Consider the following 59,097-nt stretch of genomic DNA (forward strand, 5'->3'; position numbering starts at 1 on the left):
AGTTAAGTCAATACTTCAGTTTTTATCAGAATATTCTTTTTGGCACAAGTGTCTGTACTTCAACACACTTATTTTATATTATAAAGAAATCATCTTTGATTTTTAAGTTCTTTTATAATATGGCTAAAATCATTTGAAAGCTGAAACAACATGTAGAGATTATTTTTCAGCCCGTAAAGGTCTGAGAGTGATAAAGGCAGCTGGAAACATTTTAAAATGTAATTTTACTGTTAACTGGATTTTATTTTGTAAGGCAAGCACATTGAAACACCTTCTGTTTAAACAGTAGTACTCATGTAATGTGCACATTTTATCAGCTCAGATAAGTGACATCAATATAGGTGCGGTTTTACTTTAAAGGGGTTTTAAGCTGCTGTTTGAATGATCCAGATAGAAATGTCACATGCTGACTGCCATACACACCCACAAGATCAGCCATAATGATTTAGATTGAGAGAGAGATAGCGACATAGTAATACCAACGAGTCATATTGGAAAAATTCTTTCACTGCAAGTGGCAGCAACTTCCCAAATATAAAATGCTCATTTGGTACTTACCTAGTGTTCATAATGTGGACATGATTACAGTATAAAGACACCCTGTGCGTCTGATTTTCAGCTGAAAATTTGAAGCTGTTTTGTAAATGCTTTTAATGGCCAAGGTTGTTGGATGTCTGAGAGAACCATAAATCAATCATTATTTACTTATTTGTTGAAAAAAAAAAAACATAAATTTTTTCCCGATCATTTTCCAGGCTCACTTTTATAGTGATAGATGTTATCACACTGCAAGAGAAAAATCTCTTGAAAATATTCAAATGCATCATAAAACCTTAAAGTGCTACTGTGTAAAAAAAATGTAAAAGGTATAAAAACACTGAAAAGTTCAAAGCCTTGTGACTCACAACCTTTGAATGGTGTTTCTTTGATAAAGTGTGCCTGAGATTGCTCTTGGTTTCCCACTTTTAAAGACACTCTCCCATCAAAATAAAAGGGCAAAAAATCTGCACATTTTTGTGAAAGTTACCATGTACACATTTCAATTTGCTACCAAAAGTGATAGCACACAATTGCTGACTGAGTTGCCTGTCCTGAAATAACGTTTGCGGGAGATCTGTCAAATCTGAAAGACAACTGACACATCAAATTTTTAAAGGAAAAAAGAAGAAGAAGAAAACTGATAGTTAATTGCTATTGTTTTTGTATTGGCACATTCAATAAGAATAATAAATCTGACAGTCACACCAACCCTCTATTAGTGCTCATTACATCCACTGAATCCCCTGAGGTCTTCCTCGTTTCCTCCGGCCTCTCATCTTTTATCTGATATATCCACTTTCCCTCCTCTGCACATGTCCAAACCATCTCAACCTTGTCTCTCTCACTTTGTCTCCAAGCTGCTCAGTCTGAACTGTCCCTCTGATTGACTCATTTTTAACACATATAATTTGTGTTCTTTTGTGAATAAAATATGAAGTTTTTGGCTTTGCAAATCGTTGCTCTGTTTTATTTACATCATTTTTTTAACCAACTAGTTTTTTCTTTTTTCTTTTTCCAGCTTATCAAATACTACAGAGAGTCGAGTAGACCGAGTGAGTGAAGGCCTCGTTTTTTGTTTCCCAGTGGAACTTGAAAGCAACGCAGAAAGGCAGCATGTTCTGTTTGGTGATTGGCTGTCGTTGCTATGGGAGCGGCTCCCGTTGCTACAGTAACGTGTCTTAAGGAGGGATTTAGGCAATCAGAGTTTTAGAGTGTCGGATCGTCGTCGAGTGGTGCTAACATGCTAATATGAAGGCTGAGAATACTTGTCGTTTTAAAACAGAAAGCAATGAGTGGAGAAGTTTGCATTGAGAGGGGAGAAGCTGAAAAGACCAGTGTGAGACTCATGTGAAAGTTTATAACTTTAGTTAAAACTCTGTTTAGCTGCCTGCTAGCCCGCTAACAGCTTATTGAACTGCTAGCAGTTCAAAAAAAGTTTGCGGAGACAGCAGGCGGAGCCGAGACAGGTCAGGCGTTAGACGGATCCGTGACGGTGGCGGGTGCAAAACAGTCGCCGATCCTGTCTGCCTTGTTCAGGATGAGCCAGGACTCTGAGCTGCTGGGAGCCGTAGAGTTTATCAAAGGTAACTTTAATAGTATTGTTACAGAGTTAACAAGGGGACAAAGAAGCTCAATACATACTTGTTAAACTATTTGTCACAACTCGACGGAGAACTGGGAGTTGTCGAGTTTTTAAAATAATGTAAAATCCTATAAACGTTAAAATGATAAGTAGAAAATCAACTTTATTGCCATTACACAGCAGGTTAGTGATTGTTTCCATTGGTGACTGGTTTGATATAAAGTGATGTTGATGGATAACTTTGCTTAGCGCCTACTGAACTGGAATAGAGATTGTGGCATCCTCTCAGATTTGATCAGTCATCCATGCTTCTAAAGAGGGTAACAGTGCTGTACACCTAGCAGTAGCATTCTGTAGAATTAGCCTTGGATTAGTTCCTTATCCTCACCACTGTTTATGCGGTAAGTGCTTGGAGGAACCCAGGGCTGCCAGCTCCGTGTTTTAAAGAGAGATGGCAGCTTGTCGTTTGCCGTATATGAGTAGATTCATCGTGCACACAGAAAGGTCACTGTGGAGAGGCAGGCATTACATAAAAACGTTTTTCGCAGAGTTCTACACTGTATTCCCTCTCCAGTTACACTGATCAGCTTTGCTAGAAATTAAAGTTAAAAAAATCTAATTTTCTGAAATCCTTTGTGAGCTTACTGTGTGTAACTAAATAACTCAGTGGATCACTCAGAGCCGATGAGCAGAGCGAAAGAGCTGGTGAAAACAAAGCAACAAAACCAATACCATCTTTTATGAGCGTGTGTCTGTGTCTCATACTAGTGTATAAACAAGGATGAGAGGGTGAAAAATATGCTTCATCACTAAGGTTTGGATTTCAGAAATGAATGAGATGCTTGGAGTTAAAATGTTGCTCACTCTGCCCCATTTTTTTCCCTGTTCCTGCTGCCTTTATTAGGCTTAATAATAATAATAATCTCTGAAGTTAAATTCAGAATTCCAGAAGATCAAACTGTAGCAATAATCAGTCCAGACTGTGTTGCACTACCATGTTCTCGTGGGTTTAAAAAAAATAAAATAAAGCTAAGCTCTTTACATAGAGAGCAGCTTCCTGAACCCTCATTTCAGAGTTGTACACATACAGGAACAGCACAACATAAAAGCAGAAGAAGCAGATTGCCCATAGTTGACCTGTGTGTTTATCAGTAAACGTTGAAGGTTCCAAACTTATCAGCAAGTTGTGGTATACGATGGAAAGGCAGTGATTTCCACAATCAGCAAATCTAACTGCCTTTCATATCTGTCTCTAACAGAACGCCTGTATTTCGCCACGTTACGCAGTAAACCCAAAAGCACAGCCAACACGCACTACTTCTGCACTGATGACGAGTTTGTGTATGAAAAGTAAGTATATCTCTACCTTCTCTCTCTTTAAGTCCCAACTCAAAACCCACTTGTTCAAAATAGCTTATCCCACATAACCTCTCCATTCGGCTATTTTAACTTTGTTTATGTTTTATGACTGTGTAAATTCTTTGCTTTTATGTTGCTTTTTACTCTACTGTGTACAGTGACCTTGAGTGTTTTGAAAGGCGCTTTCAAATAAAATGTATTATATCGCACCTGCTGCACTGCATTCTGGCTATGTGTGTTTTATATACAACTTGCAAAGCCAGGCATTTGTAACCAGCTTTGTCAACAAGTGTGTTTAATGTTGCATTTGAAGAGTGTACCAAGGATTTGAGCTGTGCATGTGCAACCTGGCACACACATAGTAGGTGAAAGAAGTGAGATGCATTCAACAGTGTAATATTTATTTATTTACTTAGTTTACTTTATTAAAAAGATTGAGTGCTTTTCTGAATGTCAGTGACTGGACATTTTAGAGGCCTGACTGAACATTAAAAGAAGTTAGTCCTGCTCGGACAGTTGAAATTAGTCCAGAGCCGAATGAGAAGTGTGACCCCTTTACAGGAGAAATACTTGAGGAATTTAAATGGAGACGTTCACTCTCTGTATCACTTTCCTTTTCAGCCAGCAGGAGTCTGACTTCTGTGTGTCTGACTGACTGTAAACTCTGTCCTTTGTGTCTGCAGCTTCTACGCAGACTTTGGGCCTCTGAACCTGGCCATGTTGTACCGATACTGCTGCAAGCTCAACAAGAAGCTCAAGGTGAGTTTCTACTGCTGGCTCACCCTGTGCAGGAATGCCCAGAATGCAAAAGGACAGATGCAGGATGACACAATCTCACAGCAGGATCACTCTGTGGTAGTGAGTGAACCTGCTGTGAGATTGTGTCATCCTATTTCCACTCCTCCTTATGACTCCAAACCTCTGTTTTTTGTTTGCACGTTGCCACAGTGATTACATTCTTCTTGTCATTTGTCATGACGTCCAGCTGACTGGACGATCTGGATCCACAGCCCATGTTCATTCTCAAAACACCCATATAAATACTGATCTGTGCTATGTGTTCATACCACACCAGGCAGCACGTCTTCTGCTGACAGTGGTAATTGCAGAAACTGATCTGACACAAAGGGAGCAGGTTTAGTGGTCCTGAGCCTGTGAAACATGCTTTCACTTGTGCACTGCAGCCTCAAACTTTTCCAGGACTTACCCTACAGACGTGCAAGCAAAAACCAAACGGTCCTCATTTTTAAGGTGCTTTACAAAACTAAACAATATGGCTAACAGGTGTATTTTACCATTTCGGTGCAGCTACCCAATCAATGAAGAAGCACTTACTGCTTAAAGAGCAAGAGTGAAAGTGGACAGTATATCCTCAGTTAGTTATAACATAAAACTCATTTTTACAGCTGGGGGCTGCACAAAAGTGACCCATGAGTTTTTGGTTCTGTTACTACTTATCTAACATAAACCCATGTAAGTCTGACTGCAGCCAACCAACCGACCTGATGACTTAACGTTCCATACTAACAGAAGATGGCACTAAACATGTTTTTAAAACTCAACTTTAAGCACTTATTTCTTAATTCAAGCTTCAGTTATATGTATGTCAGTTTTTGAGAGCAGGGCTCCACGGTGTAAATTAGTCTTTTGTACATTTGGTGTTTCATGTCCACTTTGTTTAACCTTGGGTTCTTTCTTGTTGTTGGCAGTCATTCACACTGACCAGGAAACGAATTGTTCATTACACCAGCTTCGATCAAAGGAAGAGATCGAACGCGGCTGTGCTGATTGGTGGCTATGCTGTGAGTACATCTCCGCTGCTTATCCATCTTTGTGTGTAAATCAGAGCTTTTCATAGGCGAGGTGAAGCTAACAAACACAAAACAAAAAGTTAAGGAAAGAAGAACAAATGACATCTGTTTTGGTTTTGATCATCGTTGCAGTGTTTTGAACTAATTTGTCAGTCGTGTGACATCGAGAGAGAGACACACACACACACACACGCGCGCACACACACACACACACACACACACACACACACACACACACACACACACACACACACACACACACACACACACACACACACACACACACACACACACACACACAGTAGTCATTTCTGTCATTTCCAGGTTTCAAAAAAGGTGGTTTTGATTTTCATGAATGAGACGCTCTCATGACTCAGTGAGCGATGCTGCTGGATTGTCCACATTTCAGTTCCCTCACCTCATTTAATCAGTCTGTGATTTCTGTGCACGTTATCTTGTCACTACAATGAAATAAACACTGAAACACATTGTTAAATTTTCCGCTTCTTCCATCATCATTCTGATCTGTTTTATAGCTAAAGTTTTACAAAACTATGTTTTGGTATAAATTTTTAGCAGCTTAAAATTTTTTTTTTTATTGCAATTCAACTAAAAACATTCAGCATTTTTTTAAATGCAGTCTTTATTAATATCTGTCCTCTCTCAGGTGATTTACTTGAAGAAGACCCCAGAAGAAGCCTACAGAGCTTTGATCTCAGGCTCAAATGCTGCTTACCTGCCTTTCAGGTGAGTCTCTCAACAGTAGTATTACTGCAGCAAGTACCAGACATCTGTACCAACACTGTTGAAGATCCGTAACTTGCAGTTCAAGTTGGAGATTAAAAAAATAAATAAATAAAACAAATGACAAGGTTGATTTAGGAAAAAAAAAAAAAAAAAAAAAAAGAAAGAAAAAAAAAAATCTTATTCCATTTGTGTGCTGCATTTCTAACATTAAATGGTGACGTGTCTAAAAAAAAATAATAGTATTTAGTGTTTGTGTGGCGACCTAACCACCCCTACCTTACAATGCTCTTGGCTAGTAGAAAGCATATGTTGGTTATACACTTTGGCTTTCTACTGTAGCACTGTTTGTTTATAATAATTTGAATGCATTATTATCTTTGTGGAAGTTTAATAAAATAAAATATTTTCAGACAACTTCTCTGGTATAAGTATTGAGATGCAAATTTCTTTATTGTGACAGGATTATCTTATTTTGTGGCATTAAACCAAAGCTGTATGGTTACAATGTTGAATACCCAAAAGTAGAAAGGTAGTGTTTGCCCAAAAAACCCCAAATCTCATTTTTACCACTTTATTCTTGTCATGTCAACAAACATGTCTACTAACCCTAAGGCAGTGTTTTTTTTTTTTTTTTTTTTTTAAAGTGATTAATTTATTTTTTATTTTTTACAGTTGTCATTAATAAAACTTTAAACTTAAAAAGGGCTGCGACTATTTGAGTAATAGGATTTAAAAAAACAAAACAAAAAAAACCCCTTAAAAATCCCCCAGAAACCTCAACACCGATATATTATTTTTAACAATTAATGGCTACACTACCATAATGTCTTTTCAGCAGCACAAAAATTTCCTCCTATTGATGTCGGAAAGCTTTCCAAGAAAATAGAGTAAGGTACATTTTTATTCCTTAGTTTAGATCGTGTGTGTGTATATATCTTATTTTATTTTATCTTTTATTCTAAAAGACCTGTGGTTTTTCTCCTTTATATTATTAATATTAAATATTAATATTTAATATTTCTCATTAATAAAACCAAAGTCATTCTTACTAAAATAAGTTTAGGGATGCAGCTGTCGTTTAAGTGAAGGGTGTTAGCAGTTTGTATACCACAGCTAACTGTCAGTGAGAGACCGACCCAGAGCAGATGAGCTCTGTGTAAGTGTGCGTGCTCACAATAAAGGACTTTTTGTTGTCGCTCACTGAATTGTTACATAACAGCTGAGCGTGCTGTTGAATGGAGGAGGACTCTGTTTTTCTGGTGGCCTCATGAGAAGCTTTGAGGTCTCATCTGGCTGCTAATGGATTAAACATGATGGGCAGGGCCCACCTTTCCAGCGAGGGTTGGTAGTGAAACATTCAGTGTCTGATCACAGCTCCTTTAAGTTGTAGCTATAAAGGATTCAGAGCCCTGAAGCAGCTGTTGCAAACACCACTCCTAAAGACCGAGGCCATCTGTTGGAGGTGGAGCTTGGGTGTCTGGGTCTCAACAGAAATAAGAATGTTTAAAATAAAACTGACATGTCTGTTTTTGCCACACTAGTTTTAATTCTTAATTCATTTTAGGAGGCAGGAGGACTCTTCAATAGTTTGATATGTCAGTCATGTGACAAATGTGTCAGTTTTACTGTCATTTTAATAAGATTCCATCACAGAAGCTCAGACATACAGATACACAGAGGCAGATGTTGGGGCAGTGTTTTTTTTTTTTTTTTTTTTTTTTTTTTTTTTTTTCCTTCCCTTTTTCCTTTTTCCCTCCCCAAAAAACTTCGGAAAAAAATTCAGTCGTCAAGGTCTTGGCTTTTGGTTATGAGTTCTTCTCCTCCTATATCAGCGTTTATGTGGTGATATATTGCCTGCGTGGTGACACCTGTTGTTCAGGAGAATACTGCAGCAGCGACCTCACTCCAACAGTGGGTATAAATGAAGGTTTCTGTAGAACGCTGTTACAGCAGGTAACTGTGGCCTTGATGTGATGGTGCGTAACAGAAGCGACGCATTAAGCAGTAGTGGCACTGTTATTCATGGTGTGGACGAGTTCAGTCAGAGTGCTGTTAAAGTGAAGCTTGCACACAGAGGACCTGAAACCACCTCTTACCAAAACAAGTGATAAACTCTGCAGCTGTGTGGAATATATTCATTTATCCAGACCGGAGGTATTCCAGGAACCATGTTCATCAAAGTCTGAAGTTAAAAACAAACTCTGAGATCAGCAACTCTGAGTTTCCTGTTCCAGAACAGCTGATCAGAGTCCATCCAATCAATGGGCTAGGTTCACCCTGAGTTAACAGAGCTGGCAGAGAAAGAAAGCCGTCATCACGGAGCCCCGAATCTACAAGTCACCATGGCAACGGGTAAATAAAGTGCAGAGCCTCAATTTTAATCCAGTGAACCGAGGAATATGAACAGGTCAGTGCTGACCAAGTTATTTATCCATAAAAACAGGAGGGAAGAAGAGTCATTTTAATCAGTTTGGGCTACTCTGTCATCATCACAGCCAAAACATATTTTTCATTTCATTCATAGTTCGTTATATAATATTTAAATTGCAACAGCTCTGCTTTCATGATTTAGGCCAACAAGAATTTTCATTAGATAAAACTAAATACTAATTTTACATTTGATTTTAAATGTAATTATTCAGCTGTAACCAGAGAGAGACAAAACGTGTGAAAACAGAAACTAAAGATCTGATTGTGGAAAAATGGATCCAACACAGTTTACTGATGAACCTCAGGTATTAGTTACCCAGAGTGGCTCTGCCCTCAAGTCTGTTTTATTAAAAATAAATAAATAATACCGCTTGCTGCTTATGAACAATTCCAATTATAGCAATAGAGAATTCCATTATTTCTGCCATTATTGGAGAAAAATGCTTAAAGACAAACTCCCAGTGTAAGCATTTATAATTTAATCTAATATCACCCTTCATTAACGGATGATAAGGTCCCTGATGGTCACCGTTTCACATTTAACTAAAAAACAGGTTGACAGGTGCATTCATATCCACACAGTCACAATTAAATCAGAATCAGAATACTTTATTAATCCCGAAGGAAATTATGGGTTACAGCAGGCAACACGCTAATGGCGCATGCGCACTTACAAAGGAACCTTCTGACCAAACTTTACACAAACAACACATTGGGAAGACATGTCAGAGAGGTAGGCTGATGGGAAAAGACAACAAAAATACATAACATGAGGTGAGAGGAGGAGAAAAAAAACTCCACTCAGACTGAGCTCCTAATGGGAGAACAGTTTGATAACAGAAAAAAAACACCTCAGCACAAAAAGCACATGACTATCAATACACCATAGAAACACAAGACAAGCAACAGGGGCGGGTAAAAGGGTAAGAGAGAGCCAGTGTAGACAGCGCATCCGGTCCTGCAGCATATCTGTGCTGGTCCAGTCGACCGCCATCTTCCCCGGGAGGGGACAAGCATCGAAGGCGTTTGGAAAGGGAGGGGGGATGAGTGTGTATCAGTGTATTTGTATGTGTGTGTGTGTCAAAATAGACGAGACTAGACAAGGACACAAGAAGCTAAGCAGGGAAGATAAGGGAAGGGAGAGGAGAAAAGTGCGACCGCCTTCGCCAAGAGCCAAAATTCAAGAGGTGGAGAAGTGATGGAGACTACTTATATTTTATTCTGAGATGATTATAAATCTCTGTATATAAATAAATGATGACAGAATGTCTGTAAAAGTGTTCATGTTAAGTACACAAAATGGCAAACTACTGTAAATCTGGGATTTTAGTTTTTGTTTCAAATATAAACTTCTGGAAATTAATTGACTCAGCTATGCACCCTGATAGCAACTTCATGAATGATGAAAACGAATTGATGTCTGTCAGCTGGTTCAGGTGCAGCAGGAGGGGAGGAGTCAGGGAAACTCAGTTTGTTGAAGAAAACCTGCCAGCAAGCAGGTGTGTGTTACCCTGGTAACTGATTCAGGATTAAAGTTGATGCTCTTTCTGGAACAGAAAGCCAGAGTTTCCCTCATCTCAGGGTTAATAAACTCAGAGTTGATAGCTAAACCTACTTCCTGGAATACCCCCCTGGACATGGTCACCTAAAACTTGGATTGTATACATATTAATAATTTAATAATTCAGTGGCTGAGTTTTACTGGCCCATGTACATTTTATTGCTCTATGGACAAGAAGCTTTAAATGTTATATTTTTAAATATTAATACAGTTTTTTTTTTTAATGTATTATTTTATTTCACTTTAAATCTGAAAATATTGTTGTGTAGGGCTACAACAATTCGTCGCCATAATTGATGACGTCGTCTAAAAAAATTTGTTGATACAAAGTTTTATTCTTCACACGTCATATTCTAAAACCATGTAAATGTGTGTCCAGCAACACATGTTGCGATTGAGCACCACTGAAAACACTGCTGCTGATCTTGGACCTGCTGCATCTGACAGCAGTTACCGTCCACTTAATCACAGTATATGTGGATACAAATACATGTTATGGGCATTAACTGGCATTCTCAGAATTGAAGGGATAAAATGTTTCAACAGACAGGATAATGTCACATGTGGTTGTGGAGTTAGTAAAGCGAAGGTTGTAAACAGCTAAGATGCTGATGGAATCTGACTTCTAGCAGATCAGTACATTTGGTACGTAAATATTCCTCCTATGTCACCGGTTTGGCATCATTTGTATATAAAAACTTGCCATGTCTCGCAAATATACTTATGTCCCTGGGTAACATGTTATCTTTACATCACATGGCTTCCTGTCGCCGTGTGGAGGAGCTGCCTGATGTCCACCAACAAATGAAGCAAAACAAGTCTCTCTTTTTTTTTTTTTTAATTCAAAAAACTTACTAACAGCAGAATCCTGTTGATAACGAGTTAATTTGGAGCATGGAAAGATCATCCAGGTAGGCAAATCCCAGGAAGTCCATTCTGTTCATGTGGATGTAGAAGTTTTCAGTGGGAGAAACGTTTCGTCACTCATTTCAGTGACTTCTTCAGTATCAGCTGAATGAAGGTTTGTGTAGGTTTTCAGCTGGGTGAGGGGGAAAAAAAAAATCTCGTACGTACAATTCACTGATCACATTAACTTGGTGGACAAACGCATCAAGTTTACCAAGGAGGATATGAAAAATAACAGACTAGCCTTCTTAGACTGGGAGATTTGCTTCAGGAATGGGGGACATTTAGAAGTTGATGTGTACCATAAACCAACACATGCGGATCAGTATTTAAGGGTTGACTGGGTGAAACTGGGTGTCATCAGGACGCTACAACACAGAGCGAACAAGGAGGCCCTGAGTAAATGTGGTTATCCCAGCTGCATGTTTGTCAAAACTGGGAAGGCACCTCAGGAATGCTACAGGTGATGGAAAACTGCTGCGTAAGGGAAAACCTTTAGCGATCCCTTATGTGTCAGGAGTCGGAACAGTTGAGATACATTTTCTCTAAACACCGCATCTCTGTGGCTTTTAAACCCCAAAACACGCTGCGCCAAAAATTGGTCCACCCCAAGGATCGGGTCCCCCAACACAGAGTAATATAGTGTACGCTGTGAAATGCCAGGAGGATTGCCATGATTTATACATCGGGGAAACCAAACGACCTCTGGTGAAGCGCAACACATAAAAGCTAACTCATCAGGCCAGGACTACGCAGTCTATAAACACCTTCCAGCCAGGGGACACTCTTTCAATGATTAGGATGTGGTAGGGAGGAACGTTGGTTTGGGCGGCAAGTCAAGGAGGCCATTTATGTGAAAAGGGAAAGACCATCTCTGAATCGAGGAGGGGGCCTAAGGGACACATGTTTCACCATCTGCAATGTTGTGACTGCAGCCATTCCCCAACTCTCTGAATGGTACTCATGGCCTTTGATCAATGGTCATTAATGAACATGAAAGTGACTGGTTGGGAAAACTGGTAGTCAGCTGAGACTGAAGAAGTCACTTGAATGATTGATGAAATGTTTCTCCCACTGAAAATGCTACGTCCGGATGAACAGAGTCAACTTTCTGGGACACTCTTCAGGACGTAGAAGAAGAGTCTGCCAGTGGATGGCTTTTTCAAAGACCTTTGCTGAAAAGTGGAGTGAAGAGTGGAACGGTTCAGTTTATTCGGGCTGGGGTACATTTTCAGTACAGCTGGGAAAAAGTGTGTAAAATATGGATCTTAAACAAATAATATGTCAGTAATGATCCATTGTAAGACTGACCTTTTCAATCTTACATCTAAAATACATCTGACAAGAAAAGCTGCAGCTGTCTTATTTAAATAACCTTTAATAAATAGTCGTTTATAAAGCAGGCAGGCCAGCTAAAATATTGGCTTCAAAGCCAGTCTCTGCAGCTTTAAAGGCTCATCCTGCTAGCATGCCAAAACTGTTAGACAACCTGTTTTGCTTTCCTAAAACTTTCCTGGTGAGACTTGTTCTTCCAGGAGGCGTGCACCCTACATAAAGACTACACAGGACTACTCACAAATGCCACACTGTCAGTGGACAGGTTGCTTTGTTGGTGTTGTGTTAAATGGAGTTTTTGAATTGTGTAATGTCTATTAGCTTCCTAGTATATGGGCTAAGCTGCTGTATGGTGTCTTCACAATATGTATCTCTGCAGGGATGCTTCTTTTGGAAATTGCACCTTCAACCTGACTGTGTTGGACTGCTTGCTGGGCATCAGGAAGGTGAGGTCAATGTGCCGTCTGCTGAGGACTTGAATTTAAAATCTTAGTTCATTGGATTAATGACATTTGTTTTCCATAGTTGATGTTCCACACTACCTTTTTTGTGTGGGCATTATTACATTTTCTGTTTCTTTTTGTGTCTTTAGTAGAGTTTACACACATTACATTTACATAGTCCAAATTACTCTTGTAATGTACAGAGTTCTACATTTTTAACATTTTTGTTATATCTTTTATATCTTTATATTTTATTGCTCTGCTGGACGATTACTGCAGCCATCTTGCAGCTTTGTTGCGGATCTTTCTGCCCTTAGTTTTGTTCAATTGTTTACAGTGTCAGCTGTTCTGTGTTTCAGGCTCTGCAGCATGGCTTCTTCAACTTTGAAGCCTTTGATGTAGACGAGTACGAACACTATGAGGTATGAATACTCACATCATTAGTTACCAACCGCTGCCTGTGTTTACTTCATTAAGTCAGTCTTTAAAATTCAGTTAGGAGAAGGGAAAAGTTTAGAAAGACAGAAAAACAATAATCTGAGCCTGGTTGACAGTCATATAACTTTAGACATCAAAGCAAAACACAAAGAGAAACTGAATTCTGTCTGCATTTGTAATGAATTAAGATTTGTTTTAAAGAAAGTCAGCAAAAAATGAATACAAAATTCAGCGTGTTTGTTTTGCAGACTGAAAGGATGTTTACTATTCTCACATTATGTAGACAAAAGCACTCTTGCAGAGTGGAAAGAATCTTACTTTAATGCACAAAATCATGAGTTGAGCAAGCAAACTTGGCACACAGGTACATCTTAGACCCCTGTCGCTTCTTATCTATATCAAATATTGATGGAAATACACATAAATATACAGGGAGTTCCCCTTGTTTACATAAACAGCATCTACCACTCCTATTTGTAATTTTCTTAATTTGATTAAGTACAACTCTCAGGGCATTATTAGTTAAAACTTGACTGACAAATTTTCAGAATTTTCATCATTTCTGGCGTAGTGACTGCAAGCATTCATTCATGATCAAAATAACTGATAGTCTTGTAATTAGCTTTGTTAACCTGATGTGTGTGCTTGCTTTTGATCTTAATGGAATTTTGACTACATCTTCTAAAACATTTTTTTGTTGTTGTTGTTTTTTCATCGGTAGCGTGTGGAGAATGGAGATCTGAACTGGATTGTACCAGGAAAGTTTTTGGCCTTCAGTGGTCCTCATCCTAAAACTAAAGTGGAGAACGGTGAGTGAACGTGTTCAGGCTGCAGCCTGTCTTTTCTGCAATAGCAAGGCAGTCGGGTGTGTGTGTTGTTTTAGCATATATTATAATTTTCTTGTCTGTTATCAATTTGGTCGGTTGGGGAAATGAGGGGTGGAGTGGGTTTAGGGTTAGAACACCTCCAGTTAAATCATCAGAAGGTCAAATACCATTACCCCAGCAGGGGTATAGCAGGGGTGAGCATTTAATTTACACAAACTATGAGGTCCGCGCCAATAAGATAAACTCAGTCTGCTCAGTATTCATTTTGTGTCGTTATAAACTGTTACTGGTAAGAGTAGATGTTAGTTAGGCATTGGAAATGTGAAATGTTTTTGCCCCCTGGTAGGGTCTCCCATGGCAAATTGAATGATTCAAAAACCCCTAAGAGCAGAAGATTCAGGGAATAGTTCACCCTGCCTGGGATAGGCTTACTAGGGCCCCGCCCTCGAGCCAGGCACAGGGAGGGTGCCTGAGCGCAAAACAACGGAAACAGTAGAGTTGAGTCAAGTTGAAGGATGTAATTTATAAAAACTTACATTTAGGAATATTTATGTGGAGTGCTAATAAAAAAAGAAAAAAGTTGGTAAATGATTATTTTCCTGGGATGAGTTGGGCTATTCATTAATTTTTGGGGAGGAACTGAATGACATATCTATTCAAAACTGCCCCACACAGAAGTTGATCAGTTAAAATTTCCTGCCAGGGGAATATTCATTAAAATCTTGGGTAGATTGTTTGTCACCCAGTGATATTAGTTCTTATTCAAACAGGCCACCACAGCAGATTGGGGATCCGGCGTAAAAGTCTGCTGAGCTTTTTCATGCAACCCCAAGGAGTATGTGTCTTTAATGGTGTCATATTAGTGCAATAGTTTATACACTCACCTATCTGGACCCGGGTTAGGTTGTACCTTTCTAGGTAAAGGAAGCAATAGAGCAGTAAACTTTTTCTTTTGTTTTTTTTGTAGTATTACAGACTGGTTTTTCATCACCTCTGTTCTCCTTAGATGACGTGAAAAGAGCTTAACCAGGTGTGACTACATTGACCAAAGTCAGGCCAATTTAGTCTCCCAATGAAACAAAAGCATTAAAGGATGTAAGTGACATCTGTTGTCATTCTGCCTACTGCAGGTTACCCTCTGCATGCTCCTGAGGCTTACTTCCCATACTTCAGAAAACACAATGTGACTACTATCATCCGTCTTAACAAGAAGATCTACGACGCCAAACGCTTCACTGATGCAGGCTTCAACCACTACGACCTTTTCTTCCCAGATGGCACCACACCCAATGACATCATCGCACGGCGCTTTCTGCACATCTGTGAGAATACAGATGGTGCTGTGGCCGTCCACTGCAAGGGTATGTCCTCTATCTAGTTCTGATGGTGTAGAAGTTAATTAATATTAATAATAATTCAGTGTCCAACCTAAAATCCCCCTGGTCAGTGGCTCACAGTTTTACTGGCTCATGTACATTTTTATTAGCTTGTAAAAAAACAAAAGAGAGAAAAACTTTAAAAAATATTGACACAATTTAATTAACACAGTATTTTATATTATTTCACTTTCAATCTGAAAAAGTGTTATGAATACCTTGAAATAAATATGATCTAGTACACCCCATGCCCCCCCTTTAGACTCACCCCTGTTTGCTGCAGGTATGGTTATATGTGAAATAGGATGATTCATCCTGCCTTGATGCCCGGTTGGGCATTTTGGAGCAGGTGAGGGGATTTTTCCAAATCCCTAGACCAGGGGTGTCCAAATCCAGGCCTTAAGGGCCGGTGTCCTGCAGGTTTTAGATCTCACCCTGGGTCAGCACACCTGAATCAAATGATTAGTTCATTACCAGGCCTCTGGAGAACTTCAAGACATGTTGAGGAGGTAATTTAGCCTTTTGAATCAGCTGTATTGGGTCAATGACACATCTAAAACCTGCAGGACACCGGCCCTCGAGGCCTGGATTTGGACACCCCAGCCCTAGACCCTTCAGGCAGGCTTTAGAACAGGGGGTGGGCACCGAGGGCCGGTGTCCCTGCAGGTTTTACATGTGTCCTTGAACCAACACAGCTGATTTAAATGGCTAAATTATCCCCTCAACATGTCCTGATGTTCTCCAGAGGCCTGGTAATGAACTAATCATGTGATTCAGGTGTGTTGACCCAAGGTGAGATCTAAAACCTGCAGGGACACCGGCCCTCGGGGCCTGGAATTGCCCACCCCTGCTTTAGAAGTTTAACGGGAATGACCCGTCTATTGTCATTTAGCATTTGGTGCTTATCTGTAGTTAGTGCAGTGAGTCAGTGGTGTTTATCCACAGAGTTTATGATAGAAACAAACAAGAAGGCTGTTTGAAGTCCACTTTAATACTTCTCTGCTGACTCACTGGTTCACTTCTTGGTCTTTCTGTCAGCTGGTCTGGGCAGGACGGGAACTCTAATTGGCTGTTACCTGATGAAACATTACCGCTTCACGGCAGGTGAGGCCATCGCATGGATACGGATCTGCAGACCGGGCTCTGTGATTGGACCCCAGCAGAACTTCTTGGAGGAGTGGGTCTCTCATTATTTGTTTGATTGTATCTCTGCCTTTTATTTTTGTGCTGTTTTCATCTTTGAGAAAGAACAACAAACAAATTCTTAAGATGTAAAGATAAACAGTAATCAGTTGTATCATGCATCAAACTAACTTGCTTCCAAAATTTACTCATATTTTGGCCAAAAAACATCTATATTTTTGGTCAACTTTACACATAGTCATCATGGGGCATTAATGTTACTGAAATTCTGGGCTTTTAATTATTTTTTTAGCTGTTCTTTTTGGAGGGTGGAATGATTATATAGCCATTCATCTTTAAGTATTTAAAACAAACAAAAAAAAGATTGGGGGCACAGGTTTTAACCATCTAGCTGTTGAGTTCGGCTGAAGCTGAATAATTTTGAGGTAGTTGTTGTTCTTCTTCATTATATCCTCTTTATGCAGTGCACCAGTACCACTGGCAGGAAAACAGCCCCAGAGCATGATGCATGAGCAGCACCATGCTTGACAGTTGGTACAGTGTTCTTAGGTTTGAAACCCTCACCTTTACTCCTCCAAACATATCTCCTGTCATTTTGGCTAAACAGCTCAGGCATTTTCTCATCTGACCATAAAACATTTCTCCAGAAGGCATTTGGCTTGTCCATGTGGGCAGCTGCAAATTGCAGTCAAGCTTAAATGTGTTCATTTTGAAGTAAGTGCCCTGGTTGGCGCCCTCCAAGTCCATGCTGAAGCAATACTCGCTTCACTGTGGATAGGGACACTGGTGTTTAACTTGGTGTTCCACCAGTTTCCTGTCATCTGAGGGTGAGAGCTTGGCTTGTTGTCCAGACCTTGGCAAAGTGTCTGCCAATCCAGATAAGTTGTACTTTTGTTCAATTCTTTGAAGTAATGCTCTTGGGAAGAACGGTTCTTTAGAAAGTGGTCCGGAAAAATATCTTCCCAACTTGTGTAAATCTACAATTCTGCTTCTCAGATGATCCTGTCCTTGTGATATTTCTTGGCAGTAGCAGGACCTGGTGATCTTGTTCATGTTTCACAAAGATGAAATTAGAATTGAATATCACTCCCAGGTTACTGACAGCTGATTTTGCATAAACTGATAAAGGACAAATGAAGGACTTGATGCTTGGAGGAAGTTTATCTAAACGAGTTTTAACTGTTTTATACAGTATGAGTTCATTTTTTTTAATTACACACATCCATTCCCTAATATAAGATAATACCACTTACAATGTCATGTTACCATAATAAGCACAGCCTCAGTGCTGTGAACCTGAAAGTTTTTTTTCAAAGACGTTGCTCTGACGTACGTGTAGAGAGCCTTTCCAAAAATGTCACTATAAAAAGTAACTTTGAGATTGGTCAGAGGGATCAAAACCATATTTTTTGATGATGGTTGTAAAGAGGCTGTCTTTAAGTATTCTGCGACACAGCCAGAGTAGAGATGGGTGTAAATTATTGAAAGTAACCAAAGGCTTGTGACATCTAAAACTTCCTAAAGAAATTTTGGAGGAGCCTCTATGTATTATTTTGATTCTGTGTTAAAGAAAAATTAAAGAAAATCCAAAATAAATTCAAACTTGTGCACCAAAATTATAATACAGTAATAATACAGTCATAAAAGATGTCTGTATTATTCCACCATCCAAAAATACCTTGCCATCCATGCTTGTGATTTGTGAAAGTAAAGCTCTGACCACAACTGTATCTACTACAGGTGCAGTGTAAAAAAAACAAACAAACAAACATAAAACCTGAACCATAGTTTTGTGTAATGCCAGTTTGTACCACGTGATGGTGCAACAAGTTAATGTAACATTCATTCTCTCCTGTCTACATGAAAGAGAGGAAATGATCCTGGATCACGGGTATTCTAGTAAATGTGAGAAACACATGAAAGTAAATGGAAGGTGTGATACTTATGACCACCAGCACTGACTCCCAGAAAGAAACCAAAAGAAATGAAACAGAAAATATTGTGATGGTAATATCATTTAAAAAAACAAAAACCTTACAGGGCAGTCAACTTTTAAATTTAGTTTATAGAAGATTTAACTGGTGACTTCTATATATTCCGTTTCTATGTTTTGGTGACTGCTGAAAATAAAGTTTATTTTATAGTGCCTCAAAATAGCCTCATCCTGTATTCATCCTGCATCTGAAACAGTGCAGAAACTACTTTAATGTGTGACCATCCAGTTTTGCTCTTAAAACCTGTAATCAGATTACCACGTTACTGCAGGCTAGTATAGAGCAGCTCAGTTTGTTTTGTCATTAAGCCAGTTTCTGTGAACACATGTTTGAACGTGGTGAAGATTTCAGTCATATCAGCACATAGTGGTTTGAGTCGGAGTTCTTTAGCTACTCAACAAACAGCTGAAACTTTTAATTGCTTAAGTTTTTAATTTGTGATCTATCACTTCAAAAACAATTTTTTATCCAGTGTGACAAATGAATGTTTTGTTGGGATATAGCAGTTTGCAATTCAGGGTCCTGTTGTCTGTAAGTTAGTTAAAACAAGGCTCAGTTTGCTAGTTATATTGATCCTGTTTATTTGGTTCTTCAATCCAATAAGCCTTCAAATCCACAAGAGAATTAAGATTAACCAAATGGGTTTAAGGTTTGGTTGCTATGTCAATCAGTCAAGCAACAGCTTCAAAGAACAAAAAGATCCAGGGTCTGGCTTGATCCTACGAAAACATTAATCCACATAAGTTTTCTATTTGCATGAGACAAAATTTAAGCAACTTTGAAGCAGGATCTTTAAAGAAAGCCAGTTGTAGCATTAACAGTGAGAGTTAAAATATGTGTGTTTGCATTAACAGGAAGCAGGCAGCGCTGTGGTCACTCGGAGACAATGAGCATTCCCAAAAAGCCAAGCAGGAGGAGAGGGCTGTGCCTCATCTCATCACCAGTATGGAGGAGCTCACATTAAACCCTACACACATCAACACAAACCCTAACGGCAACTTGTCCAGATCGCAGAGCTCCGACCAACTACAGGAGGTAGGACACACACACACACACACACACACACACACACACACAGAGAGAGAACAGGCACATTGAAGAAGCTTTGTGTATATCACCTGAAATTGTCCTTACCCTCAAACTTCAGCCATCATAATCAGTATCCTCAAAACACATTATGTGATGTTTATCAAAAAAATGTCTTGTTTCCTCTTTGTGTTTCTTAACACATTACAATATTTCAAAGAAGTGAATTTTCTGTGAGGTAATTCAACAAACTCCCAAAATATTGCACAATTAAAAATTTAAAGCTGGACTGCTTTTATTTAAGTGTATTGAGCTTTAAAGATTGAATTGGTGTTTAGTTTTTGCATGACTATTTAGTCTTAGGCTTTTCTTGATGATAGGATTAAGTTGGAAACAGGAGCTTTGTCTTTGACTGCTGATCGGTCAGGATCAGCTCTTGATGGTTCACTTTTAATCACAGGTATAAGGCACTCATTGATATTCTTTACTTACCGTTAGTTTTTCTTTTACATCATTATGATTATTATGTCATTATTATTGTTAATAGCGTAATTTATTTATTTATTGTGAGTTTATTCTCATTGTTAAGTACAACATGTCAGCTGTCATGCGGTATTTTTGTTTTATGTTTCAGGGTGAGCAAACAGACACTGGGCTGGGCCTGACTCAGGGAGACAAACTGAGAGCCTTAAAGAGCCGACGCTCCCCCCGTCCAGCCACTACTAGTGCCCTGAGGTACTAAAACCTAACCAAATCAGTACCGCCCATTACAGCTGAAACTTTTCAGTGGGAAAAATGTGATCTCTTCAAACTCAGCAGACTGCACTTTTCCCCAACTTATAAGCGGTACATTTGCATAATGGCTGAAACTAGCAACACTGACTAACTAATGGGCTGTGAGGTCAGTCTGATGACATGACCACTGGTCAATGGCCATGAGTACCATTCACAAAGGTTTGGGGAATGGCTGCAATCACAGCATTGTAAGATGGTGAAAGATGGGTAAGGAGTCAAGCAGGCCATTTACGTGAAAAGGGAACGACCAATTCTGAAGCTAAGGGAACCACTTTCATCATCTTACAATGGCGCGATCAGCTGAACTTTCAGGTTCTGTGTCAGGTCTTTGCTGTTTTTTTTTCTGTTTCTTAAAGAAATGACTTTTATATACCGTTCATCTGCTGTTAATGGTTCTTTAGGCGTGCCACCACTTCATTTGTTCTTCACAATGTCCGGTTTCCTCAAATTTTATAAAGTCAGGAGAAAGGAGGAGAAAGACAGAGGACTGGTCACTTGTCGTGTTTTATAAAAAACATTTTTAGTTCAGTGCTAAGCAATTTTTCAGGATTGGGAAAAATTCCTCCTTCTTCCCCTGCTGAAACGTGGCAGGCTGATTTTTTTTTTATGCACCAGCATGTAGTCTGTCTTCTCTTAAGTTTTGTTCTGAGCTTGCATTGTCATTTTTCAGAGTGGAGGAGATAAATGTGCACAGTAGATCATCCTCACAACCACTCAGGTACAATTCTTCACAGCCAAACATGAAAGCTTTCCTCAGTGCACATGATGACATAGGAATTGTGACTTTTGATCACTGTTGTTTGTGTCCAGACTGTCGATGGGCGCCACTTCCCCATTCAAGTCCACCAAGTACCCGACATCCTCCAGTTCTGCTGCAGCCAAGAGGATCGGGAAGAGTCCGTCATCAACGATGTCAAACATCAGGAGGTCAGTGATCCCAAAGACCTCCTTTATCACACCCTTCTCACCTACATCACATCACCTCCTTTATAACCTACTCCTTTTCTTCTGAACTCAGTACTCTCCTACTTTCTCGCTCTGTAGTACTAACACACTACATGTAGTACCTGTCAGAAGTACTAGTGGCTGTAGCTCAGGTGGTAGAGCAGGTCACCTACTAATCAGAGAGTTAGTGGTTCAGTCCCATCTGCCCCAGTCTGCATGCAAGATACTAACCCATGCAACATCAGATTTCTTTAAGGCACTTGAGCAGCAACTCCTAGGGTTGGATGATGCAGTGAAGTATGAGTGTGTGTGAATGTTGGATAGAAAGTGTGTGTGAAAGGGTGATTGAGGGAAGTTACAAAAAGAGTACTCAGAGTAGAAATGCGCTATACAAGAACAAGTCCATTTACCATTTAGTAAAAGCACTTGGCTGATTTTCAACTTGTGTTTTAACAATGGCTGATTGAACCTGATTCAGGTTTAAACTGGATTTAAACGGATTTAAGCAAAAGTAACAGGAATCCGCTTTAAACCAGTGTTGTCACCTTTACACTGACTTGAATTCAGATGGAGCAGACGTGTTGCATTATATTAGCTGTATTGTATGTTGTAATCATTTGTTTGTGTGTTGTATGCCTGCTGACTTCAGCTCAAATCTGAGCTCTCGATTGGCCAGCTCTCTCAGTGATCTGTACGCTGCTGACACCGAGAAGGACAGGAAGACTCTGTACTCCTCTCTTCCTCCCCCGTCCTCGCCTTCGTCTTCTCTCTCTCTAAGCTCCCCGTCATCATCTTTTACTCCACCATCTGTCTCTCGCTATGGTAATGGACCTCGCAGCATACAGCATGAAGTCAACAACAACATCAGTCTATACAGCAGCCCTGCAGTGCCCCCAACAGGAAAAGGCCTGGTTCAACCAGGACCTCAGGACTTCAGGCCCTACAGGGGCCCTGGGCCCTACAGCGCAATAAAGGGCCCCTCAGGACGCTACCTGAGCCGCTCTATACCTGTAAGTCCTCTGACACAGCAGCAGCTTGGCCCCTCCCTCTGTGTTGCTTGGCTCTCTGTTTTCATGTCACTAACACACTGGATGCAACAGCAGATTTTTTTAAGGCACTTGAGCAGTAACTCTTAGACTTTGATTGGTGAACTTCAGCCATGACATAACCAGGTTAATGACCTGCTACACAAAATAGTTTTGGTCTTTACTGATTTTACCCTGGATACCTGCTAAACAGGGTGGGTGATTTATTTATTTTTAAGATGAGTCGCTCAGTTGAATCTGAAACCTGGCTTATTTGATTGGCAGGTGTACAAATTACCTGTAGTCACAGAATAGCTCCTTTCCATAGTTTTTGTGGATTATTTAGTACTGACTACTCAATATGTCTGTGCATAGTGTATGCATGCTGGCTCAAGAAAGGGCCAAAAAACAAATTCTGAGATGAGTGACACCACATGGATACATACTTTTACATACAGTCTGCAAGTTTACAACAGCAAAATATGAAAACAGAGTTCAATCTTGTATCTGTGGCTTCTGGGTTGTTGGTTTTTTTTTGTTTGTTTTTTTTGGAAGTGTGTTAATAATGTACAGTGGTTGCTCTGGAACATTTTGACTCTCAGCCAGTAAAAACACAGCTTGTTAATAGCTGATGTTTCCAGTGTGTTTCTGATCCATGACCTCTGCTGTTTTCCGTTTCCTTCTCTGGTGTTTCTGAACTGATCAGTGTTCTGACTGGACAGTAACAACAAGAACAAGGGATCCAATGATAAGGTGTCACCACTTCAAAATAAAACCAAAACAAAAAGCAACATGGTATAGGATGAGCTGCTGTGACAGAAGCCTCAAAGCCTGTAAATAACTCAGTAGTCTGTTAACAGATAAGTAAGTAATTGACAACCATTCTAATAAATGCATTTATATGCCTTATTGTGTTTTATGTTCTCCTAAAGATTTAATATTTTGTAGATATTATTGACAAAGATTTACAACTATAAATACAATACCCAGTATTTGCAGGTTGAAAAACACCTTATCATTAGAACTCTTTTTTGTTTGTTTTAATCAAAGCATTCTTCCTTTAAAATGTTTTAATTTGGGGGTTTATAAATGGGATGATAATGATCCTCTTGTTTCTTTTTAATATCATGATGAACCTGGTGAATCTCAGTTTTTAAAGATGCTGTTTAGTTAATGGAGGTATGAATCAGTGTATTTCGGTGGCGTTTCGCTCCTTATGTTTCTCTCAGTCATGTTAACGTCACTCACACTAACACAAAGCTGCTGCTGAGCTGAGGAACCTGCTCAGATTTCAATCCCTAAAAGAGTTAACTTATTGTAACTAAAGTTTGAATATAACACATTTGAGAGTGAGTTGTAGGTGTTACTTGGATATGTATGTGTGTAAACATGTAGTCCAATAACAGGTAGTCTTCTGCGCTTGATGACAAATCTAAATTCAACGATCCAATTTTTTTTAGAGGTTTAACAACTGGATACAGCAGGTAAAATGATCATTGAATCATTGAACATGTCACCAATTTTCTAAGTAGATATATTTCTGAAGGTGTTCTTGAGAACTCTCAACCAATGTCAGTAACAACACATTCAATCCACACATGCAAAGAAATCCAACTACATATGTAGAGAAAGAGAAATGACTGGACTTTAAGGCTACGTCCACACGTACCCGGGTATTTTTGAAAGCGGAGATTTTTCTATGCGTTTGCACCTTTCGTCCACACGTAAACGGCGTTTTCGGTCCCTGAACACTGAGATTTTTAAAAACGCCTGCCAGGGTGGAGATTTTCGAAAACTCAGTTTTTGCATTTACGTGTGGACGAGGAAAATGGAGAAAACGCAGCATCAAAGGTGTGCGCCTTTTTTGGCGTCACACTGTGCGCCACGTTATTGTTACTGTTACTGTTACTGTTAGTTGTACTCTCTGCAGTGTTTAAATGCTTACACATACACACACAGTTACTGTCCCTCCAACATTTCTACACGGTTAGGAATATATCGCCACCTGTTGCTTTGGCATGTTCCCAGCAGTGTTTTCCTTCATGTTTGCGTTTACGTGTGGACGGGATTATTTTTTAAAATAAAAACGGAAAATCTCCGTTTTCAAAAATACCCGTGTACATGTGGACGTAGCCTAAGTTTTTGAAGACGTTTCACCTCTCCGAGAAGCTTCTTCAGTTCTAAAACCAAATGGTGCCGAGTCACAGGTATTTAAAACTTAGTGGGTTTGTCACTTAAGAGGGTCATTGACCCACTATTGATCATGTCTGTCATCACATGAGCCAAGGTGTCAAAAAGGATGTGGGTTATTATTAGCAGAGGTTTCAGGTGAAACCATTGTGATAGCTCACCCTATCATGTAAACTACTGACACCTGATGCAAGATGTGAGTGGGTGTTAAGGCACCTGGGAAAGGATCTCAAAACTGCATTGTATGTGGCAGACAGTTGGGGTCCTAAACCACCCCCTGTGTTCAAGGATGGTCGTTAACAGTGGGCATAGATGGCTTCTTTAACTCCTTTTTCAAACCGTCTGTCTCCTCTGTCCAAAGTGTGAACATTGGCATCCTCGAAAGAGTGACCTTTAACATTTAGATGCAGGTGTACAACTGAGTCTTGTCCTGTCGAGGTGGCTCGTCTATGTTGTGCCATACCTTTATGAAGTGGGTTAGTTTGTGTTTGGGAGTTTTGTCCTTGGGATGAACCCGTTTTTGTCTGAGGGTGCGGCTGGGTCTGAAGTACATTGGGAGCTCATGCTTATAAAAAAAAAATTCTCCTGAGTTTCTCTTATAAACCTGCTACATAAGGGATGACCATGTTGTTCTGTTTGTCATTTGACCTTTGTTTCCTGTGCATCTTTCCTGATTTGATGAAAGCCCAGTTGGGATAACCACGTGTTTTAAGAGCTTTCTTTACATGGGTGTGTTCCTTTTCTTTCCCTTCTGCTTTAGAGGGAATGTTTTCTGCTCGGTGCTGCAGGCTCCTGATTACTCCCAAGTTTGTGATGAGTGGTGTGAGTCACAGAGTAGATGCTGGTCTGTGTTTGTTGACTTACAGGGAAACCCACACACACAGAACTGAAGAAGCTTCTCAGATGAGAGGTGAAACTTCTTCAAGAAACTGTAGATGTCCATAAATTATGTGTAATAATAAGAAATGATAAAGGAAAAAGTATTGAACTGATTAAGAAAGAGAGGTGCAAACAGGCATGAAAAGTCATGACAGCAGCTGAAATCTGTCAGTAATTAGAAAGCAATCCTACCACTTAGTGCAAACTAATATCAGCTGGTTCAGTGCCAACTGATGGCCTATGAAAAGGTGTCTCATACAAAGAAACATCTCAAGATTTGGTAAAACATACTGATGGCATTGGTTACATTAGAATTTTTACAGTGCTCCAGTGAGTTCCAGTGAGCACTGCTGCGCCATAATCCAGAAGTGGAAAGAACATAATTACTACATAAACCAACCACGACTGGGTAGCCTGTGCAAGATTTCAGACAGAGGAGTGAAAAAAAAAAATTCTGAAGTGTTGTCCAAGAGCCCTGTGAAATACTGGGATAATATATTCTGGTCAGATGAGACCAAAACTGAACTCTTTGAATGCCATAACACACACCATGTTTGGGGACAAAAAGCCACTGCATATCACCCCAAGGACAACAGTGAAGTTTGAAGGTGGGGACATCATGGTGTGGGGCTTTTAAGTATACGGCAGTGGCAGTTTTGAAGGAAGAATGAATGGAAAAATGTACCAAGACATTTTTGATAAAAATCTGCTGCCATCTACCAGGATGATGGAGATGAAACGATGGTGGACATTTCAGCAAGACAGTGATCCTAAACACACAGACAACAAAACTCTGAGCTGGTTTCAGAGAAGAAAATAAAGCTGCTTGAATGGCGCAGCCAGTCAGCTGACATGAATCTGATTTAAAATGTATGGAAAGAACTAAAGCTAAAAGATCATAGTAGGGGCCGTCAGAATGGGCCAAAATCACACCCAATCAGTGCACCTGCCTAGTTTCACCATACAGGGTTTTGTACAAAGTATTAAATACATTTCAGTAAGCGTATTCAATACTTTTCCCTGTGTCCTTCTCATTATTACATATAACTTAATTTAAGAACACCTATGGTTTAATTTCTTTGCATGTATGGATTCGATGGGTTGTTACCAACATCTGGAGAGAATTTCACTTCAATTGTACCTTTAGAAATATACTTAGTTAGAAGATTGGTGACACGTTCAATAATTATTTCACCTACTGTGTCTTCCACAGTTCCAGGAAAAAGTTGGTGAAATACCAGAAATGTGATTGATCACCTTAAAGTGTGATATGATCCTCATCTAAACCACAATGTCATTACCAAATATGCAGCTAATCACTCAAAGTGCAGGTTAGAAAAAAAAGAAGTGAACCTCTGGGCTGAATTCAAAGGTCTCAGATGTTTCTCAGGTGTTAAAGATGAAAATAGAAGTGTGACATGGTATACTTCATTTCCCAAGTCAAGCATTGTTTGAGAACCACTTCTGTGATTAAGGCGTACAAAGTCTAGATGGAAAAGCTCCATCAGCAAATAGAAATGTGACCTCATGAGGTGTGATCACAAACTCCCAAGGCTCTGCACATAAAACACAAGACCTTGTCCCTCCTGTAAAGCATTTGTTACCTCAGAGCCTGAGGGAACAAGTCATTTAAAACTGGGTTGAGGAATTTTAGGGGAAAATGCCAAGTCAGCAGTTTACAAGCTAATTTCCCTAACATTCAGCATGTTAGGGAAATTAAGAACGGTTGAACCAGCAAAAATGAATGTTTTGGAGCAGTGGCAGGTCACAGTGCTGACCTCCTACTTGTTGAGTCCTAAGAAGGCTTACTAATCAAGACATTGCAAAATATTGATGAACTCAAACAGTTGTAGGAAGTAGCAGGAAATGGCCCAGAATTCCTCCTCATGACTGCAAGCACTATAATCAGCTACAGGAAGCATCTGATGGAGATGCTAACAGGGGTTGTACGAGTTAATAAATTTAAGGGTTCACTTAGTTTTTTGCAGCATGCACTGTGCGTACAGCTTGGTTTCTGAACGGTTCATAAAATTGCTGCTTAGTCAAGGTATTTGTGAGTGCTTTAGCATACACGTAGGCATACATGGACAAGGACCAGTGATATGGAATAAATGCAATGCTACTGTGACAGAGACTATATATGTTAGCCACAGCACAGAGAAATGTTGTTATCAAGCACACAGTCATATATTTCTGATGAAAAATGTTGCCAATTATGTAAAATGAGCTTTCGGAATAATGAAAAACTGAGCAGCAGTGTCTACTGTAAAAATGTGGGCATGTCTGCAGAGGCACAGTGCAAATGGACTGCAGGGAGCAACACACAAAGACATTGTAGATACAACTCTGTTTAGACACCGGTGTGCTTATTTTAGTTTTACACACTCAGAAAATCCCTTTCATGTTGTTACGTCATTCCCAGCTAAATTTATATTGGTGCTGGTGACATGAACCAGCTCCACAGAGTACTGCAGAGCTTTTCGTGTTTTCAGCTATGACTTTAGAAAGAACTCTGAATTTTATTGTACAGACTTTTAAGGTGGCCATGATGTCTATGACCAATATAGATTGTAAATATCATGATGAACAACCATGCATGGGGCAAAAGTTTTAGATAAGCCCTGGTTGTTGTAGTTGATTTCATGAATGTCAGTTCATCTGGAATTTCCTTTTCCCACATCGTCCTCCCACAGCTCTGTTAAAGCCCCCCATAGGAAATGCAGGGATCACATTTGCCCTAAAGTTAAGCACACTGTTTGTTTTCTCTTTCAGTCTCTTCAGTCCGAGTACATCCAGTACTAAAAGTACCCACTGACCTGAAGACATTTTTCTTTTTTTTTTTTTTCCTCTCCACAACCCGGCTCCTAAATTGGATGTTCAGAGGGAACCTTCAGATGTTTTCTCTGTCAGGACTGAATCTCCCGTGAGGTGATGGCTGCTTGTTCGTCAGACTGTGTAAATGAGCTGTCTGTAAATAAATAGTCCGCACAGATGAAGATATATTTACATGGAAAATATATATTTTATATTTGTGACAGAAAGTTGTATTTTTGTTTTAATGATCAATGTAACTTTTTAGTAAAGTGAGGGATCAGCTGATGACAATTTTGCTCTGTCATCATGGTTACAGTATTTCCGTCCGGCTTCTGATAGGTTAACCAGCATATTGTTTGGTTGATGTGACGATCAGCCCTCTTTTTTTGTGTTTGTGTGTCTAATTTAATCTAAAGGAATACCATCATTAATAGCAGAAGAATAAGGGACCCAAAAACAGAATGTCATTAACTAAGCTCAGGGTATTAAAGTGAGAATGGGTGTGAATGTGTGTGTTGTCACTCACTGTACCTTAAAGAACCAGTTTAGTTTTTTAGCGTCATGATTGTAAAATGAAACCTCACCTCTCTGAATGAATTTGTCAGACTGAATTAAAAGTTTGGTAACAAGGCACCACTTCCACTTCAGTACAGTTTAGAACAACAAGAAGTTAATTCAAGGCAAGATTTCTGATATTTTGGCTGCCATCTTTTCTATACAGTCTAACCAGTAGAGCTGGAAGGGAAACAATTTAAAGGAGGTGAACAGTAAATGGAAAATGATTAGCAGGCAGTGAAGCATGTGGTTGTATAGTAATGAGTTTAAACTGTGGGATCAGGGTTAGTTTTAGCCATGTGGACAGCAGACATCAGCAGGCATGCTCTTTACACTAGAAGCACTTGTTGCTGTCAGTAGCATCAGGAAGCTCTGTGTTTAGCTAACGGTGTCAGTCTGAACATGGATTAGTGTGTTTATGTGGCCCGCAGAGTCCTCTTTTTAGGAATGACTGTGATCTTCTGTGTTGTTTTATGTGGAAAATAAGTGCTCTGTATTATTCTAAAGGTTATCGCCACAGGAACTTTCTCTAGGAAACAGGAAGTTACACTTACTTTCTCTGCTGGAACGTCCTCCAAGAATGAGCCTCCAGATTAGAACACCTTTTACCTCCGGAATCCCCCGGGACTTTTTAAAGGTTTATGAACTTTAGAAACATAGAACCTTTTCTAGCACCTCAGGATTTTATTTTAATTTAAACCCGCAAAAACCCAAAATTTGGACTCCTGTGTAAAATCTAAATAAATACAATACAAGGATTTGCAAATGTGGTAAACATATTTTATTCTCATTATAACACAGAAAACATATCTGAGAACATGAGCTGAGAAAATGTGCCATTCAAGAAAAATATGAGCAGTGTCAGAAAGAGTGGGACACTTTCACATTTCCCACAGTGCAGCATTCCCTCTGCTTCCAACAGCAGTCTGTGAACATCTGGGAGCTAAGCAGAGCTGCAGCTGGACCTCCGGGAGAGGAATGTTGTGCCTTTCTTGTCTGACAGAGGGTTATAGCTGCTCAGCACTGCAAATCACTGCATTTAGTCTTTATTTACATTTGCAGAGTCCTAACTGTGTCTTCTTTGGAATTTGGACAACTTAAGCCAGACAGGAATGAGAAGGTGTCATTGCACCATGTCATTTCTATCTGTGTGCAGAGGACTGAACGTGAGACCACATCAGCTGACTAATGTGCTTCACCTTACTGCTGCTTTTAGCTGTGAAATACAGATCACGCTGTGCTGGATAAAACAATGCCCTGTGTAACTTTCCTGAAGCTTTAAACGCGCTTGATGATGACATCAGCACAGTGTTGTTTTCCTTTGCACTCATGGTGTGTGTAAGAAATGAGTTTATATGTCATTCATGGCAGATTCCAGGGTTTTTAACATACTCGTGGGCAAATAAAATAAAAGCTCCAGCTACCAACCCAGAGAGATCACTCGTTCTGAAATCTTTATTCGATGGTGATGTCCCTCGGTCACATGATGGTTTAACTAAACTGACGTGAAGTGCCTTAAATATCTCAGAAATAATCGTTTGGATGAAAGTCACGTACAGTTCTGAACAAATTTATGAGACCACCGGTTTTACACGAGAACAAATATTTCAGAAGTATTTCACAAACTTGTTTAAAACTAAAAATTACTGAATTTCCTGAAGTTTTCATACCCAAAGTTGATCCAGGACAGTGGACTGTGAATCGAACGTTTCAGCCACTGAAACACTTGGTCAGAGTTAGGTCAACTGTGACAAAACGTACACTAGATGGTGGTCTAATACATTTGTTAAGCACTGCAAATATGAGCAATGCATAGAAGGTTTTTATTTTTGCACAACTTGTTGCTGTTATGAAGAAGTGGAAATGGATGTCTGATGTGTATTTAATGTCTTACTCAAGTGTTTTACTGAGGGAATGTTTAAAAAACGTTGTAGTTTCTTTTTTCTTTTAGCAGAGTTTCTGTATGAGCAATAACAGGAAATAAAACAATTCCTCTGACTCTGAGTTTGTTTTTGATCTTTTGATGCTACCAGAGTGTGGTTTGAAAAAAAGTCTGGAACAGGACAAGTCCAGGTCAGACCCCAAATCGAACCAGTCTTAAGGCTTCATTTAACCCTTAAGTTTTGTGGCTCTCTCCCAGTGGATTTGCATGTAAGATGTTAAGGCTCTGAAGTGCCAACTCCTGAGTGCAAAGATGTTTTTTTAAGTTCAGGGACAAAAACGTCCTGCAGTGCTCGCACGTGTGCTCCCCCTCTTCTGCGCTCCGTCCAAGCAGCGCTTGCACCTGAGCCGTGCCTGCAGCTCACCGTTTCCTGTTTGCTGCATTTGAGAATAAACTTTTCTGGACATGACCAACCTGATTCTCTACAACATTAGTCCAAGTGTAAAACACACACACATACACAAACAAAAGCCAAATCCAGCATAAAAGAAGCTGTCCCAAGTCCAAGACTAGTGTGGGATGAACGACCAAAGAAAGGAAAAGTGCAACACAAGTAACAGAAGTGATGATTCAGTAAATCAGAGGTCAGATATCTCAGGGCCTGGGGTGGGGGGCTGTCCAGACTTTCTCTGACTTCATCAGGAAAAGGATTGATTAGTCTGAATCCTCATCAAACTAATCAATGCTAAATCACAGAGGCTGTAAATCACTCAGGCTGTTATCACTCAGTTTCCAGATCATTCAATCAGTCAGGCAGAGGCCCCATAGTGAGAGCTTCACTGTATTCAGCTCATTTACTCCTTAATGTGATTCAGCATTTCTGCTGCTGTTTCATCAGTTCACTGACAGCAAAAGGAAATATTTGACTAAATGTATCTAAGTGAGAAGGCAGCATTGGAGTGAATTCATGTTCATATTTTGTTAAAAGGTGTTAGTCCCAGCTTTTAGTCAGCCCAATAAAGGGATAATACCAGAAAACATACAGCATGCTTTCTTCTTTTTGGGATTCAGCCCTAGGAATTTCCCTCACAGGACAAAGTTCCTGCTGAGAGTCCAAGAAAAATGCTGATATGTCATTCTTACTATAACCACTGCCTGTGACACTTCTGTCTTGTGGCTGATTTAATGTCACTGAAAAAGATCGTTGAAAAAACATCAGATTCGCATAAAAAGAGAAACTAAAGGTGAGAGGAAAATAACCCAGGTGTGAAACGAGGAATATCACATGTAGAGAAGAACTAAATTAACAGAAGCATGAGAAAAAGATGGAAACGTGTAGTGCACAGACACGAGGAGAAAGAAAAGGCGACAGAATGCAGAAAAGAGAACGGAAGGAAAGACCGAGGGGCACTAAAGGGAGCACAAAGCGACGGTGAAGTTTTCCCGCTCATCGCGTGTCCCGCAGAGGGCGCTGTTGCCCGCGCGTGCACAGACACACACAGACACACACTTGGAGCTGGATGACGGGAGGGGGCGTTTGCTTCATCAGCCCTGTTTAGGGCTTCAGAGACCCTGTGTGATTCATCATCGCCGGATTTTCTGCTTCAGATCCCGAAACAACGAGAAACGAGACGCTGCTCTGTTTGTTCACGAACCCATCCATCCGCCCATCATCCGTCCATCATCCGTCCATCCATCGGCGTATTTGTGGCCTCAGCAGAGAAGATGGATCTTCTGTGTGTCCGCAGGCTCTTTGTTCAGCTCATCTCAGGTAAATGTCCTTCCTTCTGATAAATCTGGTTGTTATGTGATGTCTTTTAAACGTAGAGAGATTTTTTGGGGGGTGGGGGTTATTGTAACCTCTGGATTTTCATTTGAGATTTCGTTCGTCATTTTCTTGTTTTTTCTCCAGCTTTTGTGCATGTGGTTAGTATAGCGCAAATAAAGAATAAAAAGTAGAAACATGCGTAAAAATATGAGGAAAATTCAAAAACTCACACTAAAAGCCACATTCAACTTCATGAAAATAAATGTTTCATTTCCTTTGCAATTTACAGTGAACTCTTATATGTTTTGGTGTAACTCAATCAAAAAATCAAACAAAAAAACCCCAACAACAAACAAACAAAAAAACAACATTTGGAGACCGAGTGACAACACAAAAATGCCAGAAACTCCAATTCCTGTAATGGCCACTCGAGGATGGTTCTAAAAGTGGGTCAGTCTCAGGTTAAAATGCACAGCTTCACAGAATTAAAAAGTGTGTTTCCAGTATGGTACAAATAAAGCTTTTGGCCTGTGGAAAGTTTCCCCTTCATAACAACTGCACTGATAGTGGGGGCAGGCCGTGGCTGCTTGGACTGACAGAAGGGCTGACACCTGGCCACCTCAGTTCTTCTCATTCTACTTACTGAATTTGGGCTCTCATTTTTATTGACTATTTTGTCATTTTTATCGCACACTCCATTAAGATATTCCAAAATGTACCACAGAAACAATGGAGAGGTCCAGCAGAGTTTACAAGGCGAGGCTGCAAGCCCTAGCAATCAAAGCAACCACACCCGTAATTTAAGTCTCGCCAGTATCCAAATGAATGAGTTCTAAAAACATGAGCTATCATAAAGTTTTTATGAAGGTGGAAGCTCAACAGAAACCAAAACTGTTTATTTGTACCAAACTGTAAATATGCTTTTTAATGTTGTAAACGTGGACATTTGAACATGGAAGCACAGACGAACTGCAGTTTTTGCCTCTTCTACACTGGCTAAATTGTTTTAGTCCCACAGGTTATTGCTTGGTAGACACACAAGAACGTCAGGTGCTGATACATTTCCATCCACGTGGACAACCTTCCTTTTCTCCTATAATTCTCGACAAAGTATTTGTAGAACAGCTAACTGAACGTCTGCAGAGGAATGGTTTATTTGAAGAGTTTCAGTCAGGTTTCAGAGCTCATTACAGAAACAGCTTTAGTGAAGGTTACAAATGATCTTCTGATGGCCTCTCACAGTGGACTCACCTCTGTGCTTGTCCTGCTAAACCTCAGTGCAGAGTTCGATACTGTTGACCATAATATTTTATTACAGCAATTAGAGCATGCTGTAGTTGTTAAAGGTTTTGACTCATATCTATCTAATAGACTCCATATTTTCATGTAAATGGAGAGTCCTCTTCACACACTGAGGTTAATTCCGGAGTTCCACAGGGTTCTGTGCTAGGACCAGTTTTGTTATACATGCTTCCTTTAGGCAGTATCATTAGAGAGCATAGCAATAACATTTTCACTGCTATGCAGATGACACTCAACATTATCTGTCCATGAAGCCAGATTACACACACTAATTAGTTAAACTGCAGGAAAAACATAACAGAAAGACCTGGATGACCTCTAATTTTCTGCTTCTAAGTTCAGATAAAACTGAGGTTATTGTGCTTTGCCCTAAAATTTTAGAAATATGGTCCCAACCAGATTCTTACTCTGGATGGGGTTACTTTGACCTCCAGTAACACTGTGAGGAATCTTGGAGTCATTTTTGACCAGGACATGTCCTTCAATGCACATATTAATCAAATATGTAAGACTGCTTTCTTCCATTTGTGCAATATCTCTAAAATTAGAAACATCCTGTCTCAGAGTGATGCTGAAAAACTAGTTTGTGAATTTATTACTTTTGGCTGGAACTACTGTAATTCCTTCTTATTGGAATGTTCTAAAACTTCCTGAAGAGCTTTCAGTTGATCCAAAATGCTGCAGCAAGAGTACTGACAGGGACTAGAAAGAGAGAGCATATTTCTCCTGTTTTGGCTTCCCTTCATTGGCTCCCTGTTAAATCCAGAATTGAATTTAAAATCCTGCTCCTCACATACAAGCTCTTAAATAATCAGGCCCCATCTTATCTTAATGACCTTATAGTACCATATCACATTAGAGCACTTTGTTCTCACACTGCAGGCTTACTTGTGGTTCCCAGAGTAAATTAAAAGTAGAATGGGAGGCAGAGCCTTCAGCTTTCAGGCCCCTCTTCTATGGAACAAACTCCCAGTTTTGACTCGGGAGACAGGCCCTCACTCTACTTTTAAGATTAGTCTTAAGAATTCTGGTGATTCTGAATTCTCCCTTAGTTATGATGCAATAGGTCTAGGCTTGCTGGGAGCTTCCCATGATATTTCTTCTTCGGTCACCTTTTTTTCACTCACAGTGTGTTTATACACCTTTTTGCATTTAATCATTAATTATTATAAATCTCTGGCTCTCTTTGAATGTCTTTTGTCCTCTCTTCCTCCCCACAGGTCGTCTAATTATTGAGGGTTTTTTTTTTCCTTTTTTTGTATTATTGCAGCACCTTTACCTTACAATATAAAGCACCTTGAGGCAACTGTTATTGTGATTTGGCGCTATATAAATAAAACTGAACTGAAACAGAATCCTGATGGAAGCATCAAAAGAGCAACCATTCATCAGCCTCAATCATACATCATCTGTATTTGAGGCAAAGTTTACCTGAGGTTCAACTCAAGATTAACAAACTCTAACTTTTCACTAAACCTGTTTTTTGTGGAACCTGGCCCAGCTTTGTTGTTGCTTTGTATAATTTTTGTTATTTCTGTCCACAGCTGTGCTCCTGATGTCATCGAAGCACATTTTGGCTCTGCGGGTGGACATAACTCCTGAAACAGCTCTGTTTGGTCTGGGTGAGCGTCAGCAGCTGGTCTGCTTGTTTCAGGGCTGTACCACAACACCAAGTGTGTCCTGGTCCTTTCTGGGGGACCGGCCTCTGAGCGGGTCCATCAGCACCAACCAAACTTGTTCTGTGTTGACCTTTGAGCCTGTAAAGATGGAGCATGATGGAAGGATACAGTGTGCAGTCAGCTGCAATGGAAACGAGATAAAAGGGAGCCGCAAGGTGCAGGTTTACTGTGAGTTACCACTAAAATGCAGCATACATTTGAAATGTTATGTTATATATTTTATTATTGCTCTATTTAAAACAAAGTGAGTTTAGTGCATTTTTGTAATTTTGCCTCTGTACACATAAAGTAGATTTTAAATCTAAGATCAAGATGAGATTGAAGTGCAGATTTGGATTAGGAATCACAGAAATTTGGATGAAAACCTTTTGCAGTCACTGAGAAATAGAGGTCTAAGACCCTTGCATCACCAAATACTGTTTCCTTACTCTAATATACTACGCCTTCATTTTTCATAACCACGTTTACTTTACTTTAAAACACTTGCTGTCACCTTAGGATAATTTTTCAATGTGCAGGGTAATCCATTAGATTACTTCCGACCCTCCCAAGGCTCACATCACAGAGGAAGAAGAAGAAGTTTGACCTTGTGATACGTAGTTAGATTTGTGAAGGGGTCCATTGTAATCCAAACCATGATCCTTTCTGCACTATACCGAGCAGTTTTGGTTACCAAAATCAAGCGAAAAGGCGAACAAATCTTGGCTTTAAAGTCCTGTAAAAGACTCCCAGCAATGTGCTTTTCTAGTGCATCACTTTAATTCTACTACAACAAACAAAAATCCACTGTAGCAAGTACAATGTAATCTGCCTCACTCTGAATCATTATGGACACCAGAATCAGCCTAATCAAAGCAATTTATTTAAATTTGTTTATTAATCTGACTTGCCAACTAAAACGGGTAAACTCACGATTTCAAGGATTAGCAGTTATACAAAAAAAGCAACAAATAGGATGGTGATGAATTTGGCTGGTCATATTATTTGTCTGGCAATTTCGTTAAAAATGCTTCAAAAGGCGTAGTGCTAGCAGTCACCAGCTGGCTGTCTGTGTCGGTGTACCTTCATGTCTCACCAGCATCCACGCAGAGAAGTTAGCATTAAAAAACTGTGTGCTTATGAAGGGGGAATTATCCAGACACAAAAACCACATTGGAACCAAACTTAAGGTGCTAGAAGTAGAATTGCACCGTTTTTATTTACTATTAGACTGTTGTTGTTATAAGAATTAATACCTGCCCTCTGTGTCTCTGCTGTTCTAGCCTTCCCATCGGACCCTGTCATCACAGGCCAGGACAATGTCAAACTGGGGGTAAATTCCACTCTGACCTGCAAGGCATTTAACATATATCCTGATGAGGAGGTGAACATCACTTGGCACAGTGGGAACGCTATCCTGCAGACCACAGTGGAAGATACCGAATCCGGGGCAGTACAGTCTGTCTACAACTTCACAGCTGAAAACATGGATCAGGGAAGGAATATCACCTGTAGGGTCACACTGAAGCTGAAGGACCTGCCAGATGACAAGAGGACCAGAGAAAGCACAGTGCCAATAAATGTCTTATGTGAGTCTGGGTTTGGTTCCGAGTCCTCACGTCTGAGTCTTGTTGTCTGTGTCCTCATAAAGATAAAACCTTCTCTCTCTCCAGATGCTCCTGTTGTGAAGACGTTGGAGTCTAAGGAAGTGATGGCCGGCTCTCCGCTCACTCTCACCTGTTTGGCAGAGGGAAATCCTGAGCCGACCATTACCTGGAGTTTCAGGACAGCAGATGGCCGAACTCTGCAACGCGGTCAAGGCAGTCAGCTCAACTTCACAGCAGTGGAACTGTCTGAGGCTGGTCGGTACGAGTGTGATGCGCGAAACACGGAAGGAACAAACAGTAGCACCGTGGACATCACGGTTCACAGTGAGTGATGGTCCTGTTTCACTCTCAGTCTGTGCACTCCCTTTAGTTTCAATGAGTCAGTTGCGTCCCTTGTGTCTCCCAAACAGGTCCACCCACTAACACCTCCCTCTCTGTAATTCCGGGTGAGGAGGTGGTGGAGGGTCAGCAGGTGACTTTTGTCTGTAGCTCAGAGGGTGCTCCGCTCCCCAGACTGGTGCTGAGCAGGAATGGGAGAGAACTTCAAAGCGTTGACAGAGCTTCCACAATGATCTTCGACCTGCCTTACGCCCTGCTCGAACACTCCGATGTCTACCAGTGTGTTGCCTCTAATCTGTACGGATCCCAGCAGGCCTCCAGCTCCATCACTGTCAGAGGTAGTCTTTCCTCCAGTTTGTATCTTACAACGTGATCTCACAACAACTCTCAAATTTTAATATGAAATGAAATTAATGAAAGTAACTCATGTGAAGGTACTCCTAAGTGACCATCATGTGTTGTGATGGACGTCTCTAATCCCATTTCCTGATCCTTCAACCTGCTGTGAATATTCTTCCTCAGATGTCACACCAGATTATTGCAGACATAAAGCATCATAGATACAGATTATATCACACTATCTAGCTTGCAATACAATTGATATAACAATACCAGTAATACAGTCATCAATTTCATTTATAATTTTTCAGGTGCAGGTCAAGTGTGTCGTTCCTCCAACATGAGGGAGTAGTAGTAGGAACAGTAATGAGAAGTGTTACATTCCTATCAAAACATTTGTTGAGTTTGATCTCATAGCCCTGCAGCCACAGAGAGAAGGATGCTTCTGTAAAGAGAACTTCAGAGTGCAAACCTCTGTAGTAAAGAGGAGGCTTAGCTATAATTAATGATTAAGCTACAATTCACCAGACCCAGTTTAACCACTTTGCAGATTAGTTTGGATCCATGTTTAAAGTGAGAGAAAAACTATTCAAGTTAATGGTGTAAGGGTAAAAAAGTCTCTCCTGTTAAAAGAGCCTTTACAGACAAGATTAGAATAAATGCTTTCAGTGTGAACATGCAGGATCAGTAAGATGTCTGTGTTCCTCCAGCTCACCCTCTACAGGTCGAGGCGAGTCCTCAGGTCTCTGCAGCGAGAGGTTCAGCTCTGAGTCTGAGCTGCAAGGCCTCCGGCTGTCTGCACACCCCCATCCTCCTCACCTGGTCGAGGAAAGACCAGACTGTCCTCCAGACAACCTGGCCGCAGGACGGACTCTCTGTGCTCCATCTGCAGGACCTGGATCTCCAGGATCGGGGTGAATATAGCTGCCAGGCTCAGTGCGAGACCGTCAGCAGGAGCAGAAACATTCAAGTCCATGTCTATTGTGAGTCTGACACACCTGATAGCAGCTATAGTCCCGCACTGCCACTTTATTTGTTTCAAATCACACCTATTAAACCTATTAAGTAGAATCCTCTCAAACCATTTAGAGATTGCAGTAGGTGTCGAGTGGTGAGTGAACCCAAATGAAGACACTGGAGACAGAACTAAGCTTAAACTAAAAGCGAGCCTTTATGATGGCTGAAAAACTGAGCAACAAACAAATAGGACACAACGACTAACCCAGCAAAACCTCAACTGGGAAAAGCAACTAAAACCTGAATACACGACTCTGAAAACAGGATGAAATGGGAACCTAAGGCATGAAACACGAACAGGGACGTGAAAACTTCGACCAGGAAAACCTAAACATGAAATACCTGACTTGACGCTTGCCACACAGACAACTCGACGAGGAACAATACACACAATATGTACACGGAGGGTAACGAGGGAAGCGCAACTGGCGGGAGACACAGTTGGACCTAATGTGACATAACGAGACAAAGGGAAGCAAAGCTAGATAAACTGAACAGAGGAAAAGGACTATCAAAAAGAAACAGGAACACTCTGATAGACACCCCGACTCAAGACACGCAAGCTTGACATGGTGACTGGGAAGACAAGACAAACTAACCACAGGAGGAGATCAGACCTTGAGGGGAGGAAGATCTAGATACTAAACAGAAACCAGAGGATCTAATAAGAACACTAAAGTAAGGCAAACTAAACATAAACCCCTCAGAGAATCTAATCTAACTTAGAATATCCTATTGCACCGAAAAACAGAACCATCCAAAAACATAAACCCCGGGTCACTGACAGTAGGAATTGTACTGCAAAATATATGATAAAGACTCTTTAATAATTGTTAATTATTATTAATTAAAAGAGGAAGTTAAAGGAATTTAAAGATAAATGAAAAGGATTTGTTGTTGTTTTTGTGTGTTTTCTTTACACTGTGTTGTGTCTGACTTGTGTCCTCGTATTTTAATAGTTTTATGTACTAAAAACTCAAAGTGAAACCCTTACAAGTGAAGCAGAACAGCACAAGCAGGAAAAAAGTTCTAAAACATAAGAAAATGCAACGCTTGTCAGTCTTATTCCCAGCAGTCTCACACAAGAGGAGTCAGAGATTCGATAATCTCAGAGGTGCAATCTAAAGACGAACTGCTCATAACAGACACGAGGCTTAGTAATGTTTGCACAGATGTCCTGACGCCGAGCTGCTCATCAGTGTGGGGGTAGAGCTGCACACCACTGCTTTCACTGGTTTGGCGTTACAGAGAGCAGAGCATGCCCTGACAAACATCGCCGTTTTCATGACTGATCAGATAACCTAGATCAGGCTTTCTAGATTTTTCTCCAAAGCCAGTGTGTTTTTATAAAAAAATGACTCTGTTTCACCGGATCACATGTTCCCTTCATCAGAGCTAAAAGCAGCTCCTAGGAAAACTGCAGTGACTAACAATTACTAACACACTCGTGATCTGAGAGCCACAAACAGAGGCTCATTTTAAAAGGTTTGTTGACCGTCAGATCTGAGCTGAAGAAGATGAACTCCAACGCTCTGTCAGGAAATGACAACATGGGGGAAAGAAGCCAAACACTCGCCCATGCACTCATCTTTACCCCCCAACCACTTCAACAAAGACTGAAAACATGCAAAAGCCTCCCACACAGAAAGGAGTCGAGGACTGTGTTTCTGATAGTTACATCCACACTTGGAATATCTGTTAGAGTGCATGACCTCGTTACGGCACTGGACAAGAAGCAGGAAAATGACCATAACTTCACAATCCTGATCAAGTTGCTAAAAGTCTTCAAGGTCACTTAAGGTTGCTCAGCTCTCCATTCACAGACTTTTACATTCTAGTTGTTAAACTTGCTTTTTAATGAAAAAAGATTTTAGAGATGCAGTTGTTTGTTGCATGCCTCGTGTGTTCCAAATATTTTTATACTTTGTTACTAAGTTTTTAAAGTCAGAATTCTTACTTTGATCTCAGAAATCTGGAAAAGAAACAAAAAAGGTGTGCCCACTTTTCCCCCCCCAGTGGCCCTAATCCTCTTCCATAGTTCAGAGTCCACTGGTTGTTGTATTTTCAGAGTTTACAGTGTTCCTTGACCACGTTCCCTGCTTTTAGAGGTGTTGAAAACGATTCAGTGGAACCAAAATTGTTTTTGAGAATCATAGAAGGACTCATTTAGGTTTCAGAAATTAATTTAAGGAGGTTTTTGAGGTCTTTCAGGGGAATCTAGTATTCTTTGAAGAGTTTTTAAAGCTTTGGAAGGTGGACCGTTTGAGATTTCAGTGATCCCATTTCAAAGGTTTGAAATGGGATCTGTGGGTTTATAGGATGTTAAGGAAGTTTGGCACTCTGCTGGGCTGAAGAGCTCTTGATGAGATGAGTGAGGAGGCTTTAGATGAACATATTTTATTGGTTGAAATTGTATTAGGTTAGCAGTCAAATTTTTTTTTTAACAGTTTCTTTAAAAAGCTTTGTATATATTGAAGGAAAGGGTCTTGGCTAGGATTCAGGGTCCTTGAATCGGCTGGAATCAGTACTGACATTTTGCAGGTTTTTCACATGGTCTTAGAGGTCTGTGGATAGTTTGAATCTAAAGATTTCAGATCATGAATCCCAACTATGATTCACCGTTTTAAATTCCAAAACATCAGAAAAGCTTAAAAAACTTTATTTTGATGTCTGATGACTTTGATGTAAAATGATTCGTCATGAATTGATGTTTAAATCTTTGGAAGCTGATTCTTATTGGCACAATTTATATATTTTCACACTCCTGAATCCTACTTACTTCTCTCTCTCTCTCCAGCGTTTCCATTTGATCCTGTACTGGAGAATCCTGGCCCTGTCCTGCTGGGTGAAGAAGCAGTCTTCCGCTGTGATGTCATTAATGTCTTCTGGGTTAACCAGCTGAGGATTCAGTGGCTTTTGGGAAACAAAATGGTGGCGGAAAAGTTGTTCAGTTTCTCCAGTTTTTTACAGAACGTCTCTTTTAGTCTTCATCACCGAGTTGACGAGGATCATCAGGTGCTGACCTGCAGCGCAGACCTACTGCAAGAAGGCGGAGAATTGTGGAGGCCCAAGAGGACCAGCATCCATCTGCAGGTCCACTGTAAGTGTTTGTTTTTATGTTTTTTCTGCAGCTCTCGTTTTTTTTTTCAGATCCAGCTTTATTAAACTCCTGATCGAATTCTTTTTCAGATCCTCCGAGGAATACATCACTGTTAATTAGGCCAGGCGAGGAGCTGGTGGAGGGTCGTCAGGTGACCTTTAGCTGTCACTCAGATGGAGCTCCAGCCCCAGCACTGGTGCTGAGCAGAAATGGGATGGAGCTTCAAAGAATCAAACCAGCCACCTCATCACCACTGACCTTCACCTTCTCCCCCATCCTGCTGGAACACTCTGACCTTTACCGGTGTGAAGCATCCAACAAGTATGGATCTGAAGTGGCTTCTCACTCCATCACTGTCAAAGGTCAGATCATTAATAATAATTATAACAGGCTTCTTTTATATGCTTTTAAAGGAGGGAATGACATGTTGTAGACTTCAAAAAAATCATCCATCCATCCATCTAATTGTGGAGGAATTGTGGAGCATGAGAGGGCGAGAGGAAGGACAGATGTCCAGGCGGGAGAGACAGGGAAAGAGACAAACATTCACACTCACATTCACACCTTAGTGTGGTTTATATCAACTTATTATATCAGCTAATTTAAATTTTATCCATCCATATTTTAAATCACGCTCTACCTTCATCAGCCCTTTGTTTCCCTTTTGTTTTTGTTTCTGTCTCTGGCTTCTGATTACAGCTGTCAGAGAAAAAAAGCAAACTCCCGGCATTACAGTGGAGTTATTAGTTCAGAACTTTAGCTGCCAGGCTCAGTGCAGCCATGCAGTCAAGGATGAAAACTCAGTATAAGTTAAAGCGTTTTGCTGCTGCGGTTTTCCTAAGAGTGCCATCAAGTGAAAGAGATTGAAATACATTGAATAACACAAAAGTGAATCTTATGAAAGCAAACATTCTGATCATTTCTTTACCAAACATTCAAAACTTCTCTGTCTCCTCTTGCTTCAGAGCTGATCCAGGTTGCGGCAGGTATAAAAATAGATTTATGTCTGTGGGCCTTCTAAACCCAACTGGTTAAAAATAACCATATTTATAGAAAGGCCCCATGAGCTGTAAGTGAAACAGTGAGGAGTAGATGACCTACTAAATGATGAAACACAAAGAGAAGCAAAGAAGCAAAATGTGAAAGAATGTTTAGTATCAAACTGGCATGCAAACCTGCTCGTTTTTCCTGTGGCAGGGCTCTCCACTATCAGGTGATGATGTGTTGGTTAGAGGTGTGACAGAAGGTCAGCAGGTTCAGCTGAGCTGCTTTCACACGCCTTTCACGTTCACTGTATGACCCTCTTTCCACTGAGATTTAGGTTACACGTCCTTATGTTAAAAGGGGAGGGGGTTAGTTTAAACAGATATGAAGCAATTGTTGTTGTGATTTGATGCTAAATAAATAAAATTGAATTGAAAATTGAATTGGTCAAACTATGACTGAAATGTTTCTTGAATTTAAAGCCTGGAAGATCAACAGAAAATGAACTTGCAGCGGCGTCTACAGAATGTACTGTAAAATCAGCAAAATACCCTGTAAACCAGAAGAATACACTACAAGAACCAGCAACACAGTGTAACCCCAGTGTACTGTGGTTTATGCTGCAAAGCATGATTTTAGCACTGTGTTAAAGATAGTACTGTACCTTTAGCTATAGGTGCTGAGTTGCATGGGGATTTGATGTAGATAGTGTTCTTAGAGTTTATAGGATAAAGTGCATTCTGAGTATATGAGTATATAAGTTGCTTGTGGTCTAAAGTGCTTTGATTGGACAGTAAGACTGGGAAAGTACTATGCAAATGTACCTTGCTATAGCTGGATGTGCATCTTACCAAGGGCGTTGCTACAGTTAGTGGCAAACCAGACCACAAAATCAAAAAGTCCCATCAGTACAGCGATATTAGTAGTAATTTGTAAACTGTAATATATATTTTGTGAACACAATATATTAGTTAGAACAAAGCTAACTTATCCAAAATGACAAGTTTCTCAGTTGGGTCTTTTCACATTTCCTGCAAAAGTAGTTGTACAATGACAACAACAACAAAAAGGAAGATCTAATTTTAATCTGTTTCCTTATCCAGCTCCCCCGAGGAACACCACAGTCCACATCCTGCCGTCAACAGTGGTCCAGGAGGGGCAAAATGTCACTGTCTGCTGCCAAACCATCAGTTTCCCACCGTCAGCTGTGATTCTTAAGAAAATGACCAATGGCACCGAGCTATATTCTACCAATGGAACTTTCCTACTGGTCAATCTCACAGCCAAAGACTCTGGGTTATACCAGGTCAACGTGACCAATGACCTTGGGTACCAAGTCAAAATCTTCAGCATCAGTGTCAGAGGTCAGTAAATTAGTTTGGATTTTTAAGTTTGACTTGAACATATGTTACCCACAGCAGCTCTGTAAACAGTTTCACAAAACTGGCCTATTTTCTTGTGCAGAGAGAAGTACCAAGCTTCCACCCAGTTTCAGCGTCATCATCATCCCAGCCGTCTGCATCGCCACTGTGCTAGCAGCTTCTGCTCTGTTCCTCGACTACGTGAGGAGATCCAGGAAGAAAGGCTTTTATCAACTACCCCAGTCTGCTCCACCTTCAGCCTGAGGCCAACCCCGGCCTAAAAGGCCCCTGGTTCATGCAGCTACCAAGTGTGTAGCGTCAACACATCTGAATCTATGGCTGTCAGATTTTTTTAAATGTGACTACCATGTGCCATGTGGCTGCTGCAGGACAATATCTCAATGTGACCGATAGCTTTTATTTCAACATGTGCTTTGTGCTTTTAAACACATGGCTTTGATATTCATAGGTGTGACCATGTTGTCCCAGCAATAAGCGGCTAACAAATGTCATAATGATTTTCAGTATCCAGGAACATGTGGCTTCTGTGTGGTTAACACGTTCCATCACATGGCTACATGTCACATGTAACTGCCACCTCTGCAGATGCGTTTTACAGTTCATGGCCCAATCACATCCCAGTGTATGGCTACTGCTTTATCACATGTGGTTATGTAACATGTGAATTAGACATGCTGATATGTGGCCACCACTTCTAATAAGGCATTGTGTGCTAACCATCTCCAATTATGTGGTTACCGCATCTTGACCTATAGCTAGCATTTCCTAAAATGTGACTACTACCTCTTAACGTTTTACTACCACTCCTCACAATCCCAACATGGTCTAAGCCTCCCAATACACCCTCATATCCCAACAGGAATTGCCATACAGCTATCTTCCATTTGCCAAAAGCAGGCATGTATCACGGCATGTGATAATATCAAACCCTATCCTATCCTGTCGTATCCTATCATATCTTATCCTTGGATATGGGAATTCTACCTCCTGATATACAGTTTAAATATTTCAACATGTGGCTTGCTAACTGTTCACACATAAAGCTAATTTTGTCCAACATGTGACAAAACTACCCAGAAATCCAGCTAACACTCCCAAGTTCATGGCTGCCAAATTTTAAAATGTGGCTGTTCTTCCAGCAAGTTACTAACATCCATAGCACTAATCAACATGTGATTATTGAAAAATAAACACTACCTATGGCTCAATAATCTTAAATGCAATAATGTTCACTGTCAGCTTTCAGCAGCATTTTATATTCTTACCACGGACTTTTCAGTGACTGTGAACATTCCTTCAGTGAGAACTACTCAGCTTAAAGATTTGTGGAAAGCAAAGATGTTGCTCAACTTGTTAACAGAGACTTTCTGACTGACACCATATGGCTGAACTCTTCCAGAAAGTCTTCACTTTCCTCCGAACTCTCGCCGTGGTACTGCTGCACGCTTGGTGTGATGTGGAATTATCTGCTGAGTTATAAGAGATGATATGTAAATATGTGTACAGTTTCTTTTTGCTTGCTTTCAATAAAGATATTTATGTCTTTATTTCTTACCACAGGCTTTTTGAAATTTCATTGTGCAGGATTTTCCCGGGAATTCCCTGTAAGTGGCGACCTTTCGCTTTTATTTCTGTTACATTCGGTGTTTACTGGAATCCTTGGCATTGACTCAGCTATCACCATGGTGACGGCTAAGCTCCATTTCAGTCATTTCAGCTCACCAGCCTTTAAACCCAAAATTAAATAAAACACTCTGTTTTTCTCTTTCCTTACTGCTCATTCACAAGAAAGATCTGGCCAAGAAAGAAATTCTCACCAAACTCCTGCACACACAAACTACAAAGCAACTAAAGACAGATATAAAACCACAACAACAACAAAGAAAACGACCAAAAAGGCAAACTGACCCGAAGACGCACAGAAAACTACTGCCAAAAATAAACACTGCATAAATATACAAAAAAAAGCGCTTTATAATACATTCTTCTAGTCTTTGAGTATTTCTCCTATATGCAACCTTACCCTTGTTTGTCATAATCCACCTTTGGACTCAAGTCATGTGTCAGATGAGCAAGAGGACACTGTAAAGTTTCCTATCAATAAAGTTCCCTTAAGATTCAGAGAAAGTATAAATGTTTATCCTGATTTCTGGGAGAGCAAGGAGGCCAAGAGGTCATTTAAACCTAAAGGTGTTATAAAAGCCTTAGAGACTTAGTGCCCAGTGAAAATCTACAGAGTGTTGTTGAAAGGTCTAAACCAAGAAAACCACAAAACCACATTAAAAGCAGTTTTTATCAGGAAGCAGCAGGATGTGCCTAATCATGGAAGAGTCCAACAAACTGGAAGGATAAATTAAAAGAGTTCTGTTGGCTTTTGTTTTCAGTGTGAAGCTAACTGGGTCCTCTGTGCGTCGTTGTCATAGAAACAGGAAGGTTTCAGAAGTGAGGTGTGAAGAGGGGAGTCGGTGTGGATCACACCAAGTATTTGGACCAGTTTCGAGTCAGACTCTGTGACAGTCTGTGCTTCTCTAGTTCTATTTATTATTTTAAGGCGCTGTCAACATCATTGCATAGATCTCTATGATAAATGGAAATTTGGAAGGCTGACATATTACAGTTTCCATGTGAAGGCTTTAAGAAGAGATTGAAGGCATGAAAAAACCCCACTCCTGTGGATGATGAGAGTCAGACCTTAAATACTGATCTGTATGCAGACTCTCTGGGAATATGATAATGCCATCTCTTTAGCTTTCAACATGTTGCTCTTAAACAAACAGAGGTGAATTAACAACACGGACTAATATGCAACCGCAGAAACAAGCCGGTGTGGTGAAAACTGAAGCTTAAGAAATGAGAAAACAACAGAGAACAGCTACAGCTAACATGGAGGGCAGCAGAAGTGCACTTTGCTCAGTAAAGGTACACCACACATACAAAATAAATAGGATACTATAAAAATTAAAAATATATTTATTCAAAATACTATCTAAAATACTATTTTCACTTAATAGCAAATATCTTCACCACCACTGCAAAAAAATTATGACATTGGTTATGTGTACTGGCATTCGGACAGTTAGCATAACATAACATAATCATCCTGCTGCAAGACAGAATAAATCAATATGTTTATCAATAATTAAATCATGTACAAACTGAGATTTGTAACAGAAGGATAGCAGTAAGAGTGAAATGGAAAGTTTACAAGAAATCCCCCCCCACACACACATGTCAGAGAAGCGAAAGAACGGTGAGTCAACCAGCGAGGACAGGGGGCCATGGCATAATCATAATTCGTTTCTGAAAGTAGGTTTGTTATTTCAAACTATACAATTAAAATTGAAATATTAACATTTGTGTTTTAATAAATGTATTTTTCAAGTCAGCAGCCTGGAGAAAGTACTGTAATTGACTGAAATATCTTTTATAGATTGTTTTTAAAAAAATTATCTTAATAAGCTCACTGATGTGTCCACTGATCCGTGTATTCATTTAACACACTTGTGAGCTTAAATAGAACTCTGAGGGTGAATAATAGCCCAGAGTTCAGGGGTTGGAAATGATATATACTGAAACTGAACAACTAAAAAAATTGTTTAAAAATACTGCTTAAGATGCTCCAGGTCAGGAATACAAAGGAGCCCCATTTTCATTTTGCTCTGACAGGAAATACCAACGGAACAGGAGATTAAAATGACAAGACACAGCAGAACTCTTGTCCTCGCTTATTACACAACACCACTTGGAGGTGAGAGGTCTTGGAGGCTCATCAGGACACACAATATGAAAAACACCAGATGGAGTGAAGAGAAACACATTAATCAACAGAGTCCCTAAAATGTTTCAGCTGAATGTGCATAAACTACAGTCACACACTCCATGAGTGTGCCTGCATAGATGCCACAGTCATCTGGACAGATAAATGTATGTTATTTTTCAGTTTTGTATTCCAAATGCATTTGGAATGAAATAATCCGTTCTACTTTAAACGGCCAAGGCTTTATTTGAACAGGTCTCCATCTGCATAGAAAGGACTACATAAGAGATGCAGGCCATAAATCTTTTTTCCATATCCTCTAACCTTGGTTCCTCTACTAGAGGTCTGGGAGCTTGAGGGTCCTGCGCATTATCTTTGCTGTTTCTAGGACTGTGCTCTTCTGGACAGAAATCTCTGATGTTGTTCCTGAGATCTGCTGGAGCCACCTGTCTATCCTCTTCATGTAACCCTTTCTGCTGGGGTTACTTGCGTAGTAGAATTCCAACAGTGCCCTGTTCCCATCTCTTGCCCACTTTTGCCTCCTTGCTCCACTAGCCCACTTCTCATCAGTGTGTCCTGGTTCCTCAACACCTGACATGGACCTTGTTAATCTAGGCTTCAGTTATCTCTCTATCGCTCATATCCAAGGTAGGCATGGTTGAGGACTGGCTAAGGACTATGCCATCACACTTGGAGGTGATGATTCTTATTCCCACGGCTTTAATCTCTTATACGCTTTGTTGATGATCCAGGATCCCATCACCTGCAAAAAACAGATGAGATACTAAGGCCACCAAAGAGCGGGTTCAGTGTTCAACAACCAGGACAAAAATTGCATTGTTCGGCCTCTATCTGAGGTTTGACTAACAGATGAACTCTTTTTTTTCCCAGCACCTTGGCACACTGTTCCTTCCCCTTTACCTGGTTGGACAAAATGGCCCCAGCCAGGGAAAAATTAGGAGGCTCCCCAAAGAGAGCGTTCTAAACCAGCAGGAAGGCTGTCTGGTACGGCTCCGTCCACCAGGCCAGATTTAGGGCAACCTTACAGGTGAGGTTGGTCAAGGGGCTGGTCAGCTCCGCAAAGTTTGGCATATACCGCTGGTAATAGCCAGCCACCACATATACTCCACCCAGGTGTCACTATGGATGATAACGTCATCCAAGTAGGTGGCAGCATATGTAGGTTTGGGCTCCAAACAAGCCAAATGGAAGTGTGACGAATTGGTACAAACCGTATGGAGTGAAGTCGCTTTCTCTGTAGACTCTAGGGACAAGAGAATCTGCTAGTAGCCCTTGGTTAAATCCAGTGTCATGAAAAAACAAGTCGTGTCTAACGGGTCCAGGAGCTCATTGACCTGGGGCATGGGATAAGTGTCAAACTGTGACCCTCATTCACCTTGTGTTAGTCAACATATAACCGTATAGACCACATCTATCTTTACCACGAGAACTATGGGGCTGCACCACGCACTGTGTGACTCTTATATTACTCACATTTTCAGCATCCCAGCCAGTTCCTTCCACACAATTTGTCTTTTATGTTCAAGCAATTTATAGGGGCATGAATGCAACGTCACCCAAGGCTCTGTTAGAGTGGTACAACCGGGCAAGGGGGAGAACATATCTGGAAAATGCAAATGCAGTCCAGCAACATCCACTCTCTGGGCCTTCGTGAGATGATCATCACAAGGGAGGTGGCAATGGTGGAATTTGGCATCACCTGCCCCAACTAATCTCTATCCTTCACCATACTCACCAGAGAAGCAGTATCATTTTTTTCTCCATGTTTTGAGGAGTTTGAGGTGATATATCTGTGTGGCTCCTCCCTGGTCTGACTGCACCACCTCATTGTGTACATAAAACCACTCGTCGTGTGACCATGGGGGTACTTGGTGATGGTGGTGGTACAGTACAGTCAGGCGTTGCCTTGGCCCCTTAGTTCCATTGAGAGAAACTCTTAATGTTTCTACATATCAAGACATTTTAGACTATTTCATGCTTCCAACTTTGTGGGAACAGTTTGTGGGAACAGTTTTTGGGAACAGGATGGCTCCTTCCTGTTCCAACATGATTGCACACTGGTGCACAAGGTATGGTCCCTACCACGAATCTACATGGAACATTTAATTTGAGGTCTGTATCAAGAGAATGTCACCTGCAAAAGTTGCAGGTGACATTCTTCTTTACTCAGTGTTTGTTACTTTTGTTTCCGGACAGGAAGGCAAAAAAGAACTCGATTAGGCACTAGTGGACCTGATTGTAAGACTCACAACCTTGTGCACCATCAACATCAGCCACTACAGTGCAAGACGCCAGTGAACATGATGAAGAGGGATGTTTTTGACAGCAGGGTAGGTGAAACCAACCAAGGGCAGAGTGTCACTGATGATGCTACAGTTAGGGTTCAGCACTATCTCTCAGCCTCATATCTACTAAGAGGAGATGACCCTCTAAATTACTGGACCCAACATGCCACCATATTCCCTCATCTATTCCAGCTCACCACATCAGTCCAGACTTTAAGACTTTATTAATCCCTAAGGAAATTATGTGGTTACAGTTGCTCCAAGACAATAAGAACAGTTACAGAATCAACAACATTAAATATTACAAGATATTACAAAGTTACAAAATATAAGAAATAGCTCTAATATATACAAAAAGCTCAATATAAATATAAAATATAAATATTCAGAATATTACAGAGATTAAATATATATGATAGACATTTTACTCTAAACTGTAATCTGTAAAACTTTGTTATTTGTTATTTTCACGGTAGAGGACGTGCAAAACGATGCAGCGTTGGCGTTTTCTGTTCTATCCAAATGAGGGCAGTGAGTCTAATGGTTACCATGGAAACTGATCAGCAGTCCTCTCACAGCACATACTGATTTCATAACCAGCTGACTAATGTTTTATGTTTTACATTTACATGACAATTCTATCAACATAAGTGGTTTGACATGTGGTGAGCATCTTGAGACTAAAAGACAATCTCTCAAATTTAAGAAGATAAGGTAAGAGAGATACGTTAGAGAGATTAGAGATGTGGTAACAAAGCTATCTGACACCAGGTTGGGCTTTGACCTGAAAGACTCTGCACTGGCCTGGAGTGTCTGAACTTCAGCTGTATATCAGCACCATCTGCTGCTCATAGCTGAGGCAGGGCAAGGCTTTTATTTTTAAATATCATGTTATTTTTAATTATTTCCCATAGCAATCCCATACAGCTTGTGTTGCTGAAACTTTAATGTTGAGCTTCATTCAGTGGTTTTAGTAAGGTACAACTTATGGCTTAAGTTGGTTGTATAAAAAACACTTCCCTAGTATAGAAGGTATATCACACTTAAAGCTTACTGTAAATAAAAGAGAAAAATAAATACTACTACTACTCTACTTGAGTACTCAAAGCGCTTTATACAACATGCCTAATTCACCCATTCACACAAGCACATTTTTCTACATACTTTGTATCCAACATTCACACTCCAGTGAATGCATCGGAGACCAGCTTATGGTTCAGTACTTTGTCAAAGGATCCTTAGGCATGCAGCCAGGGATTTTACCACAAACCTTCTGATTAGTAGATGACCTCTAACTCCTGAGCTACCGCCACTACAAATCTAAATCTTCACTTGAGTTTTGCCAAAAAAACCCCCCCCAAACAACAAACAAAAACCCCCCAAATCATTTGGTTGTAGTTTCTTGTAAAGATCCATCTTAATCAATGTACTCTTGAAGCCTCTATTATAATAAATGTCTCAAGCCCGCAAAGGGTTGGAGCAGGGCCTCTGGTTAAAGTAGGTCAAACTGGTGTTGAAAGGCCTTTAATCTTTGGTCTTTCCATGCAATTTCTTTTTCTCCAGTGGAGCCTTAAGCCTTCCATTGTCCTAGGCCTGAAGAATATTGTCTGATATTGTGAACTCGGTCTTTTTTACTATTGTTGCCTGCTGCTCCCGAACTAGCTGCATACTCCTCATCTGCATTAACTGCTTGTTCCTACATGTTTGAATGGACTGAGAGAGTGGTGAACAGTGGGCAGGCATATTGCAGGTGAGTATTCCTTAGGTAATTGGTTGCTGTCTTGTGATAATAGGTTGAAGTGGGTTTGTACTCAGACCTGTCCACAGCAATCCAACAATGACAAAAAAGAAGTGTCAAGCATTGTTTCACTGAATGAATCATTGAAAACAGATAAGAGAGCAAGGTTAAACAGGACACAAAGCAAAAACTAGTTCTGAACATGAGAGAGCCGATTACTACCATAGTCCTGAGAACAACACGGCAGAGAAGCAAAGCACAAGCTGTTTCTTTACTATATACTATATACTAATACTACTGACTGACAGGTCTCCAACCTTCCTCTAATCCCAAAAATTTCTTGAAAGAGTAGCTGTAAAACAGCTAACAGATCATCTGCAGTTCCAGTGGTTTATTTAAAGAGTTTCAATCAGGTTTCAGAGCTCATCACAGCACAGAAACAGAATTAATGAAGGTTGAAAACAATGTTCTTTGGCCTCTAACAAAGGACTTATCTCTGTGCTTGTCCTGCTAGACATCAGGGCTGCGTTCAATACTGTTGATTGAGCGATTAGAGCATGCTGTAGGGATTAAAGGTACTGTGCCGCAGTGGTTTGAATTATACCTATTTGGTTTTTATTGCTATGCACATGATACCCACCTTTATCTGTCCATGAAGCTAGATAAGAGACATAAAGACCTGGATGGCCTCTAATCTCCTGCTTCTAAATTCAAATAAAACTGAGGTTATTATACTCGCCAATAAAAATCAGAGAAACATGGTGTCTAACTGGATACTTACTGGATGGCATTACTGATGCACAGTAACACTGTGAAGAATAATTTTTGACCAGGATATGGCCTTCAATGTACATATTAAACAAATATGTAGGACTGCTTTCTTCCAATTGCACAATATCTCAGTGATGCTGAAAAACTAGTTCATGCATTTACTTCTGTCTTGGACTACTGTAATTCATTGTTATCAGGATGTCTTAAAAACTGCCTGAAAAGTCTTCAGTTGATCCAAAATGCTGCAGTGAGAATACTGACAGGCACTAGAAAGAGAGAGCATATTTCTCCCATACTGGCTTATCTTTGTTGGCTCCCTGTTAAATCCACGATCAAATTCAAAATCCTTCTCCTCACATACAAGGTCTTGAATAATTAGGCCTCATTTTATCTTAAAGAGCACATAAACCCAATTGGAGCACTTCACCCACAGACTGTTGGCTTACTTATGGATCCTAGAGTATTTAAAAGTAGAGTGGGAGTAACAAACCTTCAGCTTATAGGGCCTTCTGGAAACAGCTCAGAGTTTGAGTTTAGAAGACAGACACCATCTCTACTTTTAAGATTAGTCTTAAAACTTTCCTTTTTGATAAAGCATATAGTTAGGGCTGGATCGGATAACCCTAAATCCCCCCCTTAGTTATGCTGCATTAGGTCTAGGCTGCTCAAGGATTCCCATGATGCACTGAGTATTTCTTCTTCAGTCACCTTTTTTACTCACTATGTGTCTATACACGTCTCTAAATTTAATTTTTGCCAAGCTAGTCTTTTAGCCTTTCCAGTCATGTACCCATGTTTGTCTGTTTTTCTCTCCGGTCCTTGTGTCAAGCCCATGTGTCTTAGTCTCAGTATTTGTACTTCCTGTTTCATTTTGATCTTGTGTTTCTGGGTCCACAACTCCGCCTGCCACCCACCTACACCTGCGGGTATTACAACTGCTTTAAAGTTATGGAAGATTTATGCTTACAAATTCAATGGAAAAAGCAACCTCCATCAGTTAAAGACTGTTTCATTTTAGGACAATGAGTGAAGTAGTAAGATGTCATCCAAACTTGTGGCTCTAAAACAGGGGTCTCAAACTTAATAGAGCTGTGGCCCACTGCTGGCACTGTATTCTCATTGGAGGGCCACTTTAGTATTCAAGTAGTACAAAAAACAAACAAACAAACAAGAAAACACCCACAAATATTTCTGAAAATGTAGGTTTTTAAAAAAAAAATTCAAATATTGCATAACAAGACAAAACTGCAAATGGGAATGCAATTTTCCCCCCATTCTTAACTTACTGAGTGAACTACCAAATAAACATATTTGTACTTTCTTTCTGGCCAGACACATGGCAGGACTTCTGTCATAATTTTGTTCATATTTAACATATTTACAAAATGCAGACATAAATGTACACATTAGAAACATGTTCACAAAACACACAAAACATGTTTTTACCTTCTGCTCATATTGCCTTTATATTAAATAACTTTTTGCTTTTTAAATAAATTATTTTAACATTGCACTCTACAACAAACAAATCCTCCCTAACAAAAAAGGAACTTCAACGGCCAAATTGGATTATATCTCTTCATGTCAATATACGGGCCGCAAGACGGGGCGACGTGAGCCGTGAGTTTGAGACCCCTGCTCTAAAATGAAATGTGTAGCGTAATTTTGTAGCATCGTAGCTTGTGACATGTATACTTTTGGATGGTTATATGATGGGATTTTTACCTCAGAAATCTCAAAGACCTCTACACAAATGTCACTTTTGTCACAGGCTTAGCTTAAGCTTATGTGCATACACTAAAACATCAAAACTTGTGTTTGTTTACTGAGTACTTCTCTTGAAGTTCTAAGCCTCTTGTAATGGTCCTTGGTCGTGGACCAGTGTTTTGAGTTTTATATTCTTGGTTTAATCTTTTACTTCCTGTGTTCTATTTACATTTTGAATATTGGTTTGCATTTACTTCTTTATATTTCAGTTTAATTAAACCTTCCCAGTTTTCATTTGTATCTTCTAAAATCTTTGTCTCTAATCCCTGTTTGTTACTTCCTGTTTTACTATGATAGTCTGTTGTCTGTTGTGCCTTGTGTTAATTTTCACTTCCTTTATTTGAGATTAGTTTCAGCTGTTTTTTTCCCAGGTGTTTTTACTCTGCCTCAGTACCTTATGAATGTATATATAGTCTCAATGTTCCTTCAGGGTTTTTTTTTTTTTTTTTTTGCTTTATTTGAGGGGGGTAATAGTGTGCTTCCCGTTGGCTCTTTGTGTATTCTGGTATCTTTTGAAAGTAATCAGCAATAAAGCTAAAGCGATTTCACTCCCTGAGTGCAGTATATCTCTGGTCCAGTCCTGAGCACCCAGAACCAGTGCCCAAGTCTTCCACACTGCTGGAGTCCAAGGCTCTCCACCGTCGACGCTGACCTCAAGCTGGCCTTTAAGCCACTTGAGGGTCACCATCTGTGTTGTTGGCCATTTGTGAATCTGTTCCGCTGCTGCCCTCACTGCTGGCTCCCTGCCAGGCCACCAGAGGTGAAACGTCGTCTCTGACATTGGCCTCCAGGGGACTTCATTTGTTGCCAGCCTCTGGCCATGACACCAGAGCGGACCACTCAGTCAGCCCCCAGAGCTATGTGGTCTCCAACACTGGTCTTGGGGCTGGCCCCCAGAGCCCTGCTGTCTCTACTGCTGGTCACTGGGGGAACCCCAGAGTTCTTCTGGCACAGCCGTTTGCCTTTTGGGAAGCCCTGTGGACTGAGCGCTTTATAGCTGTCTGTCCCTGCAACTCTCCCAAAGGCTTTGCTGGCCCCATGAACCTGTTGTTTATCCCCCTGGACAGCCCGGGACAGTTTGAGGGATTTTTTTGGTATTTTTTTCTGTTTAGTTTGATTTTACTTATGTGTTTGGTTCAGGCCCTCCTTCCAAACCTATTTGCCTGCCCCAGGCAGGCTAGGTTTTGTTTTGGGATGTCTAGAAGCTGTACCTTAAGGATAAGGGCGACTTTGTCATGGTTCCTTGGTCATCAACTCAGTGGTTTGTTTCGTGGGTTCATGGTCCTGAGTTTATTTAGAGTCTTGTTATTAGTTCCAGTTAAGTATATTCAGTTTATGCTTGGAGTCCCCCTTGTATTCTTGCCTCCCTATGTTCCCATGTCTGTGTTTGTCGCTTGTCCGGAGTGTCCTGAGTGAAGTTGGTCTTGTCTCTGTATCTGTTACCCTTTGTCTCCCCACTTGTGTCCTTATATCCGTCCCTCAGTGCCCTGAGGGTTGTCTTTTTCCCCCCGCAGGCAGTCATGTCTCCATGTTTGCTTCCCATTTTGTCAAGTTCATGTGTCATAGTCTCTATCCCTATTTCCTGTTTTATTGTGATAGTCTCTTGGTCTGTGTGCATCATGGTTAGTTTTGCATCCCTTTGTGTCATTAAGCATATTTAGCTCAGCTGTTTCTCCCCAGGTGTCTCCCCTTCACCCTCTTTGTCCCTCCCTCTGACTTCATCAACTAGAATAAATCAACAGATTTACCTCTAAATACATCCACTACAGCCAGATAACATTAGATATTTAGGTTTAAATTTTTCCACCAGGCTTTCAGACTTAGTGCGGTTGAATCACATTCCTTTTACTAAAAATGGGAAAGGTTGATGTCACAAATTTTTATCACTCATGGAGAGTTGCTGCAATTAAAATGATGATTCTGCCTAAAATCGTTTGTCACAAATTCCTAATAAACACTCTATGGCTTAGTTTAAATCACTACACTGAAACATCTCATTATTTTTATGGAAAAACAAACCATTATGAAGAATTTTAAAAACACTATCGAAGCCAAAACACTGACCTGCTTTTCATTGGAACTAAGCATTATAACTTTAAAAACCTTACCATGAACACCTCCCTGACACCACGGTGGGATTTGTTTGTTGTTTTCTTCACTTATGCCATGTAAACTAATACCAATTTGGAACAATCCAGATATCTCTAAACAGGACGAAGGATTTCCCAAATGGGTTACACGCTCAAACATAAGAATCCACTGTACAGGAAACTCTGCTGAGAACGATATGTGAAGACTCATCCAAATACTTTTGTTGCTCTATCCCAACCTCACCCAAACTATGCATTTTAGGCAATGTAAGTGAATTATCGATCATAAATCACTGAGGTTTTTTTTCTTGCTCGTTGTGTCCATACAAAGTGCAGATTGTAATAACTGATCTCAGAGCAGTGAAAGCAGACCAGCAGCAACTTGCCTCTCATTCTGGTCTCCCTTTAGTTTACAGTCAGGCCAAAGGTCAACCTACAATGTGCATGCACAAACCAACAGAAGATAGCTGCTGGCCTTTCAGCTTGGCCAACTCCAGTCAATGTTAACTATAGACGAACACAACCTCAGAGACAGAGACGACTACGCTTTTCAGTGAAATGAAATGAAATAAGCACAATAGCGGCAACAATAGCTGACTGCAGGCACAAGATGGCAGTAATGTAAAGGCTGGATTCATTTTTCTTTATTTTTAGGTGCTGTATGTTTTTTCTATTTTTTTTTAGAGGTGCAGGTTAAAGACCGATAGTGTTTTTTTTACTTGTGATCTGTCCTCTTATTCTTATCTTTTCATGTATTGTCTCCCTTTTTACTCTTCTTCCTGCCTGTCAACTCTGGCATTGCCATAAAAAATAGGATAATAGAAGATGAATACATAAATGAAAAAGAAAAGAAAATCACAAACAAGAGGATCCTATAAACTCATCTGGGAAAAGCAAATATGATTGACACAACAGTGGATTCAGATGATGAATCTGATTGCAAGAGCTGCCAGGCATGACAGTTATTTAAAAAGAAATAACTATACGTGATGTCTGCCTTGTCTAATAATCAACACACACGTGTATACACAGACTGAAACCTGAACAAAACCTAATATAATACAACGAGTCAACAAATCATTTTTACACACCAGGATTAATTTATCATATCATACATGATGATTTTCAAAAGACAAAATTATTTCACAAGTTTAATGCCATACCTGAATGATAGAACAGTGGGTTATTTGACTGTGATTATCAGAGTGACAGTCTGGGGGATGAAATTGTCTCTGTGGCAGCTGGTTTATGTAAACTCATTTTACACACCAAATTTACCAGCCCACTGGTGGAGGAGGTGTTTTTTTCTTTTTCCATTATAAATCACACAAAATTACAGTTTAAGTAAATGGCAGGTCTAAGGGGGATTAACTGGGAGGGCACAGGGGTAGAACAGTGTCTTTGGGTGCTTGTGTTTTGATTCATGTACATAGGACTCATGAACCCTATAAGCTCTTTCTCGAGTAGCTGTGCACAACATTTCACGCAGATGTCAATAATATCAGTTACACAGAAAGCCATCACCAAGGTAACTTTAGCAGCTACTTAACTGACACTAATTCACAACTGACAGCTTCATCTAAATTTCATCATCTGACTGCTTGATTTGAATCTTCTCTCTGTCTGTGAGCTCCGTGATTTTCATGTGTGTTCTCAGCAAATGCTGGTCTCGCTCTCAAACAGACAGTTGAATACAATTATAAAGTCCTGACTGAAATGGACTTAGACATATTTCAGCCTATTTAAATGTATTTATCTATTTGTCTGTCAGCGTCTGTGACGTCTGTAATTTTGAATATGGACATGCGAAAACACACATATTTTTGATTAACTTATTTAATTCCTATTCATGTGTCACTGAATTTTAAAGGAAAATCATCACAGCTTCAAGTATGTGAGGTGCCATTCACAGTTTAAAATACTGTGAGTTTACACATACTGGTGTGTAACCGGAAGGACTGGGTGGTTGTAAAGATATTACCTTCCAGGTACTTTCTTCATTCTTGATTTGAATTTTCAAGATGGATGAAAAAAGTTGTGTATTAATTTTTCAGTAAGTTAATTTTAGATAAACAACAGTAACATTTCTGTTTTAGCATAAAAATCACCAGGGATTTGAGGCCATAGATTTTTGGAAGGAAGAAAATTTAAATTCTCATCTATAAAATTTTGCAAAGGTAATTTTTTTTACTGCTGCACCTGCAATTTGACATCAAAGAACTCACCTAATTATATCTGTGGGGTTAGTGGACAGGAGTGTGGAGATGGGAGTGGTTCAGCTAAGCCTGAGCCAAAGGTTTGATCTGTTAGATAAGTAATTTAGTATACATATGTACTAAAAGTCTGTCTGCACCAAATACATGCTAAAATAACTCAAACACATTATTTTCTGTTAGAAATGAAACTAACTAATAATAGGAAAGTTAAGCAATTTCTTTCGTACGGACTTATATGAGTTGAGTTGTCCCTCTTTTCTTTTTTGAAATCCAGACTTCCCTTTTAACTGAACCATCCTGCCGCTCTAGCGCGTGCACCTGGACCAAACCAAATCATGAAATAAGAAAGCGGG

The 59,097-nt window shown here is 40.1% G+C and overlaps 2 protein-coding genes and 1 long non-coding RNA gene across 4 annotated transcripts; 2 read left to right on the top strand and 1 right to left on the bottom strand.

Moving 5' to 3' along the window:
* Positions 1 to 1,744: 1,744 nt before the first annotated feature.
* On the top strand, positions 1,745 to 30,725 carry cdc14ab (cell division cycle 14Ab). 2 transcript variants are annotated; one of them, XM_031740538.2, is made up of 16 exons: positions 1,745 to 2,123; positions 3,382 to 3,472; positions 4,165 to 4,240; positions 5,191 to 5,283; positions 5,960 to 6,039; positions 12,651 to 12,717; positions 13,074 to 13,136; positions 13,874 to 13,961; positions 15,110 to 15,340; positions 16,394 to 16,532; positions 19,347 to 19,527; positions 20,153 to 20,253; positions 20,984 to 21,031; positions 21,124 to 21,240; positions 21,908 to 22,268; positions 28,125 to 30,725. In XM_031740538.2, exons 1-16 carry the CDS (start codon positions 2,078 to 2,080, stop codon positions 28,152 to 28,154), a joined length of 1,812 nt encoding a protein of 603 aa, XP_031596398.1. In that variant the 5' UTR covers positions 1,745 to 2,077; the 3' UTR covers positions 28,155 to 30,725. The 2 variants fall into 2 exon arrangements, with proteins under 2 accessions (XP_031596398.1, XP_031596399.1); XM_031740539.2 differs by lacking the exon at positions 21,908 to 22,268.
* Positions 30,726 to 31,938: 1,213 nt separating this feature from the next.
* On the top strand, positions 31,939 to 45,653 carry vcam1b (vascular cell adhesion molecule 1b). Its single transcript, XM_031740584.2, has 10 exons — positions 31,939 to 32,374; positions 35,218 to 35,520; positions 36,615 to 36,920; positions 37,005 to 37,262; positions 37,349 to 37,615; positions 38,327 to 38,599; positions 41,431 to 41,733; positions 41,823 to 42,095; positions 43,821 to 44,081; positions 44,182 to 45,653. The coding sequence occupies exons 1-10, from the start codon at positions 32,329 to 32,331 to the stop codon at positions 44,340 to 44,342; spliced, it is 2,451 nt and encodes an 816-aa protein (XP_031596444.1). The 5' UTR covers positions 31,939 to 32,328; the 3' UTR covers positions 44,343 to 45,653.
* Positions 45,526 to 46,533, bottom strand: LOC120433794. Its single transcript, XR_005608760.1, has 3 exons — positions 46,123 to 46,533; positions 45,655 to 45,825; positions 45,526 to 45,568 (listed from the first exon to the last, which is right to left on the bottom strand). It is a non-coding gene; the product is annotated as an uncharacterized LOC120433794 (long non-coding RNA).
* Positions 46,534 to 59,097: the final 12,564 nt, after the last annotated feature.

Source organism: Oreochromis aureus, linkage group 17, assembly GCF_013358895.1.
Source record: "Oreochromis aureus strain Israel breed Guangdong linkage group 17, ZZ_aureus, whole genome shotgun sequence".
NCBI lineage: Eukaryota > Metazoa > Chordata > Actinopteri > Cichliformes > Cichlidae > Oreochromis > Oreochromis aureus.

Bases quoted from the DNA above. Each gene is read 5' to 3' on its own strand.
- vcam1b (XM_031740584.2), top strand. From the start codon at position 32,329: ATGGATCTTCTGTGTGTCCGCAGGCTCTTTGTTCAGCTCATCTCAG. The intron at 37,263-37,348 runs GTGAGTGATGGT...TCTCCCAAACAG, and splicing joins CGTGGACATCACGGTTCACA to GTCCACCCACTAACACCTCC. The intron at 42,096-43,820 runs GTCAGATCATTA...TTCCTTATCCAG, and splicing joins TCACTCCATCACTGTCAAAG to CTCCCCCGAGGAACACCACA.
- cdc14ab (XM_031740538.2), top strand. From the start codon at position 2,078: ATGAGCCAGGACTCTGAGCTGCTGGGAGCCGTAGAGTTTATCAAAG. The intron at 4,241-5,190 runs GTGAGTTTCTAC...TGTTGTTGGCAG, and splicing joins AGCTCAACAAGAAGCTCAAG to TCATTCACACTGACCAGGAA. The intron at 22,269-28,124 runs GTAAGTCCTCTG...TTTCTCTTTCAG, and splicing joins ACCTGAGCCGCTCTATACCT to TCTCTTCAGTCCGAGTACAT.